The sequence below is a fragment of the Lates calcarifer genome, linkage group LG5 (assembly GCF_001640805.2).
Source record: "Lates calcarifer isolate ASB-BC8 linkage group LG5, TLL_Latcal_v3, whole genome shotgun sequence".
Classification (NCBI taxonomy): domain Eukaryota; kingdom Metazoa; phylum Chordata; class Actinopteri; family Centropomidae; genus Lates; species Lates calcarifer.
Window position 1 is genome coordinate 14618122 of NC_066837.1, and position 71014 is coordinate 14689135.

The 71014-nt window shown below is 42.4% G+C and overlaps 5 protein-coding genes across 6 annotated transcripts in view; 2 read left to right on the plus strand and 3 right to left on the minus strand.

Moving 5' to 3' along the window:
• haspin (histone H3 associated protein kinase) overlaps positions 1-1642 on the plus strand; it is an 11898-nt gene extending 10256 nt beyond the window's left edge. The window contains 1 exon segment of the mRNA XM_018695861.2: positions 615-1642. Within this exon segment, the coding sequence (XP_018551377.1) occupies positions 615-816 (202 nt within the window). The 3' untranslated portion in view covers positions 817-1642.
• A 388-nt stretch (positions 1643-2030) lies between these two features.
• Positions 2031-24154, minus strand: fam184b (family with sequence similarity 184 member B). Its single transcript, XM_018695866.2, is given in 19 exon segments — positions 2031-2714; positions 3908-4305; positions 5383-5490; positions 7288-7402; positions 7513-7869; positions 8321-8436; positions 8602-8732; positions 8996-9128; positions 9339-9458; positions 10328-10466; positions 11267-11565; positions 11657-11734; positions 11736-11765; positions 12970-13515; positions 14187-14338; positions 14761-14896; positions 15511-16170; positions 17646-17834; positions 23434-24154. Coding segments are annotated over 19 exon segments (3930 nt in total). The 5' UTR covers positions 23584-24154; the 3' UTR covers positions 2031-2641.
• Positions 24155-26338: 2184 nt separating this feature from the next.
• ncapg (non-SMC condensin I complex, subunit G) lies at positions 26339-37899 on the plus strand. 2 transcript variants are annotated; one of them, XM_018695752.2, is made up of 22 exons: positions 26339-26414; positions 26697-26811; positions 27420-27656; positions 27796-28024; positions 28231-28376; positions 28497-28581; positions 28881-29073; positions 29168-29317; positions 30468-30608; positions 31607-31730; positions 32081-32170; positions 33092-33280; positions 33364-33474; positions 34665-34784; positions 35193-35435; positions 35515-35696; positions 35851-36016; positions 36288-36455; positions 36807-36930; positions 37214-37261; positions 37400-37469; positions 37570-37899. In XM_018695752.2, exons 2-22 carry the CDS (start codon positions 26704-26706, stop codon positions 37694-37696), a joined length of 3051 nt encoding a protein of 1016 aa, XP_018551268.1. In that variant the 5' UTR covers positions 26339-26414; positions 26697-26703; the 3' UTR covers positions 37697-37899. The 2 variants fall into 2 exon arrangements, with proteins under 2 accessions (XP_018551268.1, XP_050926593.1); XM_051070636.1 differs by having other exon boundaries at positions 26341-26413; positions 26685-26811.
• A 230-nt stretch (positions 37900-38129) lies between these two features.
• Positions 38130-45601, minus strand: LOC108896568 (uncharacterized). The gene is made up of 2 exons (XM_018695754.2): positions 40096-45601; positions 38130-39984 (listed from the first exon to the last, which is right to left on the minus strand). Exon 1 carries the CDS (start codon positions 43272-43274, stop codon positions 40263-40265), a length of 3012 nt encoding a protein of 1003 aa, XP_018551270.1. The 5' UTR covers positions 43275-45601; the 3' UTR covers positions 38130-39984; positions 40096-40262.
• Positions 45602-45903: 302 nt separating this feature from the next.
• lcorl (ligand dependent nuclear receptor corepressor-like) lies at positions 45904-56249 on the minus strand. The gene is made up of 7 exons (XM_018695755.2): positions 56069-56249; positions 55031-55096; positions 52780-52868; positions 52549-52675; positions 51440-51664; positions 51259-51346; positions 45904-50445 (listed from the first exon to the last, which is right to left on the minus strand). The coding sequence occupies exons 1-7, from the start codon at positions 56160-56162 to the stop codon at positions 49380-49382; spliced, it is 1755 nt and encodes a 584-aa protein (XP_018551271.2). The 5' UTR covers positions 56163-56249; the 3' UTR covers positions 45904-49379.
• Between the last annotated feature and the right edge of the window lie 14765 nt (positions 56250-71014).

Here is a 71014-nt window from a genome sequence, read left to right on the forward strand (position 1 = left end):
ATGTTCTTATTTGAGACTTGGAGGAGAGGATTGATACCAATCTCTTATCTGTCCATTAAATATGAAGCTACAGCCAGCAGATGGTTAGCTTAGCATAAAGGCTGGAAATAGGGACAAACTAGCCTGGCTCTGGACAAAAGACGAATAAATATATATCCATCCTACTGGCACCTTTTTAAAGCTCAATGAGTGTTACTAGTAGCTGGGTCTTTACCTTGTGACAGAGCAAGGCTAGCACGTTTCCCTCTGCCTCCAGGGCTTCATGCTAAGCTAAGCTAACTGTCTTCTGGATCTAGCTTCACAGGACAGGTAGGAAGATGATGTTGATCTTCTCAATCAAGTCTTTCTCTTTTCTTTTAATAAGATATTTCCCAAAATGTCAAAACTATTCCTCAAACAGACACCATCAGTCCTCCTGCGGATCATCCCGCTAATTTATTAATTTATATCTTGGCTCAAGAGGTGTTATCAACGGTGACATCTGAGAGAGCGAATAAACACGAGCTCGCTGTCTGGTCTGGTTTCCCAGCTACTAATTTACAGTATCACACTTCTGAATAACTGTGGTCATGACTCATTCATTTTCTGCTGCTCTTTTTTTTTATCTGCCTCAGAAACAACTGGAGTGACTTCCACCCTCATACCAATGTGCTGTGGCTCCACTACCTGTGCTCCAAGCTGCTTTCCATGAAGTACCGGGGCTCAGGAGGGAAGAGCGCCAAGGACATGCGAGAAGAGCTCACTCGTTTCTATGACAACGTCCTCCAGTACAGCTCTGCCACTGAGGCGCTGCAGAACTGCCCCATGTTTCAGTAGTTGTGTGAACAGATGAACACATGAAGTGTGAGGAAGCTCAAGTTGGCCTCCTATAGTCACCAGTCTGACCCTTAACGACCTCTGATATGTAAAGGCAGTTATTGACTGACTTGTAACACAATGAGAGATGGAGGTCACCTAATGTACAGAGCTGTCATTTGACAAATGATATTAAAATAACCATGTGAAAATGATGTACCCATGTGTTATTAATGGAACTTATCTTGTACAGGCTGAATACATTTTTAACTCTTTCTTTTAATTTAGAAAAAAATATTTTTAATAAATTTTCATCAGATTTTTATACCATCTTTAAGTGGTACTGTGCTCACATTTTTTGCAGTCTGTGTTAGTGCTTATATGACTAATCCTTTCTGAATTAATCACCAACTATTTTGATGGATGATTAATTTGCCCGTCAAGGAATAATGCCAGATATTTTCTGGTTTTAGCTTCTCAGATGTGAGGATTTAATCTCTTTTATATGGGATCTTTGTAAACTGAATATTGATATGGTCTCTGGTGTTGGTTTAACCAGCACCATGAGAAATGTTAATGGACATTATCTTTTTCTGACATTTAATAGACTATATGATTAATTAAAAAAATAGATCAAGACACCAGCCACAATATGTACACATGCCATATAATCTGTAGAATCTCAAAAATCATGTTACAATATCATGTAACTAGCTTTGTATATAGTTTGATCTCTGTGCCACAGTTTTATCTTTTCAAAATATGGGTGATGAAAATTAATGAACTACGGGTGGAATAAGGGTCATGAATGTGCTGGGTTTTTTTTGCAATAAAACCTAAAACATGACAGTAACATTAATTCTTTGAGCCTGGGCTGAAAAGAAACACCTGTTATTTCAGCACTCACCCAGAAGGGGCAGCCAGCAGACTATGAGGAGATTTTACTTGAATTTGAATAGAAGTGCATTAAATTATAATTGCTAATAATCTATCTTTAACTGAGCTCTGACTTTCAAACAAAAAACATTAACATTCACTTTAAACAGAGGCTGTGATATAAAAGTAAGTAAATTCATGTATTCAATAAATAATTGTGGGCCTTACTGTTCGTTTTCCATCAAACTATTATTAAAAACACACTGAATTACATTCTATGCAGAAAGGTCTTGAATCTAATTTGTCAAAAACTGTAGAAACCCTGTTAATCAATATGCCTGTATACAAAGAAGAAACTCTTACAAAAACAAAATATTTTATTCAATTTCCTTCATTTAAGATTATTGTACATTTTTGCATTGAAACAAGCTTCATTTTGGTATGGTGAGTCGTGTGTGTCCGTTTTTTCGACGAGGATCTTGATTGAATATGTCGAATGCTTCCATACTCAAAGAGACACTTGGTTGTAGATTTTTTTTCTTTTTTTTTTTTAAAGAAATGTACACTTGCCTGGATTAACCATGTGATGAGATTAGAGCAAAAGTTGCATTAAAAAAAGGAAGACTGCTTTAAAAATAAAACAAAACATATGGAGACATTCCAAACTATACAAACAAGATCCGGCAGGCCTATGTTCTGAAAAGAGGTCAGGCATGTGTTCAAGAAGCACTTTTTGGTTGAGCTTTGAGGCAATGTTTGAGATGGCCTTGCTGGTGATGAGCCCATATGTTTGTTAATGTCGTTATGTCTGTTTGTGTATGTGTGTGTGTGTCTGTGTTTAAAGGTTGTGTGTGTGTGTGTGTGTGTGGGAAGCAAACGGATGTGTATAAGAAGCAATGAACTGTATATGAGGAGATGTAATTGCAGCTGCTGTGTGTGTGTATGTGTGTGTTAATGTGTGTATTTGTGCTCAGAAGGAGAAGTATTTGGTGAACCACTCCTGCTTCAGCCCCTCGGTGCCCCTTGGCTCCAGATACGGGCCCCTGCAAAACACAACAAACACACACATTAATATTTTGCAAAGTTTTGAAACTAGCAACACTCAGAACTCTAATCTAAGCAAATATGAACCAGCGTATGGCAGAGAGATCAGCACAAACAAATGAAAGAGAATATAAAAGTGGAGACACACCAACAGATATTAACTCCTGGGGGAGAAATCAAAACATATTTATATTAAAGTCTGTAAAAGAAGAGTAATATCTGTTAATGATATATACCATAACAACTGCAGCTAACTGTAACTAGAAATAAACACAAAGCAGAAAAATGCTGAGCAAAAGTCAAACTAGAAAGCATTTACACCCAAACTAGAGGAAAGAAGTTCACAAAATACTAATCTACTGTATATCTGAACAAATAACGCTTCAATTCAGTATTAAAGAGGATATCTGCTGGTCTTGAAAAGTCTAGATAAACTCTAAAAAAAGGCTTTAGGTATTAAAATGTATGCCTAGAATGTCATTTACAAAGGTCTGTAATATTGTTTCATTGCTGGCATAGACGGTAACACAAGTTAAAGCTTCTTTTTGTTTCTGCTTGTGTGCTGTCAGGAGACTCTTTACATCTAAAAACTACAAGTGAGACCGGAGCGACAGTGCGACTGTGCTGCAGGAGGCTGTTAAATCCTTTCTTGTAGAGTTTCAGTCAGCGGCATCAGACCTGCAGCAAACACTGTCACTGCTGCTGCTGCTGCTACAGTGTATTTAAAGCTCGCTGTTTCATAATGGGCAAGTTTTAGTTAAAATAACTTTAAATAATTGATTTGTCCTATTTATGCAGCTCATGCAAGACAGGTCACATCAATTTAATTAATGATATCATCAGGAATTAATGTTATATACTGCAGGGAAGTGCTATACTGCTACTACTACTGGTGGGTTTAGCATCACATTTCATGCTTTGAACTGTGAAACAGGCATTAAACGCTGTGTGGTATTAAAAGGCCTTAAAAAGCCATAAATTTAAGTAGGTGCAAGCTGCAGAAAACTCAAATAAAATCAAGGTCAAATAAAAAAAGTGAAATGAGTTCTAAATATCTGAATGCAAAATAAATATACAAAAATAACAAAAGGTGAAAACATTAGTACATAAATATATAGAAATAGAAAATGGTTGACAAGAAAATTAATAAGAAGAAGTTGGTATAAATGCCAATATATCAAAATGTCCATACCTTATTGATTGGGCCTGCAGGTGTGCATGGGGCTCCTGGCAGGAAGGGGACACATATCGGATACCGGTCTGCGGTGACGGGCAGACGGGCAGCGGGGCGGTGGGCGCTGGGGTCGGGGGGATGCAAGAGGTCCGGGATCGGGTGGAGCGAGGGAGGGAGGGGGAGGAATGTTGGCTGAGGGAGAGGGAGGAGTGCTTGTGTGGGAGAGAGGAGGTGGAGTAGTGAGGGGAGGTCTGGGGGTGGGAGGTGGACTGGTGGGGAAGGGTCGAGGAGGAGTGCTGATGGACGGAGGAGGAGGAGGAAGACGAGGAGGAGGAGTGGGGGAGGAAGATGCTCCTGTCGTAAGTCCCGGCGCCGGGGTTGCTGGTGACACGAGGAGGAGACTCCACACGCTTCCTCTGTCAGAACAAAGAGACACAAACTCAACATTATGCAACACTTTTTAGAAAGTTAAAAACTTCACATACGACACATTTAAATAGACAAGTTACTTCTGGGAGAAGAGATATGTAACAGCAGTTATGTGAGCAGGTGTTTTTGCCACATAAATATGTTATTTGAAAGAATATAGGGGAAGGTTGGAAAGTGTTTAGTTTTATTCTTTTCATGACATTTGTTGACAATAACAAAGCACTGCATCCCAGTGGCAGACTGAAACGGCTGAACTCAAAGGAACACTCTGCTTAAAATACCTACTGTATATAGATATAAATATTGATCTTGTACATCTTCAGCAGCTGTGTTCAGTATCAAAACCTCCACAGTAACTCCTGAAAATGCTCTTGTAGCATAATCACTGTTAATAAACTTATTTTATGCCCAAAAAGTGGTTAAATATAATGTTTATCTGGATGGAAGGTGTGTATTTAGTTATATTTTGACCAAGCAATTAGCATTTGGGACATAATGAGCAAACAAAGTGGGTTACGCTGCAGGAGTGGTTCGTGATTTTCTGCTCTGAAAACTGCTGACCACAGCGATCATCAGATGTCAAAATGTAAAAAAAGAAACTTTCCTGTTGACAGAAGGTGGGAAGATTCTGGGTGGAGTGTCACTTCGTGTACAGTCAATAAACAGGGACACATGTCTAAACAGTGTGCTCAGATTTACCATCCCAGCTGGTCTGTGATCACTTATCCATAACTGGCTCCAACATTAATGCAGGAACAGTCGATCCTGCACTCAGCTGCAGCCTAAAATCATCATGTAAACTACTTTTCTTTTAAAAGTCTTTGATATGAAAACATTCTTCACACCAGTCTGTGCCTGCACTGGACAAATGTAACACAATTAAAAGCAGCCTGGTGGACTCAGACGCTGGTGATCTGTTGAGCGGGTGAATTTGTGTGTTTTTCCTGCCTCGTGCTACAGAAAACAGAAGTTGGCTCCGGTCCCATCGAGCCCTTCTGGCTGGGAGAAGGCGGCTTGCTTTGATGAATGCGTTATGTGCATGTGAGACGAACAGACGAACTCACCCTCATGGTTGGCGTGACGCTCCCGGGGCGGGACTTGCTGTCACGGAGCCTGAGGGTGCTGCTGTCCCCGGCGACGGGAGGGTGGAGCTGCAGCTGATGCCTCTCTTCCTGGAGGGGAGGAGGACGAGGAAGGACTGTCATTGACCTTATTCACAGTTGGGCTTGTTGTTGTTGTATTGTATTATGTATTGTATCCAGAGGGACGGAGGAGGGGGGGTGTATGCACTTGTTTGCCAAGCTGCCTCATGCCACACAGATGGAGGACACAGCTCTCTGGCAGAGGACCCTGTAAAAAATGTGATTTTCTCCTACGCATACGTGACTGCAGATGATTAATGAAGGCACAGTTCCAGTTCGACTTGGTTCGAGCAGTTCCATTTTTTAAATTTACCCATTAACTCTGCACTCAGCTTTTCTTACTCACTGTCTCTGCAGCTTTTGACAGCATCACACAGTTTCCAGCCAGCCAGCTAGATTATTTTTTTGCATTTACTCGATAGCAACAGTTAAGATACAGACAGAAAACATGGGGAGACAGACAAAGAGAGAGAGAGAGAGAGAGAGAGAGAGAGGGATTCAACAACAACATCTCCCTGGAGGGAATCAAAGCGAGGACACAGCATCTCAACCTCTAGGCCACCCTTAAGCTCCACATGCATGAAAAGCCTCCAGGAGGTGCTCAAATCAGTGGAAAGTTTTCCAGACAGCAGCTGAGTGGAGCTGCGATTATTTTCATCATCGATTGGCCTTCTGATTACTTGTTTGGTTAATTGTGTTATCTGTGAAAAATGGAGAAAAAAACCCATCGCGGTTTGCCAGGGTCACAGGTGACATCAAATGTCCTGTTTTGTTCAAATCCAAAACCAAAAGATGTTCTGTTTACAATGATGGAGAATGAAGAAAAGTTAAGTTTCTCATTTGAGAAGCTGCAGCCAGAGAGCTTGAAAATGACTGAAGTGTTTAAGACTCAAATACACATGAACTTGGAGAGTCTGTATCTGGGCCATGCCCTCTTTTTAAAACAAAGGAGGGATACTGAAAGTTGCTTCGGGCCCTTTTGGCGGCAAGCAAAAAAACGTTCCTACACCTGTGATGAGGGAGCGATTTATTCGTTTTGACTGTTTTTTTTTTCATTTGTTCAGTATCAGTTCATGTATTTATTTTGTTTGTTTGTTTATTTTGATCAGTAAATAGTTTAGTTTGCTTTATTTCTGTTAGTTAAGAGCTGAATAACACCATGGGCGTCTCTGTACGTATAACTACGTAGGCAGGTAAGGGGACCAGCATGCACCGGGGAGAGAGAGGCAGCAGGAGACAGGACTGCTTTGTTCTGTTTGTTTACTTGCTTGAAAATGGATAAATAAACCAGCAAAAACATCAGATTACAGTACAGTACGTCACATGCCCACAGTGCATCAGTGGCTCTTTGATTTTTGATTTTTTTTTTGTTTGTTTGAATTTTGATTTATGACAAATAGCCACTACAGTGTCCAGCATCAAGCCCATTTGTTCCGACTGAAGACATAAAAACAGGTCATAACAAAGGCTGAATCATTTCTTAAAGCAGCTGCACACTGCAGTTTTTAGCAGAAACAGGAGTAAACAGTGTATTTGTTGGTGTCTATTTTCAGTCCTGCATTCATACTGTATATATCTGGAGCTCTGGTGAGCGCTCAAAATGAACAACAGTGCCCCTGTTCATTGTAATATAGGAATCGAGTGCATGAGTTTGGAGCTCTATGGCACAGAGGATTAAGCTATTTCAGGCTTTGACTACAGAGACAAACACCTGTTAGTTGATCAATTTATTGTTAGCTTTGGTCGTTTAATGGGATTTGTTGACAATAAATGAGGGTCCTCTGGAGAGCAGTTCCACAGGTAAAAAACAGGCGATAGTTTGCTCACCACTAATCGTTTAATGAGCTGGTCTCTCTCGGACAGCCTCTCCTGGAGTCGCCCCAGCTGCAGGTCATCACATCGAGGCTCCCTCCTCCGACACCGCTCCTCCCGCTCGCGCAGCCTGCCGTTAAATCATATACAAAGAAAACACACACACACTTTCTCACATGCCTGCGCCGACATTTGACAAGTGCACGGTCAGTTTAATCAATGCGTCCATCCTCTACTCACTCGTTCTCCAAGGCCACGATGCGAGCCTGCAGGTGCGTCTGGGCGCTGCTGTACTCCGACACCAAACTTTGCATCTCCCTCTTGTGCTCCCTCTTGATCTCCTCCACCTCCTCCCTCCTCTTCTCCTCCTCCCGCTCCTTCTTCTTCTCCTCGTCCACCTCCTCCTCTTTCACGTCCTCCTCTTTCCTCTCCTCCCAGTGTTTCTGCGACTCCTCCAGTTTCTCCATCTCCACTCGCAGTTTCTCCACCTCCTCCTTCAGACGTTGTGCTTCTTCTTCCAGCTGGGCGTCCCTCTTCTTCCTCAGTTCCACGCTTTCCTCCTCTTTCTCTTCAGTTCCAGGATTTTTCTGTATTGATCTGGGACAGGAGACATAGGAACAGTACAGGAGAAGAGTAAGGATAATGGTACTGGCCTGTTAACCTGAGAGTTAGATGACAAGATCGAGCCCACTCTCGTGTCTGTACGAGAGAATATGAAGCTACAGCCTAGGAGATTATTAGCTTATCTTAGCATAAAGATTGGAAACAGGAGGGGCTTTGACGTTTTAAAAAATGCAACTGTCAGCACCTCTAAAGCTCAAACATTGACCAAACCATGCACATGATTTGTGGATTTTATGCTTTTATATATCATCCAATCAGTCTGAATACATCCACTCAGGCTTTGGGAAGACTGTGATGGGCATTTCACAATTTTTCTGACATTTAATGGAGAAGAAAATATCAGCAGATCAATCAGTAATGAAATCATTAGCAGCCCTAAAGGATTTCAAATCAAAATTTCATGTATGTATTTTTCTTTTCTTACTTTTCTTTTAATTGCTTCTTGAGAGCTGCGTTCTCTCTCTGCAGCTCCAGCATGGCACAACGACTCTCGTCCAGCTGTCGCTCAAACACCTGGTACTGGTTCTGCTGCTTCAAATCCTGCACACACACACACACATGCACACACACACATAAAATGAACACACGTTGTCAGTATCTACGTTTTCATATGTGCTAATGTTGCTGCAGATGCTAACATGACATATTCATATTTCTCTGGGACTAAGATTCAACGCTGTGGATGTGTGTGTGTGTGTTTGTCACCTGTTGCAGAGCCATCATCTGTGTGTGTGCCTGTAGCTGAGCCTGTAGGTCCTCTATCTGCTGCATGTGTCTCTGGGTCATCTGTCTGCTCCACTCTGTGTGCTGCTGGGTCAACTCTGCACGCTGCTTATCTGATATCACACACACACACACACACATACATTTATACACACACACACACACACACACACACAAAAGCACATCCAGAAAACAAAATCAATTCGGCCCACCCTTCTGCTGTTGCCATGGTGAAGTGTATCCATGGCAATAGCATCTTCACTGTTGAATTTATAATCTCCACGTGTACATCACAGTCTCTCATTTTGTTCGTGCAGCTGCATGTGTGTCACTGTCTGCGTTTATTCATGAGTGTGTGTGCTCATGCGTGTGTTACCTAGCTCCAGGTGGTGCATCGTCTGTAGTCTGTTCCTCTCAGACAGCAGATCTTCCTTTGCCTGTCTCTCTAACGCCTGCAGAGCCATGGCGTGACTGTGCTTCTCCTCGGCTGACGACTGGGTTTGGGGCTCCTCCAGCGTAATTAATAAACACATTTTATTTTATTTTATTTTCCTTACAACAGCTGCTTTCTTTAAGCTCACAAAAAGCAGTCAGAGAATAACATTATGTTGCCTCTCCACTCTGAGCTCTCCAGCGCTATCATCAAAGCTGCTAAATTATTCATCACAGAGAAAACCTATGAAACAGAGTCCAAAAATGCGTGTGTGCATCTCATGTACCTGCAGCAGCTCCCTCAGCTTTTTGTTGATCTCCTTGGTGTCTTGGACCTCCTTCCTCAGCCTGTCAATTTCGGGGTTGCCGTGGCAATCGTCTCCTTGGCCCGCCTTCTTTTTCTCCACCTGCATTAGCGAGAAAATTGTGAGCGAAGGACTTGAAGGACCCGTGTGTGGCATTGGAGTAAATCCCGAGATGATGAATTTTGCTGCAGGCGATGAATTAAGTGCGAGATGTCGCCTTTGTTTTGGAATTTGAAGACTCCAACGGCTTACTTAAAATAAATAAATAAAACAAAGACTTCATTGTGCACTCAAAACAGGCTTGTGGGACTAATTAAAAGAGCACTCCAGTGATTTAGAATTGCAATTCCATAAAGTTAGGGGACACACAAGTACAACAGTTTTGACAAGGACTGGGAGTGTATCTGTTTGTTCCCCAGTTCTTCTGTTAACACACATTTACCCTCCAATTGTGTTTGGGTCATATTTTACCTGTTTCATGTTGAAATATTTCATAAATATTATCCTTTTTTATCGGAAAATAACAATATTGGACAAATAAAACATTTTGAAGACATCACCTCTGCCTCTAATGGGAAGAAAAAATAATAATAAATAATAAATAATAAACTTCAGATCAGTCATTGATTAAGACAATCAATAGGTGCAGTCTACATCTAACCAATGAATGCAGCTTTATCAAATGGGTTCATTTAGATGGATGACATCTTTTTCCAGCTGGTTTTAAATGGTGGATCGTCACGTTTCCTGCGAGCTAACTGAATGAACCCTGATTGTTTGATTCTATCCCTAATTAGGCTTCAATTTTTTTTCCAGACCTCAGGATTGCTGCTCATGTCTCAGACTTCTCCAGCAATTACAGTGAAGTGAAAACAATATGGCTGATTATCAAGCTGTAATTACATTTCTAACAGAGAAGATCAAGGGGTCACAGATGGGTGTTTATGATTTTGTTTATAAAGGAGACTCACCTCGGTCAGTTGACCCTGCAGCTCAGATATCTGGGTTTGCAGCTCCTGCTCTCGGTTCTGCCATCTCTGTTCGCTCTCAGCGACGGCGGCGTTCATCTCTATCCTGAACTCTGCTCTGAGACGATCCTCACACTCTGCCCTGCAGGCATACATCAGGAGGAGAGTTAACCTACATGCAAAAACTACTCTTTATTTCTTCTTCTGGCTGTGCTCGCTGCATGCAGTCATTTTTATGTCTTGTTTCCTTTTGCTTCCAACTCGTTGTAAGAGGATTATTTTTTATTAAGTTTCACATCTAGTAGACAGCCTGTGCCTGATTATTTCTCTCTATTCTTAACAGCTTGATTTTTATAAATGTTCGTATACTTGCACAACCTGGTTTGCTTTGTCATATTAAAGGCTTAAGAGTTCTCTGGTTGTATTTCTGGGGAAGCGCTGGATTTTTAAGCTGGAAAATACCCCAGAACAGGGAAGAAATGTCACATTAGAAGCTTCTATTGTTGTCTATTCTACAATAACAATGTCATACCTTTCTATAGGAGGGAAAAAACACTTTAAATAAAAGTAATCAGCTGTTAATCAGCATGCGAGTACACTAATCATAGTCGGCATACAATGAAAAAGAAGCTGCTAGATATGTAGAATCACTGTATGAGACAGGACAGACTGAAAACCATTAAGGGAAATGTTTATTTGAGATATTGATTTAATTTCTAATTAATAGTTCGTCTTATTCATCATATCATCTTGTTTTGTTACAATACAGCTTATTCAAATTAAACTGAATGGAACTGAAGCGAGGAAAAAATGGCTGTAGGTTGTTGTGAGCTGCAATTTGAGTGATTCCCTTCCCCAGTGATCATTTAAGGAGGAGGGCAGAGTCAAGACTTTGTAATGTAAGCCTAAGTGGTTCTGGCAGCTCCTTGTTTATTCTGCTACCTGATCCGGTCCTCGGTGTGCCGCTGGCTCTGCTCAAGAAGGCTCCTCTCTGTGTTCAGTCGGCTCTGTTCCAGGACTTTTTCCTCCAGCCGATGTTTGTCAGCTCTCAGCGACGCTATCTCTCTCTGCTGTCTGTCCCGCTGCCTCTCTGCCTCCTCCTGAGTCCGAGCCAGTCGGCCCCGAGTCTGATGGAGCTCTTCCTCCAGACGAGAGCAGTGCGGTCCACAAGACGGGGCGGCTTCAGGCACCACCTTTTCTTTCCTCTCTTGCTGTTGGATCACTGACTCCAGCCGACAGATCTGAGGGGATGGAAACATCTCTCTTTGGAACTGATATTACAAACAGCTTTATTTCACATTATTTTAGGTGATAAAATATTTGACATCTGACCTCATTGGTAGCATCTGCCAGTTTTGTGCTCAGCTCCTCTCTTTCCTTCTCCAGCCCACTGCGACGGTCCTCACCGAATCCTCCTCTCCTCTTCCAAACGAGCACACACCTTTCAAGAATATTAATCGTCATCATTATTATATTCACAATTCATCTCCTTTCTAGCACTTTAACCCAACCATACTATCATCTCTTTATTACTAAGCCTAATTAATAATTAGTCATGTTGAAGTGCACATCATAAGAAGGCTCAAAGGGCAGGCAATTATGTGATAAAATCTCTTTATGTTTCTACATTTACACAGAGAGCAAAAAATATTCATTAATCACGCTATTTTGGACCAGTGGTTCCCAGCCTGGGCATGAGGCAATCCCCCCAAAGGGTCACAAGATGATTAAGTGGCTAGTAGATCAGACAAAAAACATTAACACTTTCACATTTTTTCATACTTTTGTCTAATATTTGCTTTTTGTCTCACCAATTACTCTTCTCTCTCTTTAGGTCTCTAAAAGTCTTTGGTTGGCCCATAGACATACGTAGCCAATGACAGGTGACACAGAGAGCTTTGTTTTAAATTTATAAGTTTAATGTGGTTTTTGGCAGGAGTGGGTGATGGGGCTTCAGCCATCAAGGTACAAATGCGCCTTCTGAGCAGCGAAACTTCTTCAGGGCAGTCGCTATCGGAAAATAATGAGGGTCCTAGCTGGTTAGCATGCTAATTACAGGAGACAAAAAGAAGGGATTGAACCAGAAACCGCTAATGCTAATGTTAGCTATGTAGCGATAGCAAAACTTACAAATAGCTACTTTATGGCACCACAAGCCCAGAATATTTAGAAGAATGAGTGTGTTTAGATGCACCTAAGTAATCTGGTTACTGTTCATGTTCTGCAGTAGCCAGATTTCTTAAGAAAATCTGCTTAACACAGCCTGATCTCTGTCTGTACTTATGTTTCTAAAAGAGCATAAAAAATATGTATCACACAGACTCACAGCAGTATTACCATCTCAGCAGTGTGACAGGACTCACAGCGGTTCATCTCTGTATCCAAAATAATTACATCCAAAAGTCTGACTGAAAGTGAAGCTAAAATAATTAAGCCTGTATGAGCGAGCTGCCACGGCTAAACAGCAGGCTATTTTTAAAACTCTGATACATGTGCACACTACGGCAAAACTGTCCTCTTTAGCTTTTACCGAGCCTGTCTCACTGCACACTGTCAGTCTACAGAAAAAAAACAAAAGAAAAAAAGGGAAAAGGATCTGTATTTCTAGAAGTGTGTTACTAGTTAAATGTTGGGTGGATGCTGACCTCTTGGTTGGTCTTCTTTTCCGAGCTCAGAGCTTCCTGGACGCTGTGCAGTTCGGCTGCATGCCTCCTCATCACCTCCTCTATCGCCTTCCTCACCTGCTCCTTGAGCCGCTTCCTGTCCTCCTCGGCCTTCTCCACCAACCTCCTCTTCTCCTCCTCCAGCTTCTGCTGCACGTTGACCCTCTCTGCCTCGACCTGCTCGATGTTTTTGTCCAGCTGCGAGCGAAGCCGGACCCTCTCCACCTCCAGTTCTTTGCGCAGCCGGTCCACCTCTTCCTCCTTCTCTCTGCGCAGGCGCTCTTTGACCTCCTCCACTTCTTTCTGCAGCCCTTCCTTCTCCTCCTCTCTCTCCCTGCGCAGTCTGTTCCTCTCCTTCTCCAGCTGATCCTTCTCTTGCTCCCTCTCCCTCTGTAGCGTTTCTCTTTCTTTGTCTATCTCCTTCTGCAGTTTGTCCCTCTCGTCATCTGCGTGCTTTTGGATGCGACGCAGCTCTTCTGTCTGGGCTCTCACCATCTCTGAACGTAAACTGGACAGGGCCTCAGCATGCTACAAACACACACAACATACACTCACTTTCCACTTTATTATGTACACCTGTACAGTCTGAAGCAATTCAGTGTAACACCTCAGCCATAACATGATGACCACTGACAGGTGAAGTGAATAACATTGATTATCTCGGAAAACAGCGACAGGGTCACGTGCGGAGTGAAGGCTGGCCCATGTTGTCCGATGCAACAGAAGAGCTACTGTAGTTCAAATTGCTGGAACTTAATGCCAGTTCCTAACGAAAGGTGTCAGAACATACAGAGCATCGCAGACTGGTCAGGGTGCCGAAGCTGACCCATATCCATTGCCAAAAGCACCTACAATGGGCACATGAGCATCACAGCAATGGAAGAAGGTGGCCTGGTCTGGGATGTGCTGGAAAAACAAGTCCGATCCACAGAGGCTCCACCTTGTGACTTACAGGACTTAAAGTATCTGCTACTGACGGCTCGGTGCCAGATACCACAGGAGTCCATGCCTCAGCACGGCTGTTTTGGCGGTAAAAGGGGGATCTACTCTATATTAGGTAGGGTGGTCAAAATATTAGGGCCGATCTGTGTAAATTCTACCTTTACAAAGTTTACAGAGTGTTGGAAAATAAATCATATGTTGTATTATTGAGGTCATAACTAAAGGTGGTGTTGTACTGGACGACATTATATTCTTACCTGGCGTATCTGCCGGGCATGGTCACTGTTCCTGCCACTGCTCTGTAGCTCCAGCTCTCTGTTCCTGCTCTGCAGACGGCTCACCTGGCTCCTCAGCTCCTCCACCTCGGTGCACACACACACCTCGCAGCCTCCGCGGTTCAGCAGCTCTTCTAACACACACACACACACACACACAAAACACACCAATAAACACCCAAGCATACGCACACAAACATGCACGAGCACATATCGATTATGCATAACAGATGCAGAATGGAAACACAGCAGACCAGAACACCGAATGAGGAAAAAACAAAAATCACTCTCATGCAATAAATAAAATTCAGGGTGTTTTTGCTGACTGGGCATGATGACACTTTGATGAAACTGTTTGCCTTTATGGAGGATGAATAATGTGCATTTGTTTCATTTCTGTATATATTATAACGGCGTGAGGTGAAAACATAATTAACGCTGAGTCAGAATGAATAATGGAAATGCACTGAGCTCAGCTGAATCTCAAGCGATGTGATCTTTCTCCGGGAGACGGGTAAGAGGAAGGAAGAAGACAGGTGGGACAGGAGCGGGCTACCTGCTCGGCTCTGCAGCTCGTCCTCCTGCAGCAGCAGCCTCTCCTTGGCGACCGCCAGCTCCTCCTCCGCCCGTTTGGCCACGCCCTCGGCCTCGGACACGCGCCTCCGATCCAGCTCCAGCTCCTCCTCCAGGTCCTGGGACAAGGGCCCGGGAGGGAGGGAGTTAGATTAAGGAGGGCGATGCAGAGGAAAGTATTGTGGGTTGGCGACAAGCACAAGGGAGGAAAAAGAAAAAAAAAGACAGATGAGGGAGAGAGAGAGAGAGAGGCTGACAGCAAATTTGACACAGATAAGGAGGAAGGAGAGAAAGAACACAAGTCAGGGACAGGGAGTGCGATAGAGAGAGAGGGGGGAAAAAAAGAGGGAGGATGAAATGTGGTGAGTCAGGGAGCTATCTCGCCCAGCTGCGAGCCTTTAATGGTCTGCTGTGAGGGCTTATGTCAGCTCTGTGCCAGCTCTCGCAGGGCGTCTTAATGCTCATGCGTGAGGTGGTAATGGTGGTGGTGCAGCGAATCTATCCTGCTCAAACTACTCATTAGCAGATAGTTGGCAGTGGGAATAGCACTCAGAGAGGGCAGCCTGTGGTTTAGACAAGCAAGATCTCCCCCCTCCTCCTCCCTCACTCCTCTCCCTCTTTTGCCATCATTAGTTGGGTGCATCAGAGAAAGGAAGCTGCAACATTTCAATTTCCTTCTACTGGATTCTAGTTATAGGGTGAGTGAAAACATGAGGAGTGACAGAGTGAGTACCTGGATTCGCTCTTGCAGTTTCACCGTGTTCCTCTTGCTCTCCGCCAGCCTCTCCAGGTGACTCTCCACCTCCGCCTCAGCCCTCTTCACCCTCTCTCTCAAAGCGCTGTGCATTCCTTTCTTCTCCTCCTCCTCCCTCTCCTCCCACCTCCGCCGCTCCTCCCTCCACTCGGCCTCCATCTTCTTCCTCATGTCCTCTTTCTCCTCGTTCAGGTCGTTCATCTTCTGCTCCCATCGCTCCCGTTCCTCTTTCACCACCCGCCTCCTCTCCTCCTCCGCCTGGCCCCTCTCCTCCTTCAGCGCCTTCACCTCCTCCAAGAGGGCTTTCACTCTCTCCGAGTCCTCTCGCTCCTCTATCTGTCTGTCTTCCTCCTCTCTCTTTTTCTCCTCGTTCTCCCTTTCCCTCTCCTTCTCCTCCTCGGCAGCTTTCCGCAGCTCCTCGCACTTGGTGTCCAGCTCCTGGATCTGCTCCCCGGCCCTCTCCAGTTCTTTGCTCAGCCTCAGGCTCTCCTCCTGGGTGACGCTGATCTGGGCCTTGGCCTCCTGGAGCTCTTCCTCTGCAGCCTGGAGCCTCTCCTCAAAATGTTTTCTCAGCTCCACCTCGGTTTCACGCTCCCTCTCCTCCGCCTGGATGCGGAAGCACTCAAAGTCTGCCTGCACCTGAAGGCACAGAGGACGACATGTTCCACACTGAATTTACATATAAACTCAGTAGTTAATGAGCAGACATCCCTGTTACTGGGTAAGACACACTTTTTCCTTTAGAGCTGCCAAAATCACTCAAGGCATTGACTCAAATAAATGTTTTTTCCTTCCGAAAAACACTTTGGTCTTTGCTGACATGGGGGCACATTCATACGGCAATTATCCCATACCACTGCATCTTCAAAATGTTAGGAGCTACACAGACGACTACAGGCGACAGTGTGGACAAAACATCTGAGAAAGACCAGACTGAGGCCATAAAGGCCAATTAGCTGCAACGCTGTGACGTTCAAACAATACTCAGTATGTGGCAAAACATCATTACCAGCCTGCACCGCTGAGATCGGGCGGGTTGGAGCCATAAATTCATTTTTAAAACCCTTATTCAGCTTGTCACAAAAGTAAACAGGATTCATAAGTAAATCATAATATTCAGTGAGGTGTCCTGGAAATACAAAACAAGGAGGAGACATTTTTGTAACACTTTATCTCCTGGAAGGAAATTACAGGGCTAAACAAGTATTCATTCATTATTGTATCTGATCAACACTGACTGCTCCCAAAGTTTAACTAGCAAAGAACTGTAATTAATGAAAATGTATCTACACTGCCTCTAAATTCCCCTATAATCCAGCAAATTTTAAGTATTGTGTTTACATCATGGCACTTGCTGTGGTGGCCACAGCATCAGACCAGACTATGCTCCACTCCACAGTCTAGTTTTAGATTTATAAATCTGGATTCTCACTGTGTCAATAGTCTGCTCTAACCCTGATAATACATTCCACCTACTATTAATGCATTCATCTTGTCTATCCCATTTTCCAGGTTGTGCTACACTTACGACTGTTTGCTCACCAAAAATATGACCAACATGTCTGCACACAAAACCAGAGCCCATGGATCTCAGTTGTTAAAGGGCTGTTTGTGTATTTGCTATTGGGTGTTTACGGTCACTTTTCTCGTAATAAAGTCTTGATGAACCTGCAGCAAGAAAAAATGACAACCGAAACAGGAAAACAAGGCAGACAGCAAACGAGTCAGAACAATGAGCAGGGCCAAACAGTTTCAAAATAAAAGTTTATGGTGTGTGTACATTTTTTATTTCTTTGGTTGTTAAGATGCATCTTTTTTTCCCCCCAAACGTCTCATAAGAAAGTCATGTGGGTATTTATGATTCATGTGGATTCTGTATTGTGGTGCACAGCCTGTGAATTAGGCATGAAGACTGGGTGAAGTAACAGGCTCTCTGAACTAGGTTGACTGTTGTAGGTCACATTAGGGGGCGAGTTTGATTTGCTGCTCCCGCTGGGAGTTTACACATTAAAATACATAACACGCCCTTGAATGAGGTCGGCTCATCTCGTGATCAGGAGGGTGAGTGCACACACACATACACACACATTCGGACTCACACGTCGTGCACACACCTGCGCTCCAACCCTCTGCTGCTCGTCCAGAGACTCCTGCAGCTCGAGAAGGCGTGTCCTCAGCGCCGACCCCTCCCCTTCATGACACGTCTCCATCAGGATGCGGTGCAGCTCCTCGTGGTGGGCTTGGCTCAAGGCCTGCAACGCCGCCTCCTGCTCCTCGTTCTTCATGTTCAGGGAATAAATCACCTGGGAGACACAGAGAAAGATGTTTAATGTTGGTTCCTGTTTCTGCCCTGAAGATGTGAATTGAGTTTTTTATCTGTTTGTCATCCCTCTTTTTTTTTTGCACCAAAACAGGAACTGATCACCACCAATGCCTTATGCACTGACATGTGCACTTCCTACAGTCTTTGTGTTTAGATTTTCACCAGTTACTCTTCTTCATTATTGTGTGTTGTGTTCTTGATTTGGCCTTCAATAAAGCGAGCCTGGGCCTTTCTTTGTGTTGGGTTTTCTGCTTGTAAAGTCAAGTAATTGCAGAAAAAAAGTGCTTTTGTGTAGCATTTTTGGAACTAACAGCAGAATAACTTAAAGCCAGAGCAGCTAATCAGCTGATGTTGAAAGATTTCGCTGCAAACTGAGTCATAGATTTTTTTCCCCTTTGATAAGAAAAGATTAAAACTGGCCTTGTATTTGATTTGTAAGCACATTTCACCCTAATGTGACTGACAGGATTCAGATTTGTACGTTATTGTGTGTCTTGCAGTGTTGATTTCGGTTCATTTGAGCTGACCTCGTTACAGTTACATCTCGGACTTGGATGATTCACTCCACGGGGGTTGTTTCCTGATGTGTCCGAGGTACATAATAAACAGCAGGAAAACTGACACCAAAACTAGTGCGCAAACACAGACATTATGGAGCCAATATTTTGAGGCTGGCAGCTTTATGATAACAAATATTAAACTGAAACTGACTGACGGAGGGGGGAAACATAATAATCTCCAAACGCAAATAATAGAGGTTAAACATCAACACTGTCAAACCGTGTGCATCTACTGTAACAAAAGAGCAGCAAAGCCAAAATAGTCTGGGCCTCAGTGCAGTGTTTCTCTCCCGGATCCCCGTTTAGACTGTGACTAACATGTGAAATATGGCTCCCACTATTCACTTTACCCTCTACGCCATGTCTATAGTGTCATCATCTGCTCCTCCTGACCCTGACGTCTCATTTACCCACTTGCGGAGGCGTGCGTGTTTGTGTGTGTGCACGAGCGTGGGTGTATCCAGGGGACACATGGGCTCATATTTTACCCAGACGCCTCTCTGTCTGCAGCACACAGCTGGCACAGCACAGCGGACATTCCCTTAGAGTGTGTGTGTGTGTGTTTGTGTTTGTGTCACCACCTCTCCCTTGCACACACACACTTAAATCGCCTCAACATCGTGGATCTCCATTAATCTACGGTGCATTTCTTATGATCCAGACCTAATATCAATGATGGATACGTCATCTCCCGCCTCTCTCCATCCTGTCAGTCAAACACTTGTACAGTATGTCACGCCGGCTATTCAATCACGTCATAGTGCATGAACTTTGGCTCACCAACTATGACTCGTGACTCAGAGGAATCGAGGGCAGACTCCGAGGGGACAGTGTGTGTGTGTGTGTGGTGTGTGTGTGTGTGTGTGTGTGTGTGCAGTTCTTGGCTGTCCTCTTTGACCAGTTTGAAAGTGACACCAAAGGAGGGAAGAAGGAAAATATATCAGGAGAGAAGGAGGAAGGTTTTAGCAAAGGTTCTCCTCAAACCTGAAGCCTGGCACACACTAAAAGATTTTTAAAATCTTAACCGATTTAGAAAATGTGAAGGACCACACACGTCATGTTGTTCTTATGGTGTGTGATGTGCAATGAGAGGACCAACACAGCACACCACACACTAACAGATTCACTACTAACAACCAGAGTCTGGACTCTCAAAACTCCAAATCTCCCAACTTTAAAGTAAACAAACATGGCGGACAATGATGTCTCTTGTTTTTCATGCTTTGTTTTCAATCAACTCACTTCCTGATCGCCTATCGTTCCGATCCACGACAATCCACAGAGTGCGTGCTCGGTCTTCCTCAGTGTTCTCCCGCACAAGAGAATTTCTGATACTGAACATGTTTAATATTTATTGGGGTGGCTACCAAGCAGATCGGGGCAGGTAAATCACTGAACACACCTGACAAGGTGAACTTGAAAATCTGACAAGATAATCTTAAGAACCATCAGATAATCAGGCCTTTACTGACTTTGATCTGGAGGGGAAAATTGTCCTGATTATCTTGTAGTGTGTACCCCACTTAACGAGACACAACTTACACTACGTGGCCAAAATTATGTGGACACCCAAGTATTACATTGATATATGATATTCCAAAACCATGGGCATTAAGAGCCTCCATCTTCTGGGACAGGTTTTCTCGAGAATTTGGAACCTAATAGCAGGGAGCATTAACAATGTAAAGTTGAGGTCAAGTCCACACCAAACTCAGAAAGACATTAATTAGTGTACCTTCGTTTTCTACATGGGAACATTTTGAAAGATGAAAGGCCCTTCGAAAGACTGATGCCACACATTATTGTTCACCTTAATTTGAACTCAGGAATTTCGTCAAAACTATGAAAAACAACCCAAACCGCTGTAGACCATTCTCGTGTGTTTTGGCTGTGTCCTGGAGTTGTATTTTGGTAATATGACAGGAGATAGTGTGTTAGGAGAAGACTGATATTTACTGAAAATCTTATTAGCAGCCTGTGAAAAGGCCATGACAAGGAGATGGGGCAAGGCAGACCCACCAACACAAGAGGACAGGATGAAAACTGTGGATGAAATATAATATTTTGATAATGACTGAAACACAGAATAAGTCACAGGGACAGTTATGTTTAATAGAGACGGGGCAATCCAGATCCTTTCTTTTTGTTGTTGTTTTGTGTGTCTGTATTCTTTTGTGAAATAAAAAACATAAAAATAAAATATTAAAAAAAACAGCCTCAAACCAGAGTGCACAAATGTATGGTTATCCACATACTTTTGGCCATATAGGGTAAACGGGAAAGGCTGCTAGGTTAGATAGAGGTATGATGAAAAAAACTGTTCTTTTCCTTTTTTTTTTCCTTTTTTGTTGGATACACATCCCTGCTACTCATTAATATATTAATGATATTGAAAATTGAAATTAGAAGCAATAAAATGAACTTGTTTAACTCAACTACAACCATAACTGATCTGTTTTGACCAGTCGGTTTTGTGGCCAATGTTAAATTTATCTACCTATCTATTATAAATGTGCAGACTTTAGATAGATATTGCTGTGTGAGTGACTTTGCTGTGTGGGTTCACTGACTTCTAGGCTCTTAAGTTTTAATATTTATCATAATCTTGTATCTCTTGTGGCTGCTTAGCTTCCAATCCCAATTCAAAGGTAAAAGACTGCAGAAATCATGAAACCGAGCAGCCAGTTGTTTGTTTCTCAGCCTACAACGTTAACACTTTTTAAGATTTGTGAAACTTTAGTGTGATCCCAGCTCGGATTAGAAGTAGTGTCTCACATTGATTCAGCTTTTTGGGAGTAAGTTCTTAAAACTCTTGGCACGGCAGCTCGGTCAGAGAGTTTGACGAGAGCCTCTTGCTACTGTAAATCCTGTCTCCAGATCCCCGTATTGATCCTGCCAGTCGATAATGTTATTCATGTATCCTCACAAGCCGGTGCCTCGTGCTTGTTGACAATAACTTCATAGTCAGCAAAGCATGAAATTAATATTCTGTGTCTGTGGCGTCAAGGAAGAAAAAACCGAGACAACGACGCTGCTGCTGTTGAAGTGAGATGTAGAGTGAACGGTTGGTGCACAGAGGAGAGGTGAGGCAAAGAGACAAGCAAGCATGCACACTTCTTTCTCTTACATCAGCCCTGCCTCCCCCCCACCACCACCACACACACACACACACCTCCACACATATCAAAGAGGGTACCGGGTGTGCTGGATTACAAAGCAGGGAACATTGTGACAGTGTAAGCTAGATAAGTACAGGAAATCACATAGACAGAATTAGAGCTGCCAATCAAAAGAGTGGGAGTATATACACACACACACAAACACACACACACTTTAATATGCTACTGTTGATCTCTGTGAGTCACGTAAAGAGGCTACTCTTCTGTGTTCGTTCACAACAGCTGGCCCTGACATGGTCAGCTCTTGCCTTCCTCCCATTGGCTCATTCGGGCGTGTAAACACACTCCGATGTGCTACTGGTTTATCTTTAGCAGCACCCATTCAACCAGGGCAGAGAGAGGGAGGGGGAGCTGTGTAAGTCAAGCATAAGTGTGGATGGGTGAGTGGAGGAGTGTGGGACGGGCACACACACACACACACACACAGAGGGAATAAAAGGGTTATTAAATATATAAGGTTACCACAGCTGACCCACTTCCTGCTTCCTCAACACTCAAATAAACCATGCATCACATGGCACACATGGTACCCCACCACCCCCCAAGACAAGCCAGGCAAAAACGCTTACACCAAATATCAGATTTGATGATTCTTATATTTCATCGGGTTTGTTTACTGTGGTCATCGAGCTGGCAGAGGCTGCATAAAGTTTCAAAAGGGGGGGGGGTGCAAGTCCAGGCTTCTGATATTAGGACAGAGGGAGTGGAGGATCATGGGAGGTAGAAATGTCCCTAACAAGCACAGACACAAGTGCTGACCCCTCATCTGTGTCATCTTTGTTTGTAGTGAATGTATTCACACAAACACAAACACACACCTACAGGCTACACGCAGAGGTGAAGCCGTGAGGGGGAAGAGATGGGAAGTGCACAGTCATCAGTAATTGTCATAGCTCAACAAGCGACGGGTCATGCCCTGCCTCTGTAAGCATTATTGTAGAGCACGGAAAGAGAGAGAGAGAGAGAGAGAGGGAGAGAGAGGGAGGGAGAATCCCCTTATAGCAGCGCTTACTGTATGAAAACCCACTGCTGCAGCTGCTGTCCAGCATCCCTGCTGCCTCCACACTGATCAGTGAGGATGGAGGAAGATACACCGCATGAGATGTGTTGGCACTGATACAGAAATCACTATGATTGTGACAGAAACCTGATTACTGCATATTATAATTAAAAATATCAACCACGTCCTGGCTGCAGCTGTTTTAAAGTGGAGGTGTGCTGCTTTTATCTTTTTCACATCACTGTTAATTTCTTGTTTGTTGGTCAAACAAAGAAAATGTTCTTTTTTCCCCACATTTAACAATAAATCGATGCATTGCACAGATTATCTGATTATCACCCATCATGTTTAATTGCTGTTCAAACAGGTTCCAGCTCTATAAACTGCTGTGGATCTGCAGCCTACACCTTAAGGCTCGTGGTGCTGGTGGTGATCGCTGATGTCTGATTCCTGTGTCAGTCACGAGCGCGATTAAACCCTGATCCAAGTTTTCGAGCCATTATCCCAGGAGATAATGATGATTTCTGACATTTGTGATGTTGTTTTAAGCACGTATGAGCTGTGATCATTTAAATTTTTTTTCCTCCACACTTCTCTCAGGTTTTGCTGCTTCCTGCTTCACGTGGATCAATTTTATGTTTCAGCGTTTATATGTTTGCTGTGACATCTGCTGGTGTGTGTAAAATCACTAATTGTAGCTCGTCTTTTCAGTGTGTAATTATGTCTCAGTGGCAGATAACATAGTGAGGCGGCCAGCAGCTCGTCCAATCAGCCTGACTGGTTCAGTGACAGCGCGCGCCCACCAACCCCCCCACCCCCGACTCACCGGCAGGTCCTTACCTTGGTGAGCTGAGCGATCTTCTTGCACATCTTGCTGTGCATCTGGTAGTCGTACAGCTCCTGCTCGATGTTCGGGAACTCTGCCGCAGTCCCGTTAACGGCGGAGCCCGGCCCGGGGGGCTGTGCAGCCTTACCGGCGCCTGAAGCCATAATGAAACACCACCACTCTCCCCACCACCACCACCTCCTCTCTATACCTCCTCCCTCAGGGGAACTTCCCAGAGCGGAGGATAGTCAGAAATGATCCCCGCCGCCTCTCGGATGAAAAATCCCACCAGAATCGTGTCAACTTTTTTTTCACTCGTGCATCTCATTCCTGTCTCGGTACACCCCCTCCCGTGAACAGCAGCTCGAGCGATTCGCTGGAAAACATTTGGTACTAGTTAGATCGGCGGGGCTCTCCTCGTGCGTTCCGGTTGTTGCCCCCCCTCTCCTCTTCTCTCCCGCTGTCCGCCCGGTGATCGCGGAGGTCACACGCTGGAAGTCCATCGGGGACGCGCTCGCGCCAACCGACCCTTCCCCTTGCTGCCGCCGCCGCCAGATATATATATATATATGTATAATTTTTTTTACATATATTTATCTCCTCCTTATTCTAAGAGGGAGCGCTCGAGGATGACGGCGTACAGTCCAACCACCTGTCTCGCGGCAGGGGCGGAGAGGGGCGTGTGTATCCTATGGAACATTACCGGAGACAGCTCGAGAAGCGCACTACTGCAGTGCTGCCCCGCCCCTACCGGCGCCGCTGTATCCATGCCGATCACCGTGTGGAGGAGGAGGAGGGGGGCTCTGGGGTCTAGTCGTGTGATTTTACTCCATCAGTCAGAGACCGTAAACACAATGTACTGAGAGCAAAACAGACTGTTTTAAGTAGGCTGTATTATATTGTTGCTTGTGTTTTAATAAAATGTGTGTCAGCATTTCTTTCTAAAATAAACACATTGAGCAGCTGTACCCTTCATATCCATAGGCTATCAGTTATTTTTTTAAAACGCCCACAGGTCCTGTAGAGTTTAATGTGCAAGCTGCAAGAACACAGTGAACTCATGCATGAGTGGGCACCATTGACTAAAATTCATTCCCTAACCTTAAAGGGGAACACCAGGAAATAAAGTTTGGGGGGGGGGTTGCAAGAGACAGATTGCTAGAAGCAGCTTCTACATTCCCCATAATTCATCTGAGTGACACCTTCCCATCAGACCCTTTCCACCTAGTAAAATGCCCAAGCTCTCATGTGCCTTCTACTGCAGACAAATTTACCATCCTCCTTCAAAATCTGTCCCACACTGAGTTCCCATCAGGTGTAGGCCCTGAAACCCAGGAACTAAACAACATGTCTGTACTACAATAATCTGTCCTCTAGATCCTCTGTGCCAGTTAATCAGTAAATTGATTAAACACAACTTTATTTAGGATTATGTGGGATGTGAGCACCATTTGGAGCACATGTCTGTCAGTTTCAGAAATGTTCTGAAATCAGTGATCTGGCTGTTTTTCCCTAGTATTAAGATTCAGCTCTATCAGCTCCATCAGTTTTCATACATCCAGCCGAGTGCAACTTCTTCCAGAAAGTGTGCACTGTTATCCCATTTGTACGATTCATCGTGTTTTGGAGCAGTTTTATCTTTAGATGTTGTCTCCTCCTGACACATCGTATGACCCAGTTTGTTTGAAACACACTGAGGCCTAAAGACTGACTAAAAGACAGGGGCCTCAGGATTAGATAATACTGTAGTAGTAGAAGCAAACGGCTGAATAAAGTTTCAATCAATCAAATTGTCACAAGCCAGTTGACACACAAGGAACCACAGGGCTTCAGGGAGCTGGGTTGGATGTACAGAAGCACTATAGTCTGTTTTTTTTCATCTTTTTGGCTTATAGTAGGTGTATGGACTAATGGAGAGACTTTTAGCCCCTCCACATCTACCAGCATGAATATTTGATATGATAACACACCTCCCAGATAATCCCTCGTTCACATGCACGCAGATCTAAAGCAAACAGCCTCACAGAGTACCCTCTATATTAAATTTCCAGAGATAGATGGCTGCTGCTGTTGTCACCCTTTCCACCTGTGGAGACCCCTGTTGCCCTGCAGCTGTGGCCTTGGAAGTCACAGAAACAACCCCCATCACAGAAGCAACAGAGGGGCTACACTCCAGAGTAAATGGGTCATATGGGGAAATAGTTGCAGATTAGTGACATGATAGTTGATTTGTTTTATCCAACCAAAATTAAGGCTTATGGCTACTTGGTTCAGTTTATGTTTTTCAATGATAAATCACAAAACCCCAGTGTATCTAATGTTACTATTGTAAACTAAATATGAGTCTGTGGCCTCTTTATGGGTACCTTTATGTATTTTATGGCTCGATCCCTGAATTTGTCCTTACAGGGAAACTTACACCTATGACTATTCAGCAGGCAAACCGTTATTTTATGAAACTAATTATGTATGAGTTAAGTATGAACATATATTCTAGTGCTATCAATAAACATCAGAATAAAAAAAAACTAAAAGAATAAATTTGATCTGTTTAAAAATACGACTTTTTTAATGATTAAAAAAATTATTTGATCTGTAAATTGTTAGAATATGAATAAAAATGTCTATACATATTTTAATTAAGAGTCTAAAACCCAGAAATGTCCAGTTACATTAAAAGCAGAGAAAAATCCTCACATTTAAGAAGCTGTTATGAGGAATATTACTAAAGTGAGCATTTGATTGTCAAAAACAGACTTTTATAGATTAATTTTATGCTGATCTACTGACCGATTATCCGATTTATCGTTTCAAATCTACTGTTTTTGCATAGTGAGTCTAACGCCGTGCCGCCTGCCAGGCTAAACTCAGGACACACAAACCTATCACATCACTACGTAGCAATCGAGATTACGCGTCTCAGGTCTCGTGAGAACTCACGGCAGTTGAATTTGAAAACAGGCGGCAGTCTGGTAGGAAGAAAACTGAAGAAACGGTACGTTGTAAGCAAGTAACAAAAGTTCAATTCTTCTATATACCACGATACCTGCTCTAATCTTAACTTGCGTTTTTAAGCGTCTCTAGGGAGTTTTATCCCTCACGACGTTGTTTTTCCTGTTGTTTTCTCAGCGGGAGTTGGTTGGGTCGAGGTTGGGCTTTGGTTCTCACTAATGAGGGCACTGGAGACAAACAGGCTGCCGTTAGCATCATTTAGCAGTTAAAGACCTTTTGCGGCATTTTGAGTGACTCTGTGTGTTTTCATTTTGTTTTGCTGCAGAGGAAAGATGACTGCAGATAATGAAATAGACATTAAAGAGGCGTTTCAGCGCGCTCAGAAGGGCCACAACAACAAGGCAAAGCTGGTGGCGAGCCTGAGGAGCCGGTACAACAAGGTGAGTCCTGTGTGAGGCTCTGACCCGTATTTATTTTCTGTCTTTAGACGTCTTACCTAACTTAATTCACAATTTAAATCCACATTTATGATGTACTTTACACTTTAGCCCCCCCTTATAGCATTTATTAGCAATATATAAGAATTTGATAGGTGGAAGCTGTAAGCACACATTCAGGACATGTTTATTATTGGTATATTGTCATTTGTAATCTGAAATGTTATTGCTCCAGCCTCTCAGTTCTGAGGATTTATTTTCTTTGGCTTTCATAGTGCTGATTGGGCATTTGAAGACATCACCATGGGCTAGGTGAAATTACATTGATTCACTGATTAATCAAGAAAATAATCTGCAAATTGATCACTCATGGGTGTCTACCTGAGGTGTTACAATTGTTTAATGTGTTTTAAACCAAAAATTAAAAGAATAATTCTAAATAGGGGGACTAGGGTAACAAGTCTTTTTATAGCTGTGGTATTTTCTATTTTCTTTTGGTTTCACTTTCTGCTAACTAAGTTACTGCAAAGGATGCTATTGTGGAAACTATTTCTCTTGGTTTTCAATCCCTGTTGCCTGTTATTAATGACATCCTCCATCTCCTTCTCCAGCTTGAGGACAAGACGCTCTTCCACGAGGAGTTTGTCCACTACTTGAAGTATGCCATGATTGTCTACAAGCGCGAACCTACAGTTGAAAATGTCATTGAGTTTGTCGCGAGGTTTGCCACAAGTTTCCAGTCTCCGCCTAAAACGGAGGAAGAGGAGCAGCAGGAGGATGAGGAGGAAGAGGAAGAAGTTGAAGATGATCATCCATTTCTGAGTTTCATCTTCAATTTCCTGTTGGAGGTATAAACAATTCCATACATTAATAACAAGAAGCTGTGATTGATGTTTCTGCTGCTTCCTAATCAGTCCTCTCTCACTTCCTGTTGGACTCTGACCTGACTCTTGCATTTTCTACTTCCCTGTCTTTTTTTTCTTTTAGTCTCATAAAGCCAATAGCCATGCTGTGCGTTTCCGTGTGTGCCAGCTGATCAACAAGTTGTTGGGCAGTATGGCAGAGAATGCTCAGATAGATGATGACCTCTTTGATCGCATCCATCAAGCCATGTTGGTCCGCGTCACGGACAAGTTCCCCAACGTGAGGATTCAGGCTGCTTTGGCCATGACGCGTCTGCAGCAGCCAAAAGATCCTGACTGTCCCACCATCAACGGTTTGTTTTTTCCATACCTCCTTGTTTTCAATTTGACAGAGCAGATGTAAGCAAATGCAGAAAAAGTTATGAGTTCATATATTGTCAACAACCAATCTATTGTGCTATTACTGCAACATGTGTGAAATGCCTTTTGATTATGTATATTCTCCTCATCGTTGGACCTCCCTTGTCTAATGTTCCATCCATTTCTTTCCTCTTTTCAGCATTTATGTTGATTCTGGACAATGATGCTAATGCTGAGGTGCGACGCGCTGTTCTCTCCTGCATTGCAATGTCCCCACGAACGCTCCCCAAAGTACTCAAACGTACCCGGGACATCAAAGAGAATGTCCGCAAGCTAGCCTACCAGGTAGTCAGCCCAGTTTATCAACCGATAACAACATAATAAAGTGGTTTGACTGAACACTTGTCGTAATTGTTGTGAATTGGGGTTTGCTCTAACATTTCTATCTTTCTTCTGTGTTTTAAGGTTCTGGCTGACAAGGTTCACATTAAAGCTTTGACCATCGCACAGAGAGTTAGTCTGCTGCAGCAGGGTCTCCACGACACCTCAGGTAATAGTCATTTCTTTGCCTGTGTGTGATGTGTTACTTATAGACTTGGCTAAATTTTCCAGTCTCTCTCTTCTCTTACAGTAAGCTAAAATTTAACTTGAAGCTCCAGGTATTGATTATTTTTCTGCCAATTATTGCCAGTAAATGAGTCTATGAAATGTCAAAAAATTGTTAGAGAAATGTCCATCACATTGTTTTTAGCCCAGGGTCTTTAAATTTCAAATTTTTCTTTTTTTCCAGCAAATTCTCATTCCCGTTCTGCCCAGTTTATATGTCTGATTGTTTTGTGTGCCTTGTAGAAGCGGTTAGGGATGTGGTTTGCTCTCGTTTGCTGCCGTCCTGGCTGCTTCGGTTGGAAGGTAACATCATAGACCTACTCCACAGGCTGGATGTAGAGAACTGCGCCCAAACAGCTCTGGACACACTGAAAGCCATCTTCAAAAACAAACCTAATGAGGAGCTGCTGCAGGAGAGAGTCCAGCTCGACAACAGGTACCTGCACATGCTTCTGTCTCTCTGGCTTCTCCCGTGCGATGTAGATGATTAAAAACGTCTGAGGCTGAGATGAAACGTGTGTTTTTAATAGGAAGCTGATCCCGGTGGACGCTCTGACCTGTGAGAATGTGCTTTACTGGAGAGCTCTGTGTGAGTTCATCAAGGCTAAAGGAGATGAAGGTGATGAAATGCTGGAGCAAGTGTTACCAGATGCTGCCACTTACGCCGAGTACCTCAACGGGTGAGAGACGAGACAGATTCACTGGATTACATTTGCAATTTTCTTTCTGTTAGCTGAATGTTGTCTGCTCCAAAGTAAACAACAGCAATAACAGGCTCTATGAAATGATATATTCTTGTAGTTAATATAGTATTAAAGTTACAACAGCTGTCAGATCGAAATGTTTCCATCATCTCTTAGAAACTAAAAACAGATCTAAAAGAGTGAATATTAGACTTTGTGATAATGTTGTGTTCCCCACTTGTTTCCTCTGCCCCTGAGTGGCCAAAAACATCAGTTTCAGGTTTAAACATTTTTCTGAGGAGCTAATATCTTTGACATAACAACCGTGTTTAACTCCAGGTATCTGAAGGCATGGCCAGTGTTTTCAGAGGAGATCTTTGAGTATGTAACTGTGTGGCTTTAACAGTGTGGCTAACTAATTGCTAAAATATTTAAAACTAACCTGGTTAATTATGACGTGATAAAGATGTTTATAGGTGTGAAAAATGTGACACCTTAACCCTGCTAAACAAGTAAAACAACTTCTGCTGAAGCTTAGTGCTCTTGTAAATCTGTGTCTTTTTATTATGAGATCAAAGCCGGATACTTCAAAAACAGGTGTTATCAAGTCAACACTGCCTCAGGCCCCAGACAGATCTTAACTATTTTAAAATTTAGCTGCACTGCAACACCACTGAATGTGTTGTAATGTTTTATTATCATAGATCTAGTCTTTTTCTTTTGATGCTTTTGATTAAGAAAATCCTGAAAAGCTGTTTTTTCCCCTCTAGTTAAATTCCCCACATCCAATACCACATACTGAATATAATCTTTGTTGTTTTACTCTGCTGCTGCCTCGTGTGTGATGCTGTATTTCAGTAACATGCTTAACATTTACCTGCTCATAAAAGGGACCAGTTGCAGGTTTGTATGAATCAGTGACTGGCTGGTAGCTGATACAGCTGTGTGTAGCAATTGCTTGTGTTCAGCTACCTACAGAGTTACAGTCCTGCATTTTATACGATTGTGATATTTATTCTGAGGTGTACCACTGTGACTTGAGTGACTGAGAGCACTCTGAATGTTATCTTTGCTGTCACTGAAGGTTTGTTTTGAATGAAATCTGATGTGAGAGCGGCTCTCGTTATTCGTTATTTTCTCGTCATAGATATCTGAGGGCGGTGCCTGTGCTGTCGGAGGAGCAGAGGGCCGACTTCAGCCAGCTGGAGCTGGTCATGACCAAAGAGTTCATCTCTCAACAGCTCATCCACCTGATCAGATGTCTAGACACAAACGAAGAGGGCGGCAGGTAAGATGAGGATCAGGGTTGTCTTGGTGAAATGATAAACAGATGGTAGAAAAAATGGAGTGGGAGGGAAGACAGCTGTCAGAGATCTTATTTACATATGGGGATAATAGCACATATTCTTACCTCTGTACCTCTGCAGAGCTGGCCAAACATGGTGTGAACGTCAGATTGTCAGTTTCACAAAGTTATAGGAGTGGGTTTCTGATGCCATCCCACCATCTGACATGCAGTTTGGATGTAGTTTAAAGCCGGCTTTTATGCTCGCTGTAATCATTCCTCCTGTTTATACTGGACATTAAAAGATTTCTTCATGATGCAATTTCGGTGTAGCTGGTAGAGGAAGAGTCTGAGAAAGGATTGGACACTGTGAGGGTGGACAGGATGAATTCTCACATTTACCTTAATAACAATAATGCCTGATTGTTTTTGAATATGTCAGTGTAATTTATTTTCTTTCTTGTGTTTGCTTACGTCTGATGTTTGCACTGATTAGTTACAGTCTGACCACTGTAGGGCTGTAACTAATTATTAATTTCATTATAATTAGTTACAGCCCCCCTTCTCTTTCTCAACCAACTGGTTGAGACAGATGGCCGCCCACCCTGAGTCTGGTTCTGCTCAAAGTTTCTGCCTCTTAAGAGGAAGTTTTTCCACTGACACCTTGTGCTGCTCATGGTGGGAATTGTTGGGTCTCTGTTAAATAAATAAGTAAATATTACAATATAAAGAGTGTGGTCTGGACCTGCTCTATATGAAAAATGCCTTCTGTTGTCTGCTATATTAATAAAACTGAATTGACTTGACTTGACTTGAACTGAAGTAGGGGATTTCTAAGCCAGGCTGTGAACTGATTGGTTGGTTAAATGCCAGGTTATATGTCACTGGGCACTGCAGCTGTTCTTCAGTTCAAATATGTGAGATTCAGTTCATTTTGTTTTGTTTTCACAACTTGTTGTTGCGTCTTTTAATCAGACTTATGCTGTTCTATGTCTTTGTAGGAAGCGTGTGGTGGCTGTTCTGCAGGAGATGTTGGCTCTTCCACAGACTCCCTCCTCCCTCGTCTCCCTGCTCACCGAGAAGCTCCTCACCCTCATCCCTGATGACCAGAGACGCATTCAAACTGTGAGTTATATTTTACACTTAAATCTGAGTTTCTTAATCCGAGTCTCTTTTCCCTCACACAAAGGGAGACGCAAATATTGATGCTCGTCAGGAATTAATTTGACAGACCAATTAGGCAGAAACGAGAATATAAAGGCTGAAATTATTTATCAATGTTTCCAGATGGACACAATTCGGGGGGGGGTTAATGATTCTGCTGATGGATGCATGAATTAAACTGTCCTTTGCCACTAAAGGTCTTTTGTTTGAGATGTCACAAAATGAAGAGATTTTCCATTCAGCATGGTGGGGGTGGGGTGGTCATTACCACAGGGATTGATGTCTAAATGAGCTGGCTATGTGTTGCACAGGTGGCAGAAATCATCTCTGATGTGAGGGAGCCCATCACGGAGGCCAGTCAGCCGGTGGATGAGAATGAGAGCCGTCGGCAGCAGGTCCAGGTGGGCAACACTCTGCCAACTGAAAACACCCAGAGGCAATTAGATTCTGTAAAACCTTCCAGTTGCCCTACTGTGTTTTTTGGATGGATGAAAACATTACACACTGGCACAGAACTAGTTTTGATTTGGTAGAAAAGTTTGAATTATTACAAAGTGAAAGTTTTTACTGATGATTAAATCTTACAAAGTATTCAACCAGACAGAATATGAACATGCATTCAAGACAGTTAGGAAATATAATCAAAAACCTTAAATCAAGATTACTAACTCATAATTTCCTTATCTTTTTGAGCTCTAACATTCTTCTATTTATACTCCTTCTTTGTCTGTTTCTATTTGTTCATCCTGTCGTTCCTCCATCTGCCAGATGGTTTGTATTTGGAGGCGTAGCATGTGTTAACAAGTGGGGTTGAAGGTGCAAATCATGTACGCCAATCTGCTCTTTGCCTGGTACATCCAGATTTTTTTCCTGTTTCTTTATCAGTTTTCTTCATGTTTATTTCCTTATTTGAACTCGGTGACAGCCAGTGGTTGCCAAGGAACAAATATAGGCGCTGAGGGGTTGTCTGACAGCCCCGAGCTTCAGTCAGGATTGTCAATCCGTCTGCACTCTCACTTTCAACAAGCATTCAAAGTGTAATATCTTGGAGGCCAAACAGCTGCAGGGAAGAAAGTCCTGGCCCAGGTGTTTAGCTTCCATCCATTCAGTGCACCTGCTCTCTTTGTCCGTCTCTCCTTTTTTCAGTCAGCAAAAGCAAAGTACCCTCTAGTGTGTTGTAACCTGGCCCAGAGCCCCAGCTGTTGTTGTTTTTCCTCTTAGTTGAGGTGCAGTTGCCCATCTCAACAGTCAAGAACCCTCTGGAGTGTATTTCAGCCAAGGAATGACTCTCTCCACTCCTTTCTTCCCCTCCTCCCATCCAGCTAGCAGAGGTGAAGGTGCGTATCTTGGAGGCTAAACAAACTCTGGAGGACTTCATCACTGCCCAGGAGTTCAGCCGCGCGGCAGAGCTGAAGGACTCCATCACAGAGCTTGAGAACCGCAGGAACCAGATCCTCCAGGAAATCGCAGAGAGCAGCCAGCCGGCTGACAAGGAGACCCGCACTGAGAAGGTACAGAGACACATGTGAAGCAACGCCACGGTGTCTTAATTGTCCAGGAAAAGGTCTTAATTGTTTTGTTTTCTGTGTTTCAGAATGACCCAGAGACTCTTCTGAGGTGTTTGACCATGTGTGCTGAGCTGCTGAAGCAGATGAACATCAAGACTCGAATTGGTCCAACCATAAGCGCCTTAATGTCCTCATTGGTAAATGAACACACCCCACACCTCATCATATTTTTCCACTTATGTCAACATAGATGCACAGATGACAAGCTCAGCTAGATCGATAGTATCAAAACCCAGTTACTACCCTTAGTTTTGGTTAGCATATACTGTATGATACTCCCTTTTATTTAAGAGTTCCCCTTCTGATTGGACAGGGCACCATTTCATTGTCTCGTAAAATGAAAGTTAAAGTTCAGTTGCATAGTATAAAATGTACAGTAACAGGACAGGTTATGACAAAGTTAAAGATATTATTTTTCTCCACTATGTACTTTGATCAAATCCAAGTCCAATTTTACAATGTTTCACTTACATTTCTAACTTCATACCTGCTTGTCTCTCTGACTGCAGGCTTCCTCTTCTTTTTTTTATTGATGTCCAGCATCAAACAAACATTTCCATAAGATGTATTCTATATGGTCTATGCATATATCATATATTCATTTATATACGTTATATATTCAGATATACATATTGAAAAAAAGAGTATATTTTTAATAAATAAGAAAAAAAGCTTTGAACAAGTAGGGAGCGATTTAATACAGAGTTAATACAGATTAATCACTAGTTCATGAAAATAAAATCAGGTCTATGGGGCGTTACATGTTTAATTCAATCTTTACCAGAGTGAAACAAATTGCTCTAATTTATGATTGACAAGTGCTGTTAACTTCTCCATACTGTAAATGGCCATTGTGATTTCCATCCATGCATTTAACGTTTGGCTCTTCAGTGATAACCATTTCCTGGTAAGAGTTGTTTTACTGGCCGCTAGCAACATGATTATTAAATACTTATCTTTTCTGCCATTTTGGAGTATATATCTAAAATATACAGACTTACTTTCTAGGGGCATTTCATAGTTAAAAATGTCTTGCAAGGCACTATGTATCTCTCACCAATAGTCTTTGATAGTGGGACAATCCCCAAAAATATGGTAGTGGTTTGACTGCAGGCTTCTTCAGAGGGATTTCACTTCTGATTTTGCACACTGTTCTTTCTGATGCTAAATCTACTAATATTTATTAATTGCTGGCAGCAGGAGTAAGAGATCATTACAGAGTAATGCTGAGCTTTTAAACTCTTGTTATGATTTCTTTTGAGTATGCCAACCAAATGAAACCTTGGTGGTGATTTGCTTATTGTTTGTATTTTTCTCCCTGTGTCAGGTCCTGCCCAGTATAGCAAATGCTCACCCTGCTGTCCGCAACATGGCTGTAGTGTGTTTGGGAACATGCACTCTACACAGCAAGGATCTCGCCAAAACCCACATGGTCCTGCTACTACAGGTAAATACTGTACAAATGCTTCTTCTGCCTTGAACTTAATTTACATATGTTGCAACATGTTGCATGTTTAAAGACAATCAGATCAACCATATTTAAACCACCAGTCATATCCACCAGATAGTTTCCGTTTTAGTTGCTGAGGTTTTGAGATTTCCGCTGCTGAGACTTTTGCTGCACAATACTTGAAAAACATTTGAAACTTAACACAAAATGTCTGTCTAGAAACAACACCCTGAAGTCTTTTTGGTTAATCTGCAGCTGTAGTTATTTAAAAAAAAAAAAAACAACCTTGCATAATGAGGTACAACAAGGTTGTTTATTTATTTTTTTTTGTTCACTGACCCAAAAACTCAGACATGAATTTTCTACTGCCAGTACTAAAAGTGTTGTGTGTCTGTGTGTTTTCAGATTGCTCAGCTGGATGAGGTAAAGATCCGTATCAGTGCTCTGCGGGCTATCATCGACCTGCTGCTGCTGTTCGGCTTCCAGCTGCTCTCTGAAACAGCTGCCAATCAGACAGCCCTGCCCTCCCAGTCGCCAGACCGACAGGAGGAGGACGCACCACTGCCAGCAGCAGAGGAGAAGGGGGAGGCAGCGGGGGACACCTCAAAGAGTATCCTCGTGATGTTTTCAGAGTTCCTTGACAGCGAGGTGAGACATTTTATGAACTGAAGTATGTGTTTTGGGATGTAAAACAGCAGATGTTAAAATGAGGCATCACCATTTCCAGGTGTCCGACCTGCGTACAGAAACAGCGGAGGGCCTGGCCAAACTTATGTACACTGGCCGCATCTCCAGTGCCAAGATGTTGTCCCGTCTGGTGCTGCTGTGGTACAACCCCGTCACCGAGGACGACACCCGACTGCGACACTGCCTCGGCGTCTTCTTCCAACTCTACGCCCGTGAAAGCAGGTCAGACATGTTCTCATACTCAAGCAAACAATGTGATATGTGGTTAATTTATTATAGCTGTGTACAGTATTTCCCATGACTCACCTGGAGGGAAGTAATTAGTTATATGCTGCAGACTAATATAGGAGTTGGTCTTGCTGTCTGTGTGTATTAGGCTGCACCAGGAGGTCGTGGAGGAGAGTTTCCTGCCAACTGTTCGGACTCTGATGAATGCCCCAGCCACCTCTCCTCTAGCTGAGGTGGATATTAACAATGTGGTTGAGCTGCTTGTGGACCTGACCCGACCGAGTGCGCTTATTAAACCCTCAACTAACACAGAGGTAAGAAACATCCACTGAGACTAACATGGTGTTTATTGTTTATTAGTAGTCATGTTTTTATTGGCTCCCTGAGCTTTTCATCATATTGCTTTATTCCCCTCAAATAACACACTCATTTCTTCTGAGGTCTGCAAATTGTTCTCCTGAATGCTTCAGTTCACATTAGAGCAGGCAGAGATTTAATTCACAGTTGTTTGACTAAGCTGTTTGTAAAACCCTCAATTTGATAACAGCTCAACTAATCAAGTTCATTGGATACATATGTCTTTAGGAGGTGTGTGTTCATGACTATCTGGCGGTGCGTATGTGTGGGGAGATGCTGAAGGACCCGACGGCCCCTGAGGTTCGTCTCTACGCCAAGACTCTGAGCAACCTAGAGCTCAGCAGAGACGAGACCGTAAGGAAAGATCTGCAGACGCTGCTGCAACAGCTTGTACAGGTACATGCAATTAAAAACACACACTTATGTATATCTGTATACCTAGGTCTGTAGCTAACATTTTAGTGTCTGTTAATCAGCAGATTTTCTCAATTAATTGTCTTATCACTCGCCAGAAAACAGTGAAACAACAGTTGCAAACCCCAAAATATTCAGTTTAACATCATATAAAACAGTATATCTTCACAATGGAGAACTTTGAACCAGAGAATCTTTGGTATTTTTACTTAAAATACATGCCAATTACTTTCCTGTCAATAGAAAACTCAGTTAATTTTCACGTTTGCAGCTTTATGTACACATCAGTTGTGGAAAATGTTTTCCTTCTCTTTCTGTCGTCTTTTTCGTCAGGTGGTGAGGGATCGTGTCTGTCTCCGTGCTCTGGAGAAGATGCTTTATCAGCTGGTGGACTCAAAAGAACAGGCTGAGCTCCTCAGCGCCAGCGCACTACAACCACTGGATGTCAATGCAGATGGTACAAACACAAACACAGTGACAGTCATAAAACACCACCTGACGTCCCACTGAGCATCCCTAACAGATGCTACCTTCTCAGTGCCTGTGTCTAACTAGATTTACGCCACGTACATTTGTGATAAATCCTCCTATAAAGGGATTATGTCTTATTAGCAGAATGTTGCTAAGTGGATTAAAATATGCCTGACTCCTTCGTATTCGGGGTCTGACAAGATAAGAATTCAGCTTGCAGAGGGAGGGATGGCAAATATGACTTATTTCTGTCTGCCATGTTTCCACAGAGACTGCAACAGAGGATCCATCTAAATCTGCCAAGAGAGCTAAAAGAGGTAACGCAGGTTCTGTACACTCATCCAAAACTGCAGTTGTTGATAGGGCTGGTGTATTTTTAGAGCTCTCCTCTCGTCTACCTGAGTTGAAGGAGTTGACTCAGCATAGTGAGGTAACCCGAGTGTTTGTGTGCACAGGTCAGAGGAAAGCATGCACAGCTAAAGGAGGCAGGAAGCCAAGCAGGAGGGCAGAGTCATCCGAGGAGAGGTGAGTGCACAAGGAAGCATGGTGATGGCTGAAGCCACCGTACTTGATCTGATGCCATCACTTTTATTTTTACATCTCATTTCTTGTTTTTGTTTTGCAGTGATGGAGAAAATGTTCCAGAGTCAGTTTCTGCGGTGCGTCCGTCGCGGCGGGCCAAAACTGCTGCTCTAGAGAAAACCAAGCTGGATCTCAACACCCTCATCAACCAGGAGGCCAACGTGTCATAAAAGTCAGGTTATACACAATCAATGTAAAAATGAAAAACGAAGCAGTTAGTGTTAACCAGTGCTCAAATATTCCAGTTTAACATAATTCAGAAATACTTTCCTTACAATGGGGTCATGTCTTCATATGTAGTCTTTAGTTTTGTCTGTTTTTCCAAGTTTCACATTTTGTCATTTTAATCATTAAAGTGAAATATGTCTATGAAGCTCTTCCTCTTCATTATCACGAAACCAAAGCAGTGTTATATATAAAAAAAAATATCAAGTAAATTAATTGCATGAAAAAAGCACCCCCAGTGTGAAAAGTCCTAAGGTTATGGAAGAATGCACTCTACCTTGCATATGGTGATCAGAAACCCTGCTATATTCTACAGTGGAAACTACAGGTTGTGGTTTTTACATTTCACTCTGTACTATAAATCATATTGCTCACTGGTTATTTCAAAAGACTCTTTATTGTTCCAATTACAGACACCTGTTTGTTGCATCTGTAATGGACAGTATAAAAACACATGATAAAGAAAATATACAACAGATGTTTAGCACCAGGTTCTTCAACAGAGGGCCAAGGGTTATTTAACACATGACTGGGCCATCCCATCTCCCTTCCTGTTGAAATGGCAACCATAGTGACATACATACATACATACAAGGGGGGTAGTCAGGCACACAATACACACACTACAGGTTTAAGTTTTGACCTACAGCCAGACATCTTGGATCTAACATGATACTGATCCAAGATTAGTGTTTAACGATCAACTCTCTGGCCATGTCTATCACACGGTTGATAAGCAAAAGAGCAGTAGGTTTAGCTGAGCCCCAGTGGAGGTAGGCGTCTTGCTGCAACTTGAGGGAGGAGGAAAACAAAAATAAAAACACAACAGGAACTAAGGAAACCTTAACAGCAACACATCTCCCACCTGCAACAGTAAATAATGCTATCATGTTTCTGATAAAAACAATTTAATGCTATTTTAATAATTAAGGATCTGTCAAGGAGAACAAAGCAGGTGGGTTTAAAAAAAAGTTTGTATAGCAACATCCTTTAAAGATCACATTACATGGCTATGGAAACAACTGAAGTAACATCCCAGGCCATTGGTACTTGTGTACATCCATTCGTCTGTCAGCAATAAAATAATTACTACATACTGATAAATCATCTGGGTTTGTATTGCACCACATAGATTCTATAAGTTTTACAGTAGGGGTTGGTAGTGGGACATGGGATGTGCAAAATCTGGGGGGAGGAATCTGCGTAGTGGGATTAATAATCTCAAATGGAATAGTGCAAGAAGTAGATCTGACGCCGACGTACAGTATATGCTTTGGGTGAAAACAAGAAGACAATCACATAAAGACAGATGATTTAAAAACAAGTCAGATCCCACGAACTAACACATGAATCAGAATCTACTTTCTACAACTGCATAATGCCACTTTTCTTCACTTCACATATACCTCTGGATTTTGTGGCTTGTTGGGGCCGAGTGTGTAGAACATGTGTAATTGTGCTAATTGTGGTTTGGTGCTGAGACAAATACTGAAATTTATAAAGAAATAATGACCTAAAATAATTTCAATAAAGGATTTTAGAGGGCCCATACACGTGTGACAGCTGGGGTGGGGGGGATTCCTTCATTCAAAGCATGTTTTTGGCTACTGGCTTGCAATACAACAGTGACTAGCAAACAAGGCTCGGCTTGAGAGAATGTCATTAAATTTAAATATACATTTTTAAAACCCAAAACTTGAAATTTGAACAGTGCCAAGTAAGGATGATGATAAATAAAAGCTAAATTTGGAAGGAGATTTTAGAGCCATACAATAACAATTACTTAAGTTATTAAAAATTATTACTGGTTTCAGATTATCTGGAGGTGGTGGCCTTGATAATGAGGTATGTTTTTTGGATGGGGGAGGGTTTGACGCTGTCTTAATGCAGTCAAACTCTGTCTTTCCTTTCGATACAGCCACTCTACAGTGCTAGCTGTGTAAGCACTTATCCCATTAAAACTGTGATGATTTGATCTACTAAACATGTTCAGAAAGACAAAGGCAAGTTGACAAAAAAAAAAAAAATCAGACATTCTGTACATACATATCCATGGATAAAAATAGTGCAACATCAAGCTTTTGTTAAGTTAGACTGCTACATAATTGCTGAGTGTAAGACTGAACCATAGCGGGATGGTCAGTCCACGTGGTCAGCTCAATGTCCAAAGGCACCACGTTAAACCACAGTCCCTTTCCCAGGGATAAGGAGGCCTTATGCTTCATTTAGTTTCCTGTCAAAAAAGAAAGAGAGGCACAAGTTGACTTTGTGGTGATTTGAAACTGAAACTTGATAAATTTTGATGGCTTTAGTGATATTCAGTAAAAGGAGGCAAGGTAGTTACCAAACACAAAGTCGCACCATCTCGGCCCGGTTAGGCCCCTCATTCGCGATTGTCTCAACATTTTCGCTGGTGGTGGTGGTTGCGTTGGTTCAGTAGACACAACCCCAGGACTTTTGTATTTGCATTTCTGTCTCAGCACTGGCATCTCATCCTGCTCCTGGACTGATTTAGGTGCAGAACCTGCCAGCTCTCTTGGAGGCAGTCCTCCTTTTTCTTTCAGTTTTCACAGCTTTAACAACTCCTACCAGTTCTCTCTCCCTTCCTGCAAATAGGTATGCAGAGGGTGACCCATCATCCAGTGTCACAGTACAGGAGTCTTCTTCCTCAGTTGATTCATTGTTTGGAGAGTTGATCTTCCTCAGAAATACCCGGCATTCCTTCAGTGTCTCATCACTCCAGGCTTTTGAGCAGAGGTTCTGCTCTTTGGGTACGTCCACAGGCTCCTGAGTTTGGTCAACAGAAGTGGTGGCAGAAATGTTCTCCAAACCTTCAGATAACTGATCCTTTGCTGATCTGTCTAATGCTTTTCGTTTTGGTTGTAGTCCAGTTACTGTATGTCCATTTGAACAACTTGTAGCCATGTTTGTGTTTTTCTTATTCCGCTGCCTCTTTTGCCACCTAACCCTTTCTTTCCGGGTTAGGAACCTTGTCCTGGCTCTAAATACGGTGGCCTGGTATTTTCTAAATGCTCTGCTTCTCCATGATTGGACTCCTTGATCAAGCCTGCCTGTTGCAAACCTGGGAGTGAAAAGTCGTCGCCTAATATTATGTGCCTTTTTCTTCTTCCTCAACCTTCTTTGAGCCTGCTGATGTTGCAAAGGACTTTTTGGCACAGTTTTGGCAAACTTCTTGATGTGTTTACGGAGTCGCTCTGCCTGAGGACTGTTGCAAACACTTTTCTTATTGGCAGAACGAGGGAAGTGCATAAGTTCGTAAGGATTGCGGGAGCTTGCCTTCTTGACAATAGCTAGTGACTGTGTCTCAGTGGTCTGCATAAACCAGGAGCAGAGCTGCTGCATGCTACAGGACCTTGGTTTGTTAGGAGGACAATCAAACAGTGTTCGAACCACAGAGGAATGTTTCGACTTCCTTGTTAATGAATTGTTGCCTTTTGTGCCTAATTTAGAATTGAGGGCAATTTCTTTCTCTTGATTCTCCACAGTGTCTGAGACCCAGGTGTCAGAGATAAGTCGAATTCGCCTGGCAAGCTCCTGGTTCATTGTCTTTTTCTCAGCAGATGCTGGCCACCACCTTAGTGTCTCTTTTGGGGTAAAGATTGAATCTACAGATACCCCTGCCACTCTGCTCAGGTCCTGAGAAATGTTCTTCCTCTTGTCTTGTCCAAAGAGCTGTCTTTTCCCAGCTGAAGTTTCAACACAGCTCTTTTGCTCCTCCTTTTTCCTTTCATTGTTGGCCTTGTTAAGCAGAAGTTGTTTAGAGCGCTTTAGCAGAGCACTACTGTGGCTGTATGATCGAGAGGTGGAGGTGGCAACAGCGTGCAGAAAGTGGATTGAGGGCTTTCTCACTCTCATTGACTGACGCACTGCTACAGCCTGATTTGTCAGTTTGTCTTTACTTTCGTCCTTTGTTTCTATCCCTTTCTCAGTTTGACTGCTTTTTTTTGTTGACTGATGGCTGATTGTCCAGGGCTCTTTGGCAGATTTGAATTCTGGCAGAAGTACTTGCTTATGAATTAGTGTTTCAGGAGACTTCCGAGTATCCTTATTTATCTGAATTTTGCGTTGTCGAGGTGACACTGTGGTTACTGTGACTGAGATTCCAGAGATTTTAACTTTTGCAGGTCTACCTGGTTTCCTTGAGGGCACAGAGTCATCCCGCTTCTGACATTTAATGTTACTGCTAGACTGAGGGGCAGACTCTTTCACAGGGCTGACAAAACTGAACTCGTCTGATAATTCTGTTGAGGTGGTTTCGATACTACCTGAGCTGGTCTTAGAGTTGTGCATTAAAATGCCCAAGTCACTTTTAAGGCCCACAGCTTGCCAAGCATCATGGAATTCTGTTTGTAGCTGGTCAAAGCCCTCTGACACCATTCGCTTGTTTCTCCTTGAACGGCCATATACGACTGTTATTTTGAGGTTCTTGTTGACATTCTCCTCAGCATCAGATGCTAAAACAGATTTTCCACTTAACGTTTTTGCTTCACTTACTGTATCCATGGCCTTTGGCTTGCGTGGCCGACCAATTGGCCTCTTCACTTTTTGCTCCAGCTGTGGTCCCAGCTTCTTTGGCCGGCCCGGACGCCTTTTTGGAGGAGTGGATTCATGAAAAGATAGTATGTCACATGGTGATCTCTGGCTCTCAGCTCCAGCCACACGTTTAGTTGGAGTACCTTCGCCTGATCTTCTGGAACCTATTTTAGGTGACGAGGAAGCTGACTTGGGTGAAGAGGCAGACTTGGATGATGAAGGTGTAGACTTGCTTGGTGAAGAAGCTGATTTGTGTGGTGAAGATGCAGACTTGGGTGGTGAGGAGACAGACTTGCTTGGTGAAGAAGGTGACTTGTGCGGTGAGGACACAGATTTGTTTGGCAAAGAAGCTGACTTGTGTGTTGAAGATGCAGACTTGGGTGGTGAAGACACAGATTTGCTTGGTGAAGAAGCTAACTTGCGTGGTGAAGATGCAGACTTGGGTGGTGAAGACACAGATTTTCTTTGCGAAGATGTGGACTTGCAGGGTGAAGATGCAGACTTGGGTGGTGAGGACACAGACTTGCTTGGTGAAGAAACCGACTTGGGTGTTGAGGAGGCAGACCTGGGTGTTGAGGAAGCTGACTTGGGTGATGAGGAAGCTGACTTGGCTGGCGGGGACGCTGACTTGGTCGGTGAACAAGCAGATCTTGTGGGTGAGGTAGGAGACTTTAGTGGTGACAAAATAGATTTTACTTTTGTAGTAGGAGACCTGGTGTTCTGGTTTTTGTGTTTCTCAGGTGTCCCTGACCATGATGACACTTCACATGGGTCAAAGGGTTCCTCTGCTTGTGTGCTAGAACCAGAGCCTGCTGATTTGAGACTATATCTGACTCCTTCCTTATCCTTTACTGGTGATACAAACATGAGCTTAATTGGACTAGTGTACTGGACTTGAGAGTTGGGAGTTTTCTCAACACAAGGAGCAGAGTCCATTGTGAAATTGCTATTTGAAGAATTTTTGGGCATTCTTGAAGCCTGTCTTTGAGACCTGTAGTCTTTTTGGAGATGATCGTAGCCTTCTTACAGGATTGGCAGCAGAGTCGCTGTCATCTGTCCTGATGTCTGAGCTTTGTTTTGTAGGGCTCTTTTCTTTGGCAGCCACAGTGTTTGACTCTGTGTGAGATGGTCCACATTGTTCTCTCTGTGCCAATCCAAAGGCAAGCTCCCCTGTGTGCTCAGGTGAGGACAGAGGAGCTTTGTTTCTTGATTCAAGTTGGCTGTCCTTATCTTCTGGATCTTTATTCAAGGTGCCAGATGTCAAAACCTTGTCCTTACGGGCTCTCTGGTTAAAGATGCTTTCAGAGAAACACGCAACAAAGAACATCTTCCTGGGTTCTGTGACATAGGAGGAGAACCGGTGTGGAGGGACTATGCTTCTCCTCGATCTCCTTGCCTTTTCTGAGCGGGTCAATTGAGAATTCTGCCTCTCTCGAATAGGACTACGGCCACCTTTACCTTTACTGGGTCTATTGTCACTGTCAGAGCTTTGACCTGATTGAGGTTCTTTGTGGCTCTTATCACTTCCAGCACTGCTAACCTTCCCACCTTCCCTAAGGGGCCTGCCACACTGTTTTGCTGAGGTTATAGCCGCTGTCATTGCCTGTGTTTCCGTTTGTACACTGGGATCTTTTGAGTCTTGTTTGCCATACATGCTCTGCATTTCAGGGTTGGGTATTTGAGTGCCTGAGAGAGTAAGATATTGTTCCTCACTAAGGGATATTTCCCTTTCTTTCTCCTCTGCTTTAAGGATCTGAACATCTTCTGTTACTATAACTGTCTGTATCTCATCTTTTACTTCATCCCTGTCACTTTCTGCAGAGGGCATGTTCAGTGGTCCCTCCCCAACTCTATGATCCTCTACAGGTTCTACACCTACCTCAATTTCTCTTTTTGACTCCCCTTTAACTTGGTTTGAGTCTGATGAAGTGCATGATGTAGTTATAGTAACATTCCCATCGTTCAACTTTGCCTTCTTGGCTGGTGGCACCTTTCTCCTATTGCAGGATTGGTCAAGCATGGCAAGCTCCCGTTTAATTTGTAAGGTATGCCTTCTGGTTGAAGAGTCATCAGCAGGTGTTGCTATGGCAGCAAGGACTTCCTGGCGACGTCGGGAGCGAGTGTTAGGTGACTTGGGCTCTTTGCTATCATGGCGATTGAACAGCTCACTGAGATTGTAGTCACTACCGTTGCCTTTGTGAAGCACTTTGGTGATGATTTCAGTCAGCTGGGCATCAGGAGGAGACTGCAGGTTCTGACTGGTTGAGGGAGACTGCAGCTGCTCCTTTTCAGAAACATTAACTGTTGTTGAAACCAGCGGTGGTTCCTTCTCTAGAGGTTTGATTGTCTCTAGTCTCTCACTGAAGCGATTCACGACGTCTTGCAGTAAAGTCCCGCTTGGGTTCTGCTCAGCTGGACCGCTTTTACACTGTAGCTCCTCTTCTGTAGCTGTATCTATGTCTGCTTCGTGGTGGCTTGCATTCACTAGACCATTTTCAACCATTAGGTCAGTTTCCTCCTCTTGTCTATGATGACGGAGGGAGGGTGGTTTTTCATCACTTTTCTTACCGATGTCTGAGGGGATCGGGGAAAGAGGGGGAGGTGAGGGGCTCTGCTCTCTCTTTAAGACAGGACAAGGAGGATCCCCATCTACAACCTCTCTCTCTATTGTGTTCCTGACCTGCATGAGACAGGCATGGTTTGAATAACAGGGACAAGAGTGGGGGTTGTGTTGGTTACAGCAGATCGATGAGGAAGGGCATAAACTAGAGGGAGAGCACAGTGAAGGGGATTTGGATAATGGAGGAGAGGATGTAAATGAACACACTATATTGTTCATATGACCTACAGCCAGGCTTTGGCAGGAAATGCAGTGCAGCCTCTTGGGGCACAGAACAGTGTAGGTTTCCATCCTGCACCTCTGCACACAGCAGTAGCTTGAGCCCAGAGAACCTTCACTTTTACAGTCTTTTAAAGGGTAGAGATGGATGCTACAATTTGACTTGGAGTCTCCTGGATGGTATATTGTGCTGCCATGACCTTGATGATCACAATCCATTAAAGGGTGGTATTGGCTGTTGTTGTGGGCTTTACATTCACTAAGTGCGACTGCATGAGGAGTAACATTATCCTGTGGGTTTACACCACAGTGACAGCAGTAAGATTCAGTTTGACCTGCAGGTCTGCGATTAAGCAAAGACAGCAATTTTTCCTGGCGTGCCAGCTTGAGGATCTGGTAGATTAAGGAACGGTGTGCTGGGCAGAGTGAGCTAAGAACAGCACCCAATGCAGAGCTCTGATGACGCTTAGTCCCTCGCTGTCCCAGATCTTCCTGGTTCTTCCATTAATGACGACAGCAAGGAGCTAGAGGCAAAAATGCAAAGATGAGAGTTAAGAGTTTTTACTCGTGGCTGACTCAGTGTCAAATGTGAAAAAACAGTACCAACACATACTATGTCAATTCCCTCATACTACGTTCTGGTGTTTGATTTCCACTTCATCCATATGTGAATATTATGTAATACAAAGTAAGTAAACTGTTAATTATCTGCAAGATCCTAAAACAAACCATTATAGCAGTAATATTATGACAGGTGACTGATTATAGAACTGTTTTATTGATGAATTGCTGAAGGCAAATGATAACATTCTGCTAAAAGCAGAGGAAACGATTGTAGACACGCTCAAACCAAAAATGTTCTTTTCAACAGCACTTTCACCGACAAATTGACAGCTCAAAAAACCCTCTGATGTTCAAATCAATAAGAGTTACATCAGGCCCTATAAGTGATATATTTCATTGTAAAAGTAAGTCATTAATTTTAATAACATTACAAAATTTAAAGTAATTCATATTGGATGGTCTTTCCAGCTGTTTAAGTACTGTGTGTGTTCAGACCTTGTCAGAGTTCAACTCGGTTGGACACAGTAAAAGTGTTACATTCTGTAGTGTTACTGAAGAGTTTGTTATGATAAACACATTATTTTTTAAAATCACTTAAATAATTTTTAACATAAGCACCACACAACCACAATACTTGGGGGTGTCACTTTAGGACAAAATAAATTATATCAGCTAACATTTAGAAGCGTTCATGCATTTGTAGCAATACACATTTCACATTGCATCAAAGTGCCCCATTACAAATCAAGAACTACAGTAATCAAAACTAGTAAAATCACAGTTCTGAAGCACAATCAATAAATAAGTATGCAGCAACAACACAAAACAGGTTTCTATGATAAAAATGCTTCTTATAAATCATAGTGCAATAATTGATTGATGCATAAATAGCAGATTCATGATAAGTTGTTTTAAAAATTTGCCAGCAGTTCAGTCAAAACAAACAAACAAAAAAAGCCTCAAGCCAATTTGAAAACAAGCCTGGGATTGTTCCCAGAATATACAAGCATTTAACAGACACAATGAATTTCTCAAGAGGTGTTTAGGCTTGTTTACAAACTGACCCTTGGACATAAATAGCAGATAATTCCCCGAGTAGAGACATCATGCTGCACTATGCTATAGCCCCAGACACAGGCACTGTGTACTGTTAATGAGTAGAGACATTCAGTAGCGGAGATAACAGTATATTTGTTTGCCAGAGTTAGAAAGGTTGAAATGCCACACAAAAAAAGCTTAAAAAAATAAAACTGCTTTACAATTAGCCTTAAAATTACATACACATACAAAGATTATCAACAAAGATAACTACTTAGCTAAGAACATGGCAGATTGCCCATAAATGCCACAGGGCAGAATTTAAATCATTTTTTAAAATGCTATCACGCTCTGCCAAATGGCTGACTGTATGATAATTTACTTGAAGAAGTTTAAGCGTTGTCGATGGCAATAAATTTACACTTGGGTGTTGTTTCCTTGAGAGACAAAGAGCTCCTAAGCCTCCCTCAGCTAGTAAGAGCTCATACGCCAGCATGTTCAAGAGGCTTTGATTTGAAACCTGACACTGGGCTATAGGCAGATAAAAGTTCAGAGGTATATATGTGGCAACGAGGTTAGAGAGAGACAGACAAACAGACACACAGGCAGGCTGACATCACAGCAAAACAAATCGAAGCAGCTTTTGCGTAGGTAACCCTGAACTGCTGCTTTGGTAGTAGCACTGTTAATGGATATAGGCCCATCTCAGAGGCAGACACTAGCGTAGACGCAACATTTAGCATTTCCCCAGATGCAGACAAAGAAGCCTGTAAGCCTTGCTCTGAGCCAACTTTTCACCAACCTCCAGTGTAACGATTAACCCTTTCACTACACTTAACACTAGTCTGTCATTTAGGCTTCACACATTACAATGCATTTCACCTTGGAAATCGCATTTGTTGAAATTAGCTCTTTTTTGTTGTAGCTACGCTTCTTTGTGCCAGGGAAACAGTCCCATAAAGTTAAGTTTTTAAAGCAGCAGTCATGTATGAGGTTTACAGTAATACAGCTACAGTAGCAGAATTAGTAAATACCTGTGATAATAAAACAACATCTTTCACAAACAGTACATGTACACAATAACGCACATTTCCCAAGCTTATCAGTGCACATTTAAAAACATGCAGCATTCCAAACTACACTCAATACATTGTTCAGACTAGCTTTTGCACGAATATAGCAGAAAACTATGTGGACACAAAAATGGCTTTCATAAGCTAATCTCTTCAACAGAAACTCATAATGAAGATGCAGCCACCACAGCAGTTTATACTGTACAATCTCCCTGTTTGTAGAGGTGTCTAACAATATTAATGAGTTTTTTTTATCTGTTACAATGGCTCTAAGTCACTTCAATAGCCCAGGTAAGATACCCAGAGAGAGATAAAAAGCTGCAAATGACAATCATTGTTGCTCCATTAATGAGGAGCTTTAAGAATTGAATCAAACCTGAATAACCTAATAACCTAACAGCTAGCAAACATGAGAGTCACACTTAGTTTCTGAGCTTTGTTTCTCAGACTCAATCCTGGGCAGGAACAACAATCAGTGTCAGTTCTTCTTGAAGAAAAACCAAATCATGTAAACGTGAAAAGTTAAGAATTTCCTGGAGGTCTTTCAAGGATAACACTGGAGTTATTTTATCCGTGTTAGTACCAAGAAATCTCCTGACGAGGCCAAAGCTGATTTATCCTTAAACGTAGGGCTGTAACTATTATTTTCATAAATAGTTACTCTTAATCAATTAATTGTTTGGTGTTTAAAACGTCCCAAAAAAATAGCTAAAATTAGCAGAACAACAGAACAAAACCCAAAGATATTCAATTTAGTATCACTTAAGTTTAAAGAAAAGCAGGAAATCATCATTTATATTTAGCATTTTGGCTTAAAAACATGACATGAATGATAAACTGATTATCAAAATAGTGGTTGATTGTTTTTTGTCAGTCAACTTCTTAATTGTTTCAGCTCTACATATATGTATGGTCTTTTTAGCCCCACATTAAAATACATAACTGTAAGATTTGCATTAGATATAAGAATGAATAAGATGAATTGAAAAAGTTTCAGTCGTGCCTGAAGAAAGTTTAAGACAAAATGATGCTTCTTTTACATGTTTTTTTGCTGACAGTGTGCACATCTGTCACTTTTCCATAAAAAAAATATTAAAAACAACTGAGAATTTCAATATATCAGGTTTTGGCTTCACCGACAATACAAAATTCATTTTCAGTTTTGGGTGTTTCCATGGGATTACTTTATAACAGTAAACAGATAATATAACCCGAGCCCTTTCCTTCAACATCTTTTAGCTTTAGTGGAAAAAAACAAACCCATGAGGAGTTTTTGTTGAGTTTAGCAGCTCCTGTGAACAAAAGCTGCAATAAGCACCACTCCCTCTTGAAAAAAAACGGACCTCGTAGCTGTTTTAACTAAAACCCAGGACTGAGAAAGAGAAACCCAGCTAAAGTATGACTCTCACATTATAGACACATAGTTAAAAGACCTGAATATTAATATCCACATATTTTGTAAAGGCATGTGTTGTGTTCTAACAAGTGTCTTCAGAAAACGTGTGTCTTGTAAGAGGTGATGAGTTCAAGTGTTGAGGAGTTCTGGAGGCGTTTTGTGGTCTAGAACCTCTTTGCATCAGCAGCTGAGGCAAGAGTCCCTGAGTTTGTGGAACCGGTTGTGGTCCCAGAACCAGACAAGTTGGAATTGGATGAACAAAAGTTGGCAGATTTCTTCTTGGGTGGGTTCTTCAGTGTTCCAGTGCGCTCCTTGACTTTGTATTCCAGTGTGCTATGGGGCACCCCATAAACTCCCTGGGCCTTGGAAACACTCATGCGACCTGCCATCACCATACTGATGGCCTCCTCCAGTAGTTCGTGGTCGTACTGGCGATACCTCCCACGTTTCTTTCTCGGTTGCTTGTCTCTATCCCGGCTACCTGCCCCCTCCTCTGAATCATCCAGTGAGGACCCACGTGGGCCCAGGCGATGAGGTGACTGGTTGGCGTTGCCTGGACAGCCGTGAGCCAAGAAAGGAGGTCTGAGTTTGAAGAGAGACGAAGGTCTGGCAGCAGCTGTCGATGAACTGGCAGTACCCTCTGTGGATGAGGTACGTTGATGAAGGTTTTCGGCCACACTGCAATTCTCAGCTGAGATCGACCGGTTATGGTCGGAGATAGAACGGACCTGAGGAATACGCAGGGGTGTGGCTGGCTCCAGACTGGGAGTGGGGCTCGATGGGGGCTGGAGAGCATCCCTGAGTTGGGGAAATGAGTGGGGGAGGGTTTTCGGTAGACCTCCCGGCTGATAAAAAGTAAGAGAGGACGAAGGGAAACTAAAGTCTCCGTTCTCCTCTGCGGCTCCTCCGATTTCTGCCCGCTCCGCCCATGCTGCCACCTTCTGCAGAACAAGACGGGCTTCACCACCCAGCATTGATGACATCACATTGTACGACGTCACCTCATCCCTGAAATCTCTGCTTCCCGGTGCGAGTTGGTGGAGCATCCCAAGCCTTCCCCCGGCCCAGCCTTCCAGGCCCTGCCTCAGGGTGTGAAGGGGTATCCCATAAAGCAATGCTGCTCGCTGCTCCTGCAGCCTCCCTGAACGTATATCCTTCAAGGCCTTGGACAGCAACCCCTCAGACAGCTCCCAGCTCCTCTCAATGTACTCCTTCTGCCTGTGCTGCCTCCTAGGGATGGGAGGACCAAACAGCAGGGTCAGGATGGAGGTGATGGAGGGGGTTTGATTTTGGCATAGGGTACAGGGGGGGGGGTGCAGAGCGAGGGGTCCACTCCTTTATGCCTTGTGTTGGTAACATCACTGCGACTGTTAAAGTTTCATGTCTGTCTGTTTTCAGTCTGTTTCTGGGCCCTCACACACACTGCTGCCGTGTCTCTCTCACGCACACACATTTGTTTGCGTGTGGCAAAGCCTCTTCACGTCCAGGTGGGACAGTCTGTGAATGGCTGGGGGGTTACTTTGGCGCTCACATACAACCCCTGTAGTTTTGTGATATCCTTCTGTGAGAATCCTACATGCTTGAAAGTCGAATATTCAAACTCATCATAACTGGATCAGTAAGAAAAGGAGGTAAAATCGTTGTGAAGTACTGCAATGTTCTCCTCATTGTACAATCCTGAGCTGCTGGCGAGTGTTATAATACGGTGCCATTGCTGTGACGTTACCGCTCAAGAGATAAAAGAGTCAACCCCATAGAACCAAAACGCCAAACACAGGCTAGCTCTTCATAATGACTAAACCCAAAGTACTGTCAAACAAAGGAGCATGTGTATCATTCAGGCCAGAGAGCTGTTAATTAGTTGACTTAAATCAAAAAGCATTGGTAAAAATGACAATAACACAACACAATATCGATGCTATCCATCAAACCTTAGCCATGTTATGTACCTCATGGGGATTTCCTCACATGCAAGTCATAGTACGATTGTATTCATGAAGGACCACCCCCAACAGAAGCAATTCAAGAATAATAAACTCTTACCCGGAGGCTTTGTGATTAGATGAAGAAGAGGATGACGATGAAGTTGCTGAGCAGACAGAGTTCCTGTTGGAGAGGTCGAGCACGCCGTCTGTTAAAGGAGAAAAAAAAACAACAACTTTTAAATGAATCACATTGTTGTCTTAAAACTTAAGAATTCAGTGTGTTTTAACGCTTTCCCTACCTAGTTCAGGCTCACTCTCTTTCTCCTCCTGGGTCCGGCTCACTGTGAGGTCCAGAGGGGCATCTGACGTTTCCGACGAAGGTGATGAGGTCCTTGTTGTCACACCGTTTGTGCCGGTCTGGAGGAGACACTTGGATGCGTACTCCAGGGCAAACTGATGGATCATCTTCTTCATCAGCTCCTGGGCAACCAGAGGGATGTTGGCGTCGCAGCCCAGGGGAACATCTGCAGAAGAAAGATCAGATGCAGATGTGAGTAAAAATGAGGCAGAGTAGACAAATGTAGTCTGTTCACTGGTCACTGTAGGCAATTATGTAACTGAGCAATGTTTATGGGAATAAGCCTTAACATTTTTTGCATCAATGTGATGTTGTACACCTGATTTGCTGACAGGTAAAGAAACACTGTAAATTCCTGTCGCATTTTTCAACTGGTGTTAAAGACAAATTTCCATTTTATTCAAATTTAATGGACAATAAAGTTTTATCTTGTCTTTTCCAGAAACTATCATTATAATAATTAAATCACACTATAGATTAATATTGTGTTATAAAATCAATGTACCATGATACAGGATTTTATCTGTCTCGCTTGCAAATATGTAAATTAGCACTGACCTGGTCTAGGCTCAGTCCCTGAGTCGTTTCATTTCACATTAATAACTCCTCTCAACCTTGGAAGCAGTTTAATGGTAAATCAATCTACTGGGGAAACTTTGGGATGACTTCAAGGAACCCTCAAGGACCCCAACTACACTGTAGATAGTCTTGTGCAACCTAACAAACAGTTACTTGGAAGAAACTATCCTTTGATAAACTGCAGACAATGAGATCAGAGTTATCAACAAATTCACCTCCATTGTATTGATGTGGCAGCAACAACTCTAATATAACCTCAGTATGCTGTGTGAAAATATGTGCCATAAAAAATTGCTATATGAGGAAATGGGATTAGAAATGTTGTCTCTATACTCATTAAAGTCTGCCAACAGCTAATGCTGAGTGCTAGTGGCAAGCCCATGTGCCAGAACACCAAAGCAATGTGGAGCCTTTCAAGACGGTCCAGTTTTTAGAGTATGGTTTTTCTACTTAGACAGAAATGTGACTCACCTTTCTTGTGAAACACAGCTTGGAGAAATCTGTGAGCTGACTGGCTGCTCTCAGAGATGCTTGGAGCCTGACAGGGAGAGTAATCAGAGCGGGAGGAGAGGGGCGAAGTGGCTGCAGGTACTTGATCCTACAAGGGGGAAAAAAAAAACAAGAAAATTTACTTTACTGATAAGTTTTTACTGTTAATAATATATATAACCTCGGTTTCTGGATTATCTAAACAATTCTTACACTGAGTTTGTCCAGGGGAAGGTTGCAGAATGAACACTGAGAGCAGTTTGCTTCTGGGGACCAGTCATCCACCTCTTCGGGTTCACAGTCTAAGAGACACGACGACACATAACCAGGCATCAATAAATTGGCATACGTCAAGGATCAAGCAGCCTCCTGCTGTGGTTTCCAAGCTGTATCACTGCACCAATTTTTATGCCAAGAGAACACTTAACATGCTGCTGACAAATTTCTATCATCTTATCATCTATTTGTGTCATATTGCCAAATTGCCAATTGCCAATACTGACAACAGACAATAGAAATGTCTGTTGTTGTACAATTTATAGCAGTTCACATGCAATTCATGTTGCCAACACTGCAATGCTCTCAAGAAAGTCTTATAAACGTGTGTTGGAACATAAACTTTGACTGTGAGACAACCAAAGTCTACAGGTTTTTTTTTCCAACTTTGCAATTTACACCAGTGTAACTATTCTTATTATCACTGGCTGTACTAGGGCAGGACTGTTTTATGACAATACTGGATTGATTGGAGTGATAATTATATCTATGGATAGTTTCTCAATCCAAAATGTTCTGTATGAGAACATAATATTGGGGTATAAAATTACACACACACCATAGATGTTATTTATATCGCCCAACCCTCGCTGCCATTAATAAATGCAGTCATCATGGCTGCCAGGTCTCTATAACACATCTGATTGTGTTCCTGTCTAGCCTCACTCCAACTGCAGATGGCACTGTTGACCTCACCAAGACCACAGACTGTGTCAAACAAGCTGTGTGTTTTGGCTGCTGGCGTCTAGCAAGTGTTAGAGCCCTGTGATAGCATGCTGCAAGCTAAAGGAAATAGCAGAGACATGGGTGGGTAGAGATTATTAGTTTTCTAAATGTAAACAGAATTTTTTAGTTATTTATATAGATAAGTGTGGGGAGGTGCTAAGGGTGAGTAAACCCCGACTGCCGAAATAGATAAACTTGCAATTATCTAATGGACCATATTTCAAAGCTGACTTGATAGGATTCTGTTTAGTCCGACTTCTTCATTGCTCTAAGAAATAACAAGATGTGTTACTGTAGCAGCTAAAGGGGACCAAATGACTCCTAATATTGACTGCCACACAATGCGTAATGATGCACACAGCAATATTTTGGACATTTTTCACAGAAAACTGACAAGTGAGTGTTCTTGGGTCAGCTGCATCCATCTAAGTTTTCATCAGTACAATGTAAGCTCATCTCTATGACAATTAACTACTTTACTATTATATTTAACCAGGAGCAGTTAGGGGCCAATATGCCATGGATGTATTTCCTTATGCTTGTGCTGTTTTTACTTGCTTTGGGTTGAATGTTTGCTTTGAGTGATTGGTGGTGTGCTGGCATATCCTAATATATAGCTGCATGTTTTGTAAAATGCTGAATTTTGCTATGATTTCCTTTATAGTTGTTGTTCTGCTGAGTCTGGAGTATTTCTAAACTTTGGACTCCAGGGAGGCTACAAGCATGCTGCACAGAGCAGAGTCTGACACTCATTACCATGGGGGGGGGGGGGGCTGTTTTTTTTTTTTTCAGGCATGAAGTTGTTATGTGATTGTAAGACTTAGCAGACAGGAATGGGTCACAGAAACACATATAAAGGGACACAGAAGAGGCACAGGAGACCAGTTTTGACCATCTTCAAATCTGAAACAGATTTTTGTTGCATGCTAATTTTTTTAACCTTACTGCCTGTGTTACTGCTGTATTTTAATATTATCTAACAGCGCAAGCTGATTTGTTTTCACTCCAGGTAAGAGTTTTGATACTAAGATAATATACAAAGATGAAATGAATTACTTTCAAAATTAGTAGCTGGATATATGAATACTTCGATCAACATCAAATCAACATGGATAACATATGCCTGTCAAGCAAGAAACTTGAATGTGACATATAACATATAATAATATATAAGTGATGTGTTTATAGTGACTCGATTTCACATGCTCCTTCCTGCTGCCATAAATACTCACTATAGAACCAAATATCGATCAATTAATGGATGAAAATATAAACAAAAGCACTGTTTACTGACATTTTTACAGACTGACATCATCACAGCAATTTGTGCTTGTGCCTCGACTTAGGCATTGATGGGCAGACTAATCATTTCATAATATTTTTCTTGAAAATAAACATACAATACAGCTATGGTTACACAAAGCAATCAAGACTTTTTGTTAACGTGCACACAAAAACCCACCATCAAATACATTGAGGTCTCTCAGCAGCATCGGGCCATAGATTCCCTCCAGGATGCTTTCAAATCCTGCAAGAGAAAAACAAAGACGGTCCTTCAGTACTGATATGAACAATTTATGCGTGCTTCAAGTGCGTGACATTTGGGTACATTATGTCCCACCCTCTTTATGTTTGAGCCGACAGCAACTACATATATTTTGACAGATAACTGCACTGCTACAGCGAGTTGTTAACTTCAGGTAGACACTTAACACCTGCGATGTTTGATACCGAGCACTTCTACTGTCTTAGGGGACAACACAAGCAGTAACTATCACCCGCGAATAATAATTACTTATCATTAATACTTTGTTTTTATGTTTCGTGTATTCTGAGTTTGATGTCACTGTGGCTAAACGTTATAAACAAGAGGAAATCCAGTAACTTCTGGTGAGCTAACCTAACGTTACCGGCTTCGGTGGACATTAAATCGTGATCAAAATAGAAAACAGTACGTGGAAAACCGTTACCCGAGACCGCTGAAAAGTGTGCTTTTCTCATATTGCACTGACATTAGCTTCCCTTGCGTAGCAACAATCCCCTCTTCCCAATAACATTAACAGTGATACTGTTAGCATAGCATGTTAGCACGGTATTAGCACAGCCAGCATTTGTGTCTATAAACAAATCTCACCAACGACGTTAACAATTAGTTAGTTACAAATAATAAGATACGCATTGATCCTGTGTGTACGATATCCTCTCCAGTGATATAAAACGATCTGAAAGAGATATGACCGGCAGGTAGCTAGTTAGCACAGGGGGACAAAGAAAAGGAGCCAAGTCGAACAGCTAGCCAGCTGGTAAATATTAGCCTGCCAGCTTAACTTAACCGCTGAAGCTGGCCTACAGTACCAGGCTACAAGCTAGCTACCAGTTAGCTAGCAGCATTAGTTAGCAATCCAACATAGCCCGGGGTAGCGATCCCACCGCTACCGGGCGAAATTGCATGGAAGCCCGTTGATTTTTTACAGAAAATGAAACCGCACATGGATCATACCAACGCAGTGTATCAATTTGTGTCGCCAAGAATCAAGTTCGCGCCGAAACCCTTTCCGTTCTACAGTGCATTTTGGGCACTGCACGGACGCCATTCTTCGTCCTTCCCCCCTCTCTCTCCCTCTGTCTGAATGACGGGAAGCGGCTGTTCTGGCCGCTAGGGGGTCACCGACAGGCAAGCTTCGGAGATGCAGGAATATTTTCCCTGAACAAGGCCTCACAGACATAAGGATTATACAGACTCCGGTCATTGTTGGAGAGAGCGTGTTGCATTCACTAAACAAAAGCATTTTGGAAACATATTTTCCATAATTATGACTCACAATCTCATAATTACTTTGCATGATCTCATAATAATGAGATCCTACCCTCATAATCATAAAAAAAGGTTAATGTGGTTATCAATCATGACCTTTTTCAGAGAAGATAGGAATCGCGTTCGCTTTCATTGTCTCCTCCTTTTTTTTTTTTTTTTTTTTTTTTTTTTTTTTAATCTTTTGTCTATTCTTCACTATTATTTTGTTCTTGCTTCTATAGCGAGTGAATTTCTCACAAGAGGGATAAATAAAGTCTGTTTTATCTGATCTTATTTTGCTTTCTTACACCTACAATAAAAGAATATGGGCTGAAATGTATTTTTCCCACCAAAAAGTATTTTTGAAAATGTTATATTAAACGTTAAAAGCCGTCGATGTGTGAACAGATCAATGAAACAGGAAGTGTAATGTTGACCTGGACTCACTGATTAAAATGAGCCTGTAATTGTTTTCATGTTTTTCATGGTATGTAACATGGTACATACCAATAACTACCAGCGAATTTCTTTGATACTGAAGAAGTCTCAAAAACCTGATAATTCTCGGGCAGGTTCTGAAGCGTTCCAATTCCTATAATAAATCATAATTATGAAATCAGTCTTATGCGCTTTTGTGCGCTTTTCTCGTATTTATGAGACTGTAAGTCAGAATCATCGTACAGATGTAGTTTATGATGGATTTGGAGAAAGCAAATTGCAAACGTACCTGAAAAATAATTTTTTAAAAATTATATCGTCCAATCAGAACGCGCACCCCTCTCCCCCTCCACCAATCACAGCGGGCACCAGCCAACTGACGTTGCTCGTTGTGAAGGTGTTACATGTAGGTTAACAATATTAAATGCGGCTGCTGTTGTGTGACAGAATTTGTGTTGAGTTAAAGTTAAACAAAGTAAAAAAAAAAATGATACAAAAAATGGAATTGCGTCTTGTCACAGACTGGAATCGGTGAGTGCAGCAAAAGAGCCATAGTGACACTGCCGTTAGATATACCCGGTAAGTGGAAAAACTCACAGATTAACATTAGCTGCATAACTTGTGTATATCACAGTATAGGATGTGAGATAAATGTATTGAATTATACGCGTTGACATATATCGAGTGTGTCCCTGAAGTTAGTCAACTCAATTTGTCTAGCTAACTATGCTATGCGCAGTACATCAACCTTTGCTAAGTTAGAACCTTCCTCATTTCAGCCATACGCCTCTCTCTTACACATTTCTTTTGGTGAATAATAGCTAGCATAAATGTTAAAATGTTTGTGTCAGCATAACATATGTTGTACAAATTGGTCATGTTGGTTGTGCGGTGTGGCAGATAACTACGTTTTTGTGACGTTATCTTTGATTTAACTCATTGACCAGAGACTAGGCTAGGTTGTGACATTAATGGTCTTCAGGTGCCACCCACTGGACATACTAGTTGAAGTTTTGTGTAGTTGTCTTAAAAGCTGTTTGTGTGCGTTGGTATGTGTCCACTTGTGTAAAAATAGCCTCCAGAAGAGCTAACACCAAAATATACTTATACCATCATTGTAGTATTCGGTTCAAGTGCTCTTTCAGAGTGTTAAATTATAGAACTCCCAAATTCCCAAAAGATGTCTTTGTTTAATCTTACATGCACAAGATAATATTTTGTGTACATGGTGTCATTTTGTAAAACAAAATATGAAATATTATTTTTCAGGACTTCAGGGGCTCTCGAAGTTTTGTTGTAAGACAAGTAGGAGATTTATCATTGTTATTGGTACATAGTGAGCTAACATAAATCCTAGTATGTAGCTTGTACATGGGCATGTCTCATTTCTAACTGAAAACACCTGTTCAGGTGAGCAGGGCCTTTGATCTGCTAATAGTACAACAAAGTTCTCACTTCTATGACACTGTCTATATATCATGTAGTCATGTGTAGATGGTTACATGACCACGTACCCTTATCATTGAGTGCTATATTATTTGTATTGCATACTCTTGTTTGACTTGGTGAATACCTTTGCTGTTTATATATTTCTCTAGTCCAGTCATTTTTTTTTTTTTTTGCAAATCATAACATAAGTTGATGAAAGCCATAGGCAAAGTGTTGCAAATTATCACCTGCATGGTTTTAGATGCAGTTAAAGACAAACAGATGGACAGAGTCATGGTTCAATAAACCGCATCAACCTGTGTGTTAACATTTGTGGATGCAGTCCTCCCATAAGCCCAAACCAAAATCCAAAGTCTGGGTATTTTAAAATAAGACAGCTTGCATACTACATTCAATGCATACTCACAAAAAGTGTGCTCTATTGCAATGCAGTTTACTGTGTGATACAGTGCTGTTTGTAATGGGGCGCAGCCACAGGGGGGCAGCAGAGCACTTTAGGGTTTTCAGAACACACCTGCTTGCATTAAGATGTCGATCTGAACTCAGGGATATACGTGAATTTAACTATTGAGAGCCTTCAGTATCATTTCTCTTAAGTTCCAATACCTTATGCATAAAGTTTCTTGTTTACATCCACTTGAGGCTGGTCTGTCAGAAGGGAAGTCAAGCGTCAGATCCTCAGGGGCCCCACATATCCTAGTTTCACTGTGCGTCAAGTTGAAAGTAAAATTTGCAATTAACTGCAAATTTGATGGGATTATGCACTACCTAACCACACCGCCCACTTAAATAATGGACTTTAAGGCAGGTATTGGATTATCTGGGGACCCCTTTCTTGAAAGAGGGCCTAAAAAATAGCTTTGTAAAAATCTAATTTGAAGCTTTTTGTAATTTCTGTCGAAGACACATTTGGTAATCAATGGTGAATAGTTGGAAAGTTAATTCAAAACTGAGACAAAACTGAAACCTGGGGCCAGGTAATCCACTACAGGAATACTGGTTTGTCTCTGGGGCTCTAGGCAAAATATAATTAGGATGCCACGTGCATTCCTTTGTGTGCACTGTATTTGATGAACTAATGCACATAGAATGGGCAAGAATGGGGTTTCAGCAGGGGCCCCCCAGCAGGTTAATTGGGCTACGCGTCCAGTAATGCAGAACATCAGAAAGGCATAAGAGCAACTCAGAGAAAAGAGTTGACGGAGAGCATGTCAGTGACTGAGTGGAGGCCTATTAGAGAACATATGAAACAGAGTTACAAAGAGCTGTGAAGGGTTGTAGAGCAGATATATGATTGAATGTCGAGCTTGGAGGAGGCAGCAAGTGTCACAGGCCCAGGTGGAATTCGTTGTCACGGTGACTTAGAGTGTGGTTGCCGTGGAGATTGTGATGAAAGACAGCAGTCTGGTGAGCGGCATTTCAGGGCCAGAGCATGACCAATAGCATACAGCCTGGCGTGCCCCAGGGGACGGAGATGATTACGTGCAGTGGTGTGCCCTGAACGCAACATGCATTTAGTGCAACAATGCAGCCGACCTCCAGTGTGATGCCGTATGTACTGAGTGATCAGGAAATGAGTTGCAGCTTAGCACTGAGGTGGTGGTCCCTCTGCTGCCTGTGCCGCAGTCCAGAGGAACTTTTAACACCTCAGTCACCAACATATCTCATTACTGCAACACCACACAGGCCTGACTGCAAGTGAAGGGCACTCAGAGGTGTGTGTGTGTGTGTGTGCATGTGTGTGTAAGAGCACACCTGGATCTTGTTATGTAGTTCAGAAGAGGGGCACAGTAGCTACACATTTTAATTTCCCTCTGTTTCACTGCCTCAACAAGTCCAAACACAACAGACAGAAATAGACTCCATTAACAGACTACGAGGTATTAAATATAGCCACAGAATGAAGAAATCAAGAGAACTCATTACACCTAGGAACAAAGTATGTCCTCAGAATAACCAAGGCAGGATGAGGACCAAAGCATCCATCTTATTTAATCTAACCATTTCATCCCTCCCACTTTTTTCCCCCACCTCTATTCCATCACTTTTCATCTCTGTTCTCTGAAGAGGGCAGTGTGGATGATGCCAATTAAGAGGTTTTCAAGTCAATTAAATTTACAGGTGCATTCCATGAGCCCATAGATTTTTAAAAATATATATTTTAAAGATGATTAGAACCAGTTCTCCATATGCCATAAAAGAAACACTTCACATATTTAATATAAACAGGATTTAGCTGGTATTAGTAGGGTTTTATTGTTCACACTAACAATTAAAGTGGCTCTGTGTGCTGGCTCAGTGTGTTCTCACTCTTGTAGCCCCAGAACTAACTGTTACGCATGTTTCTTGTTGTTTTCTGGTTTCATCTTGTCCTAAATTCAAGGCTTCTTGCTGAGTTTACTATGCTGTAAGTGCAGGGGTAGAAACCTCAGTCTTTTGCACACTTATATATGTGGACTATACACTCCCCCCACCCCAAACTCTCAGATACATTTTATTTAAGTGCCCTGTGGTGTGCACAAACCAGAGGGGATCATGTTTAATTAGATGGGGGTAGATGAATTAGAAAAACACTCCTTTATATCTGATAAGCTCAGGCTTGGGGCCTGGTTGTTTTTAAAAGGTGGTGATTTGTGACAGCTGATGGATTGAGCATGCTATTTGTGCTAATACTTGGATCCGATGTGCTTAATTATTTGTACATCAAATGAATCAAAATTAGCATTTTACTGAGGTGAAACCACAGCGACTGCAGATTGGGAGAGTCCAGGGTCTCATTGTGTTTTTGGCAGCAGTCTCCTGTATAATCTGTGACATGGTACAGACACCCACCTCACTTTGCGCGGGGCCCTTTCCAACGGGATTTCCAAAAATCACTTATTTGACCTGCTTTGAGAGCCCTGACATTGTTTTTATGAAAACGCAGGCTATAAAATGGGGAGAGGAATATGAATGCAAAGAAAATAAATATGGAAATGATTATCTGAGTGCTTTCTGAGCATGTGTGCTCGAGTGTCTGCTGTGCATGTATAGAAATATACGCATTTGTGTGTGTGATGTAGAGTCCTGGGGATCGGTATTATGGTTGGAGCACAGCCATTGCGATTACTACAGAGGTGCAGTATTCTCGTTCCCTGCAGAATCTAGTGTGAACCCTCACTTCAGCTTCCCATGTCCAAACACACAGCCACGCTTACTGTTGTGCAAGCGAATGCGTAAAGACATCTGTTTAGAATTCCTGGCTTTAAATGAGAGATGGTGTTCGCTGTTGATTTGTCATCGAGCCTTTTTCTCTATGTTCCTTCTTAATTTTTTTTAAAGCTCTGCCAGTATGTCTTAGCTCACCTGACAGATATATGCTACGTTACAGGCACTGTGTTCAGGATTAGAGTGAGCTTGTAGGAAAAGGTGGGAAAGGTAAATAGAAAGCAGGAAGGAAGGGCAGTAAAGTGAGAAACAGAGTTTAATCTGAGCAGGAGTGTGTGTGGACATGCATGCAGAGACCTGGAGAGCTGCACTGCTGTGCAGGGGGACGCCAAGCCGCTGCTGATTTGAAGAGGTCTTTCATAACTCCTGCTCTGTCCAGCTGGTTCCAACTGACCCCCCTTCACCCTCCCTCTCTGTCTGAGCTGTCTGTCTTTAGTGCATCTGGGCAGGTCTTTAGGTAAGATGGGGGCTCAGTGAGACGTGTGTTGTTCTGGAGGTAAAAGGTAAAAAAAACAAAACAAAACAAAAAAAAAAACCCCCTAGGGCTTCAGGGGCTTATGCAGCACAGGAGCACTGAGGAGGATTATCATTAATTCTGCACACAATAATGCACTTGACTTTGAAGACTCATGCCCACACACACACACACACACACACACCACACACACACTAACCATTTGAGGAGGGCGAAGGTGCGCTGTGGAGGGGGGCTGGAAGGTGGAGGGTCATTTTAAGTGGAGGTGCATGGGGCCAGACCTTGCCCCAGGGATTAAGGAAGGAGGGGGCAAGAGAGGAAATAGCCTAACTAAAAACACATGCAAGGTCAAGTGTACTCCTTCATCTAGCACATAATGAAGCAAAAAGCCAGGAAAGAACCACATTACTGAGACATCAGTGTAGATTTTTTTAGTCTGCGTCTTTGGTTGACTGTCTCTCATGTATTATTTGGTCTGTTTATCTATCTGTCTATATTTCTTTCTGTTTTACTGTCTGCTTCTTCTCTAACCTTTATTTAACCAGGTGAGTCATTTACAATGATGACCTGGCCAAGAGGCCTTATCTTTTGATATGTGTCCCTCTATCAACTCTCTAAAACAAACAGACCAGATCAGCAAATCAGCGAAAACACTGAATACAGTAGTTTCATGTTAAAAATCAAGTTTGGTGCTATTTGGTGGTTACAGGACATCAGTGAGGACCTGTGAGCTGTTGGTGGAGCTGCCGCTAACATTAGCTCAGCTTGTTTTTAGGTTGGGATTCCTTCAGTGTCTATCATTCAGGAGGTTTTTAATGGGAGCTGAATTATCCACACAGGTCTCCTCCTCTCCAAAACAAACAGACCAAGTAATTAAAATTGGTAAAGACACTGAATAAAACAGTTTCACAAATATGTAGATCTCAACCATGTTAGATAATTAATAAAAAAAAAAAGAATATTTAGAGACATCTTTCAGAAGGAGAAACCAATTTTTACCAATCCTTCAGGTCAGCATGTGTTTGATTTGCTCCCATTGTTTCTCAAACCAAAATGTCAATATTTATTCATGCATTGATTTAGTCCCACTCAGATCACTGTAACTCTCTTTTCAACCGCCTAGGCAAGACATCTGATTCTTCTGAAAGGTCCTGTAAATGGGCTCTTCTGCTGATTTCTTTACACACTGCCAATGCATCAAATTCAGAATCTGATTTACAATTCCTCTGATCACTTTCAGGGCTCTGTATGGTCAGCCACCGTCTATATTAGTGTTTTATACAGCCCTTCACAGTCCAGCAGGTAACTGAGATCCAGACTTACCCAGGCAAATTGTACCTTTGATATCATGACTTCAAAATGATGGAAGATTAAAAGAGTAACGCAGAATGACATGACAGATACCATTCTGTAGATCTGACTGAGATTGTAACAGTCTGTTTTAATGAATTTGTGCTGACTCCCAGTGTCATTGGACCCACATGTGATGTGATCTCAGGACAGTCTGGGCACATTTAAGAAGCAGCTAAAGATCCATCTGTTCAGCCTATGTTTTATACATGCTCTGTAGAGATGCTATAGATATAAATTTCACTTTCTATTAAAGGCAAAAAAGTGTGAGGGCTCTATACACACCACATACATAGTCCCACTGTGATCTTCAAAAACTCAAAAAGAAAAACAGTCAGGGCACAGACAGGGCATGAAGCAAATATAATGTAAATTCTTGCCCCCCCCCCCCCCCCCCCGTGTGTGTATCTGACTCAGTAATTCTCTGATGTGTTCTCAGAAAGCGTCAGCTGGTGGTGTTATTTACAACCAGGCTATAAAAACACTGGCCTGGGCCAGATACTGAATTCTCCTCTGTCAACTGGAAAAATCAAAGACACTGGTCTGAAATGACCCTGTGCTTATCTCTGGGAATCACTACATGTTTCAGTGTGGATAATAATGGAAAGGCGAAAACACCACCATTCTTATGATTCCATTATTTTCAGCCAAGTGTGATATTTATCAATTGATAATGAAATGAAATAGTAGTTTGATATTTGGAGCTGTCAGTGCTTATAGACTACGCATGAATTCAAACAGCTGTCTTCCTGTGAGTGTCTGCTGTATTTAATTCAGTTATAAATCCTCTATGCGAGTCATGTTTCTGATAAAAGCTGTGACTCGCAGAAACTAGATCACTTGTGTGCACATCAGCCTGCACTACCTGGCTTTAGCACGATTAAGTGTTGGGAGCTTATTAACACAAACCATCACCAATGTTCCCCCTAATTTTTCATGTGTCTGAGCATACACACAAACTCCCTGAGAATTCCTTGGACCACTGTGAGCAACATCAGACGTGCACACTGTTGCACACTGTAATTTTATGCGCTACATAGTTTTGCTGTGTGTGGAGAAAGCGGGAGCAGTGCACGATTGCGCAGGCACGCAGCTTAGCGGGAACATTGACCATCACCCATAAACAGTTTCTTATGTGTAGCTGCAGAGTTATGAAGCGATCTTAACACACCTCCATTAAAGGTTGAAGATTAGGTGATTCAGTGACCACAAGGTAAGATATCATAAACAAAAGTTAAATCAAAAAGCATTATAACAAGACTAAGGGTGTACAGCAAAGCTAAACTGACATATTAACATACTTACATATTAACATACTTACAAGTACAATGCTAACATGCTAATGTTTGGAAGACAAGTTTTATATAAAAAGCACTCTGAATTGTCTTGTCTTGTCTAAACTTGTCCTGCGGCTGTTTGTGTTGTGATACTGCTCCCTCTCCTCCCATCTGTTGGCCATTTTTTGCTCTCTCACAACGCGAACACAATGCATGATGGTATATATTGCTTGGTTAGTGACCATTGGTTGTACACTACTTTTCACAATGCATTGTGCACTATGAGTACACTATATAAGGTTTAACAATTCTCACTATATGTTGGGACAGCGCTACAAAATAGTGATCTCACTAAATAGTGAGTAGTGAGTGACACAGTCTTACTCAGTATATTAGCATGCTAACAAGCGCTAATTAGCAGTAAGCATAAATACAGCCAGGGCTGATAGTAGTACTGTTAGTTTTGCGGGATGGATATGGACAGTGAACCCCAGGAACACTTAATTTTTCAGGAAGGCATTAAATAAATACCATGACTTCGGCTCCCCATAACATTGACAGTTTGCAATTGAAAATGTTGCATTAATGTCACATTAGCTTCAAAAAGTTAACATAATAGTTAGCTTGGTAAGCAATAAGCTGATAAAAACAAAAAAGAAAACAAAATATCAGTGGCAGATCAGTATTCATCACCTTCTGACCATGTTTTGTTCTTGTGTGTCTAGTACAATGTTGTGTTTCAGGAAGGTGACTGGGTGTGTGTTACCTCCTCCAGTATCACCACAGAGCCAGATGGTACTGTCAGGATCCCCACGATGCAAAGCTAAGCCACCTGAAGCAGCACTCACCTCTGACCTCACACACAAAAAACACACAAGAAGCTGAATCTACACGTGCACACACATTCGCTGTCACAGACCCTTTTTTTTAAGCTGAAATGAATGTCAATCACAGTGTGTGTTAATGTCAAGTGAATGGGCATCAGCAGTGATATACAGCAGGAGAGAGGCGGGTCAAGACGGAGATAGAGAAAAGGCTTAAAGGTCTAACAGCTGTCTTCATACATCATCTACCCCTTTGATACCTCCGCTACACTCACACACTTATATACATAGCTATATCTGACTTTGCATGTGTTTGACTCATACATTATGCATGAATACAGAGTGGTGGAGGAATGAGTCCTAAAACCTGTGAGTAAGTTAGCATTTTGGAACTCTTGGTTCTCTGGTCCCAAAGTCAATGAGTTTTTGATGAAATGCATTAAATAAGGTCTGTGGTTTTAAGAAAAGTTCAAGACATTTTCACGTTTTATTCTACAACATAAAATACGTCAGTAAATACCCCACTCCTGATATTTGAAGCTCTTACGTGTCTTAAGGAAGGCAGTTGCTAAGGCAGTGTCTGAATGAGACTACAGAGGTTGTCGGGGATGTTAACGTGAAAACCGATCTACTCACCAGTCCACCTTTATAGCCTTGTTGTGTTTATACTCACGTTCTTTCAAAGTATCACTAACTTTCTAAGAAGAAAGGCTTTTGTAGAATTAAATTACAAGTTGGAAGCTTACTGGTGGAGACGTTGACATCATGTGACCGTGGTGTAGTTGGTGTTCATCTCTTCAGTGGTGTTCATCTGTGAAGATTATTAGATGAACTAAACCTGGAAGGATCACAAACATATTTATTTTCTGCACTAATCCAAAACCCAATGAGAAAATCTCATTGGCTTTTCTCGGGGGAACTGGGGTGAAGCGGGTTGGACAACAAAAGTCAGTGATCCCTGCACCACTCTACTACTGTGTCAGACTAGCCTCTTTTCTGCGCTTTCACTGATGCCTGTCTGTCTCTGGTGTCTTTTGTGGAGACTTTCCCATGCTCCTGTCTCTCAATTATATTCCTTTCTGTTAAATATATTAGACAGGACCCCCGTCCCTCATCCACCCTTCCATCCCTCCACCCTCTGTCTCTCTCTGTTTGAGTAATAGAACAAGGCTCGGCAGGCCTGGCTAATCTAACCCACATGCCAACAGCGCTGTGCCCATTCTCTCTACTGCTCTAATGAAGCTAACACAGACTCTAAAATCTACTCTAATGTGTGTGTGTGTGCATGTGGGAACACCATACCTGGCAAAAGAAACTCCACTTTGGTCCGAGCCAACAATGAGACACCGCAGGGAGGGAAAGTAAGAAGGTAGAGTTTCTCACTTTAAATCAGCTATGATTTACACACGCACATTCACACACACACACACACACACATGACCATAAGCTCATCCACACGCAGATGTTTCAGCTAATTGATTGCGAGTGTGCGGCGTGTAGACTCATTGCTCGTGATTAGCTCTAAGTGTGTGGTGTGTTTCTGGCTGACACCGACAGACCACACAGCAGTGCTTCCCTCCCTCCCCACCCACACAGACGTAATTTAATCAAGAATTGAATCAAATGCAACTGTAGTGCACTGCTTTATATGGTCATTTTTTAAAAATCATTTGAAGATACTATCAGATAAGACTGGGCTTTTTCTTTGTGTGTGTATGTGAGTGACTAATATTGACCATGTCATCTCACACATTGATGGTTCCCAGCTCGCCACCATGAGATCCAGGAAGGACTGCAGGAAACTAGGATGGGATGTGTCTGTGTTTATGTGTGTGTGAATTTAAGAGTGAGAATTTTTATAAGTTTGACTGAAGGAAGTGAGGAAAAGGGAGGGGATCTTTGTGGAGACTATTCTGGCACTTTGTCCAAGTGTGTGATGCATGAATGTGTGTATATATATATATATATATATATATATATATATATATATATATATATATATATAACATATATGTATGTATGCTACGTGCGTGTTTGACGACTGCTGCACACAGTTGGTGTGACATCCTGTGGGGCTTTGCAGACCCAGTAGGAGGGAGTGTGTGTGTGTGTGTGTGTGTGTATGTATGATTATATAATGGTGCATGCACATATGTGTGCTGACAGGATTTACTATTTCGTCAGTCCATCCTGTCATCACCTCGTAATTCCTGGACCGGCAGGGATCCAGACAGACAACCGACAAAAAGTTTAAGTCTTACGTTCCTGTTTGGTGTCACAGGCGCAAATTTGCTTTATACTGTGAAGGTGAGACGTCAAATCCATCATATCTGGTGGGAATAATCCTCCTGATCAAATGACTAGAAATATCTATTAGATTCAGAATGGGAAGAACAGGAAAACTTCCCATACTCCAAATTGGTGTTCATGATTAATATACACCAATCATCCACAACTTTAAAACCATTGACAGGTGAAGTTACAATACAATGTTCTGCTGGGAGACCTTGGGTTCCTCATTCATCTGGATGTTACTGTGACACAAACATTGTTGTAGACCATGCAAACCATGATCTGGCCTCCAAACTGCATCTGTGGGACCTGCCCAAAACCCCTCTGACCTGTCAGGGTGTGGACACAGGACCTCTGAGGGTGTCCTGTAGTGTCTTGCACTGGGACACTGACAGCGGATCCTTTGGGTCCTGTGGGTTGCGTGGTTGGGGCGTTCATGGATCTGGCTTGTTCTTGTGCATCTCACAGATGTTCAATCAGATTGGGATCTGGGGAGTTTGGAGGCCAGGTCAACACCTTAGGCTCTTTATCGTGTTCCTTGAGACACTTCTGGGCAGGCTTGGTGGCGTAGTAGGTTTGTCATCCTGCTGGAGGAGACCCTTGTTGTCATGGTGTGGTGTTATGTGTCACAGTAACATCCAGATGAATGAAGGACCTGTGATTTCCCAGCAGAACATTGTATTGTAACAAGATGATCAGTGTTATTCATTTCACCTGTCAGTGGTTTTAATGTTGTGGCTGATCGGTGTATAGTCCCTTTTAAATGAGCTGAATTGATTTTATTAGTGTTTATATTGGATTTTATTTTGCTGTATGTGCCAATGAATTTTGTGGTTCCTTTCAAGAAGTGGGAGATATGGTAGCTGTCAGGGATTCCCCATATGCACATCTTTGAGGCTGACATGAATATTCTCAAATGCTCATGATTATGGTCTGAATGACATGACCCGAACACATCTTTGAGTAGCTTTATAGAGCTTTCAGTCATATCACACAGTCTTCCTCAGCAGATGGATTTTGCCCAGCTGTTATGCAATTATTGTTCCTTTTTCCAAATAGTTTAAGGACTTATTGTATATTCCACGTTGGCTTAGAAGTTGATGCTCAAAGTTCATCCCTGACTTTGGAAATGGTAAACGTTAATTAAGAAGTATAAAGGTTAAATGAACAGAGCAACTCTGTTCTTGCCGCCAGTCAAAGCTCCATGAAATCTGTAACAGACTGAACATGCAACAAGCCCCATTTCCCTCTCTCCCAAACAACTGAGTTACACTGCTCTGGTTGTTTAGAGTACCAAAAAAGGCATAAAACGACCATTAACTTTCTCTAAACAACTTGTGCGGCATAATCCAAGTATCATGAAGCCAAATTATTGCACTGTGAGTCCAACTGGCCACAGTTACCTCAATATGTAACATTAATGTGGGCAGAGCAGGAGGCTGTGCAGAGTTTCCACTGACTTCAGGGTGAGTGTGTAGAGTGACAGGAGATAATGAATTCTCATCTCAGCGCAAACTGTTCTTTTAAATGGTACAAAATTGTAAGTGATGGTCTTATTACAAGAATCAACTTCCAGAAACCTTTGGCGAGACTTTGCTCCAACTAAAGAAGTCAGACTTAGGGATGAGGGTGATCATGATGTGTGTATGGATGAATGCTGAGACAACAAAACTATTAAAATAGCATTGAACACATTCAGTATGCATATATGTTTGTATGCTGGTGTAAGCCCCTGGCTTATTGGGAGCCTTGTCTTCACACTACCACCTCCAGTGTAACTTACAAATGTCAGTTGTGTAAAGTAGAGGGAAGTATGGTTGCCATGAAGGTCAAAGCACAATGACAATTCAGAAAACACAACAACATTTCAGAAAAGAAAACAATATTTCACAAAACAAAATAACATTTTAGAAAATACAATTCAGAAAACATGACATTTCAGTTTTTCAGTTTGTTTTGTGAAATGTTGTTTTCTGAAATGTCGTGTTTCCTGACATGCTATTGTGTTTTGTGAAATGTTGTTTTGTTTTCTGAATTGTTGCCACTGTAGGGAAGAGATTTGTGTGAGTGTATTGCCCATGATGTGCACGCCCCAGAATTGGTGTGTATGCAGGTTTTACCGATCAGAGTGACTTTCCCTGTCTCCTTCTCTGTCTGTTCATGCAGTCATGACGTGAATACAGCATCAGACTGACAATGGAGAGAGAGAAAGAGAGAGAGAGACAGAGTGAGTGAGCGAGACAGACAGGAGCGTCTGGGGCCTGTCAGTCAGCCAGATGGATGGACAGACTGACAGTGAGTCAGCGACAGCAAGGGCTGTGATTGGCTGATTCCTCCAGGGAGATGATGTGGTATTCTGTGGTCATTTTGTCCTAAGCTGCAGTTGATCCCTTGAATGTCACTTACTGAATACATTACACAAGGACAGAACTTTAGCCACTCATTATTTCCATCTTCATCACTTTATGCTGAGTTTGCTTGACATCTAGATATAAATTTTCACCTGACTTTGGTGTAATTCAAGCTGTCCAGCTGTCCAACCTGCAACTTTACCAATACAGCGCCATTTTCAGCAGCAGCATGCAGATGTTTCAGCCAAACGAACCAAAAAACTCACTGTATACTACCTAGATAGCAAAATAACTGTGAACGGTGGTCCTGGCCTGTATACAGGATGACTGTCATATGCTACTTCCACATCTGGGCCACTTTTGGCAAAGAAGAAAAACACAAATATGTTGACCCAATATTTGCCAGTATAACTTTGTGTTCTGAATCAGTGCCAAAGACAGACACAGCAAGTGACAACCTGGTCAACATAACTGAGCATTTAGAGCTCTGGTAGTTGACGTCACACAATCCCGACATACAACAGCCGAAATCAAAACACCACCATACTGGGAAAGACGACAGAAATAGCGTAGCATGTAAAACATGCTAGAGGCAAGCAGAAGAAAATCGTATCCTGTCCTAACTTTAATATCTTGTTGCAGTATTTTCATAAAAGGCATTTTATACCTATGCATTGTGGCATGGATTTTGCAGGGCTTACTTGTAGCTCACACAGCAATGAGCAACACGACATAAATGTGGGATTAAAAAATGCTTATGTTTGCCAAACTGCTACAATCTTCCTTTGGAAAAAATAGTCAGTTTGGATTATGTCTGCATTTCTGGGCCATTGTAAGGGTCAGTAATGTTTAATCTATTAGGTTTTGCAATATATTGCACAATTTCCGTGGATTTTAAGTGTGGAGTGAACTCAGATGGCTTGAAATTTTGCTCAGGCTTTTCCTGCCAACATGTTGGTGTAAACAAACCGAGTCACGTAACACCTGGA

Coding starts and splice junctions, on each gene's coding strand:
- LOC108896568 (XM_018695754.2), bottom strand. CDS start 43,274: ATGCCCAAAAATTCTTCAAATAGCAATTTCACAATGGACTCTGCTCCT.
- lcorl (XM_018695755.2), bottom strand. CDS start 56,162: ATGGCGTCCGTGCAGTGCCCAAAATGCACTGTAGAACGGAAAGGGTTT. Junction 52,676..52,779: donor TTCCCCTGGACAAACTCAGT/GTAAGAATTGTT, acceptor TCCCCCTTGTAG/GATCAAGTACCTGCAGCCAC. Junction 51,347..51,439: donor AGAGAGTGAGCCTGAACTAG/GTAGGGAAAGCG, acceptor CTCCTTTAACAG/ACGGCGTGCTCGACCTCTCC.
- ncapg (XM_018695752.2), top strand. CDS start 26,704: ATGACTGCAGATAATGAAATAGACATTAAAGAGGCGTTTCAGCGCGCT. Junction 32,171..33,091: donor GCCGTCGGCAGCAGGTCCAG/GTGGGCAACACT, acceptor CCTCCCATCCAG/CTAGCAGAGGTGAAGGTGCG. Junction 36,017..36,287: donor AACCCTCAACTAACACAGAG/GTAAGAAACATC, acceptor ATATGTCTTTAG/GAGGTGTGTGTTCATGACTA.